Source organism: Cornus florida, unplaced genomic scaffold, assembly GCF_030987335.1.
Source record: "Cornus florida cultivar Cherokee Brave unplaced genomic scaffold, ASM3098733v1 CherokeeBrave_3.0.0_Hap2_Chr07, whole genome shotgun sequence".
Lineage (NCBI taxonomy): Eukaryota > Viridiplantae > Streptophyta > Magnoliopsida > Cornales > Cornaceae > Cornus > Cornus florida.
Genome location: NW_026775577.1, coordinates 16,828,456 through 16,900,270, shown reverse-complemented (window position 1 = coordinate 16,900,270; position 71,815 = coordinate 16,828,456). Strand labels below are relative to the sequence as shown.

The 71,815-nt window shown below is 35.9% G+C and overlaps 4 protein-coding genes and 1 pseudogene across 7 annotated transcripts; 3 read left to right on the top strand and 2 right to left on the bottom strand.

Annotated features, from left to right (window-relative positions):
• Positions 1 to 909: 909 nt before the first annotated feature.
• On the bottom strand, positions 910 to 5,524 carry LOC132266605 (uncharacterized). Of its 3 annotated transcripts, none has more exons than XM_059767530.1 (3): positions 5,343 to 5,524; positions 2,533 to 3,395; positions 910 to 1,531 (listed from the first exon to the last, which is right to left on the bottom strand). In XM_059767530.1, the coding sequence occupies exons 1-3, from the start codon at positions 5,442 to 5,444 to the stop codon at positions 1,357 to 1,359; spliced, it is 1,140 nt and encodes a 379-aa protein (XP_059623513.1). In that variant the 5' UTR covers positions 5,445 to 5,524; the 3' UTR covers positions 910 to 1,356. The 3 variants fall into 3 exon arrangements, with proteins under 3 accessions (XP_059623513.1, XP_059623514.1, XP_059623515.1); XM_059767531.1 differs by having other exon boundaries at positions 1,104 to 1,531; positions 5,367 to 5,523; XM_059767532.1 differs by lacking the exon at positions 5,343 to 5,524 and adding an exon at positions 5,272 to 5,334 and having other exon boundaries at positions 1,104 to 1,531.
• Positions 5,525 to 27,431: 21,907 nt separating this feature from the next.
• On the bottom strand, positions 27,432 to 32,986 carry LOC132267517 (endoglucanase 24-like). The gene is made up of 6 exons (XM_059768674.1): positions 32,243 to 32,986; positions 31,287 to 31,570; positions 30,052 to 30,489; positions 29,579 to 29,726; positions 28,631 to 28,797; positions 27,432 to 27,840 (listed from the first exon to the last, which is right to left on the bottom strand). Exons 1-6 carry the CDS (start codon positions 32,454 to 32,456, stop codon positions 27,508 to 27,510), a joined length of 1,584 nt encoding a protein of 527 aa, XP_059624657.1. The 5' UTR covers positions 32,457 to 32,986; the 3' UTR covers positions 27,432 to 27,507.
• A 2,039-nt stretch (positions 32,987 to 35,025) lies between these two features.
• LOC132266604 (RNA-binding protein involved in heterochromatin assembly dri1-like) lies at positions 35,026 to 42,241 on the top strand. 2 transcript variants are annotated; one of them, XM_059767528.1, is made up of 7 exons: positions 35,026 to 35,560; positions 37,181 to 37,581; positions 37,708 to 37,738; positions 39,382 to 39,455; positions 39,593 to 39,771; positions 41,196 to 41,279; positions 41,900 to 42,241. In XM_059767528.1, the coding sequence occupies exons 1-7, from the start codon at positions 35,389 to 35,391 to the stop codon at positions 41,946 to 41,948; spliced, it is 990 nt and encodes a 329-aa protein (XP_059623511.1). In that variant the 5' UTR covers positions 35,026 to 35,388; the 3' UTR covers positions 41,949 to 42,241. The 2 variants fall into 2 exon arrangements, with proteins under 2 accessions (XP_059623511.1, XP_059623512.1); XM_059767529.1 differs by having other exon boundaries at positions 35,169 to 35,560; positions 41,199 to 41,279.
• Positions 42,242 to 48,587: 6,346 nt separating this feature from the next.
• On the top strand, positions 48,588 to 56,860 carry LOC132266603 (RNA demethylase ALKBH9B-like; annotated as a pseudogene).
• Positions 56,861 to 60,091: 3,231 nt separating this feature from the next.
• Positions 60,092 to 67,206, top strand: LOC132266602 (RNA demethylase ALKBH9B-like). Its single transcript, XM_059767527.1, has 6 exons — positions 60,092 to 60,685; positions 61,079 to 61,687; positions 65,671 to 65,756; positions 65,918 to 66,228; positions 66,387 to 66,458; positions 66,571 to 67,206. Exons 1-6 carry the CDS (start codon positions 60,517 to 60,519, stop codon positions 66,893 to 66,895), a joined length of 1,572 nt encoding a protein of 523 aa, XP_059623510.1. The 5' UTR covers positions 60,092 to 60,516; the 3' UTR covers positions 66,896 to 67,206.
• The last annotated feature ends 4,609 nt before the right edge of the window (positions 67,207 to 71,815 follow it).

Genomic DNA, 71,815 nt, shown 5'->3' with positions numbered 1-71,815 from the left:
TTATGTATAACATGAAACAAACTATGTACTACTTAGAATGTTAAGTAAATTATAATTTGAACTAGTGTTTCTCCGATTAAAATCAATGATTATCATCCCATAGGATTATGTTGGGATGTCTAAATTACAAACTGTTTGGGATCTTATGTACAAAAGTATTTACATAACAAAGAAAATTAAAAGTAAACAAATAATTAAACAAAAAACACTCGCTAGTTCAGAACATATTTGAAATTGCTCCTACTTTAAACCCAAACTGATATTTGAAATTGCACTGCAAATATTTCTATCTACTTTAAACCCAAACTATTTAGACGTAAGATTATATCCAAACAATTTATTCATGAACCAAATAAATAAACAGATGATTAATTTCCTTTGTTCGGATATCGTCCACTTATCTCCTTTCCTTCTTAATAATTTTTTTTCCCCTTTTTCTGCCATTGATTTCTTGCCAAAAAAGTATACTATTTGTTTGAAAATAAAATATGAAACTTGGAAATAATACTGTCTTTGTGGTCCAATGTTTATCTGTGAGTATACTAGTAGTAATTTGAAATAAAATGACCTAATATATGAAGAAAGGGTTGGAGAGAGGAAAATGTCAAATATATTTACTGTATATAAATAAAATACAAAACTTTAACCTTCCATAATTTTCACTATTCATGTACTCCACCGGAGGAACTGAATACTGATCTCCTAAACTAGTGGGAACTACGCAGCAGCCCAGGCCCAGCTAGTCATCCACATGAAGACCATCCAAATTCCAGGCTAAAATGCTAAACTGGCTCCAGAGCAAGCTTCAACCTACCGGGCATGAGAACGAACCACATATCTGGTTTTGTGGCCCATGTGCAGGCCCAACCCAACAACCTTGGTTATTTCTCTCCCCATGACACACCTTGGTTATTTCTCACCATCACCATCCAAAAATTTTAGCTCTCCTTTGGAAAACTACCAACTCATAGGAGAAATTATTACATAATTTGGGACTAGGCCAATCACAATATGACACGCAAAAAGAAAATTCAAATTTGAATAAAGTTGAAACATTTACTTGCGTGTCGGTTTATAATTGGCCAGGACCATGTAAAAAAAAAAAAAAAAATTAAATGCTTAGCAGGTATCAGGGTAAGATCAGATCAAAAACCGTTTCACTGATTTACAGCAATAATGTCAAACATCTACTCGATAACAACAATAGCTTGACAGGTTCTCTCAATGGTACATTTGAAGCGAAAAAAATCCTAAGCAGACCTCCCGATCCAATATCGCTGACTGACGCAGCTGGAAGGCTAGCAAGTGAATTAAGCCGATAAGCCATCAAGGCGACGAGCAATCAAAGACCCCAGACTAGGTATGGGATGCACTCAAGGCCATTACCTTGCATTGTTCATTCATGGCCAAGAGTTGAGCCTCTTTCTTGTCAAGAAGAGCACTCAACCTCACATTGTCTTCCATAAGTTTCTGGACTTCAGTTTCTTTCTGCATTTTCTCAGTCTCGAGCTGTGTCGTCTTCTCAACTAGCCTGCTCTCAAACAAAATAACAATTGGTATTAGTTTGGCATTTCAAACTATCTAGAGTGAAGAGTGACTAAAATGGCAGGCCATCACATCAATATTCAATCTTCGAGCAGGTATCAATAAATTATTCAGTTCATACCGATGAAAGCAAAGCTAGAAAATGAATTGCATCAACATTTTACATGTTTGGCATGATAAAATCAGAATCCGATGAAAGCAAAACTATAAAATGATCCAGGATTAAATAACTTATTCAAGTATAATCAGTTCACGTTTTGTTGAGCATGAGCTTTCCATGAACTAAACCTAATATGTCAAGTAGCTTAATCCTACATTGATTTCTAGCACGAGGATTGAACACAGAGGCAAACAGTACGTTAATGCATCTAGTGATTGTTAAGTGCTCCAATTTGACATTAACAGAGGTCAATTCAGGAATCTAAAAGACGTTTATCTGATCGTGTCAATCACAATAACCTTAAAGCTACTTTCTCAGGTAATCCTTGTCATGAGTTATTCAAATTTTGTATAAAGAACCTTCTTGCATCCAACATCCGTTTTCTCTAGGTTACCGGTCAAATAGCTCAGAAGCACTGATCTCCAAAGCCCAATAAAACAAAAGTGGGGAAAATGTCATCACAAGTCAACCCAACGTCTTTCGAGGGTAACACCAGACCAAAAGGGCCAAAGGAAAAACCGTAAAGAAGACTCAGTGACTGCTAATTCTTAATGAATTATAGCCACTATGGAATCCCCCTCCCAAGGCTTCCAAAAATGTACACCAACACTTCACATAACAAACTGAAAATCACTATTTGAGTGACAAACAGAAAGGAATCAATGGTGAAAATTAGACATAATAACAAAGCACGCTGATGCAAAAAAATATAGTTAGCATTTAAATCAGGCAGTATCTGAAGTTAACAAAGTGCAGCACCTATGATAGTTGAAAATAAAATACAGTTACCATTTTTATTCATAAGAGGAAGAACAGAACATACGGACCGTTCAAAAAGCCTTTCAATCGTTTGAAACTGCTTCTCGGATGAAAGAAGTGTTTCTCTGACACATATAAGACTATTAACATATGATTTCAGGGATTCAAAATCTTGCTTCACGCGGGAAAGCTCCTGCTCATTTTCAGCAGCTCGTTGCCTCTGTCTAGATGTTTCTTCTACCAAATCTTCTACCCTCTGTCGCATCTCATTTAAAATACAATTTGTACCCAGGGCAAATTTTTCCATTTCCTCTAACTTCATTGACATGTTGTCTATTTGGATTGCTTTCTTTTTAATCTCGTCATGTCCTAATGTTACCTTCTCTTTCTCAATAGCAGTTTCCGATTCTGCCATAATAACCCTCTTGACAAGAGTTTCCATAACATCTGTGACCATTTGCACACTCTTCAGTAATTCACTAACATAAGCTCCATCTTGTACATCAGGGGAACCTTGCTGATTACTAATTCCAAACCACGTTTCCTCATCTGGACTGTCAAAGGAAGAAAGATCAACATTCCTAGACCAATCAGACAGTGGTAAGCCATTTTTGTCAACAAGCCCCACCCCATCTAATTGTTTGATACCACATGAGGTATGGGCTAAATGAGGAACAGCCATGATTCTTGCTTTTGATTTCAAGTACGTCAATAATGTTGCTGCAGTTTTAACTCTCCGCCAAAGAACCTCTAACTCCCTTTTTCTATCATCCTCAGACCCCTGTATACAAGCATTAACCTCTGTGAGTTTTGCTTGTAATATGTCTACTTGTGATTGGTTTTGCTCCATCTCCTGCTTCCATGTTATGTGTGTTTGGCTTAGTTGAGATTTCAAAGCTGACAAGTTAACATCTTCCTCCAAGGCCATCACCTTTCCAAATTATGCACAAGTAATATAAGAGCATACTTAAATAAGAACAAAAAATCAATAATCAAGAATCAAACATCCAGAGGAAGATACTGACAAGGATCAATTTGAGGAAATTTTCTCAAATGAACTTCTTTATAGAGAATACATATAAAGATCCGGCAGATTCTTAAGTTGTGAAGTGAAATATGTCTAAGCAGAAGCCTACAGATTATCATAACTGTTGCCAAAGATGTTATACATTTATATTTTACTTGTTTCTATGTTGGAAAGATTCACAATATCCACATAGTACACCATTAATACATAAGAAAACCTGTAATAACTGCCAGAATTTAGCTAGCAAAGACATACAACATGGTTTATCATGATCAAAGTACATGAGAACCTACGCTTATATTTGAAAGTTCTAAAGATTTGGAGAATATGCACCAGGACTAGCCGAAATCACTGAAAGTTCTTGCCTTCAAAATCTAAAGTGAATCCAATTGGGCAATGGCTAACCGGATCCTTAACTTTATAAGTATTTCCTAAAACTTAAACCTTGAATGAGAACTCACCGTTGTTTGACACTGATTCTGTCAGCGTCCACATTGATACAAATCATACGATATTAAATAGCTGTCACAAAGTATGACGATTCAAGAGCTTGTATGTCAGGGTCACATAAGTTATGGGAAATGTTGGTATTCATGCCCAAAATCCCACATAAAACTTTGTCAAAGATTTGAAAAAACTCTGTTAAAAAGTAAGTTTTTTTTTTTTTCTATCTAATTTAAAGCGTTGTCATTATACATGGGCAGAGAGAGCAAGGTTAAGCTATTTGAATGGTTCTAATAATGCTTTACTGTGCCTTTTCCTCATGCCATTTAACACCTAAAAAATACGATCTGCATGTACTCACTGTAGACTGCTCATTTTGAATAGCCACATGGCCAGAGCAACGACCAATCAATTAATACATATAACCATAAAGTTGCCACACGGCATTACAAACACATTTTAACTCTCTACCTTAAACACATTTTAACACTATATTCCTGCTTGGGCCGGAAGCAAGGACAGGGAAAACAATTCACTTGGTCTTTGGACAGTGGGATACACCCAATGGCATGCACCCACTGTGGAGAATGTTGGAGGCTTTAAGCACACCACTGTTTGAATGTTTTGACTTTGCTACTGAAGCAAAAACGTCATCCAAAAATGATGATGGGCAATGGCTGACAGCCATCCCTTGTACCCATAAACCCCAAAACCTAATGAAGACAGAAAAGTGTCACAGGTCTTTGGTATGACTACCTGCAGACCTTACCAGCAGTCAAGCTAGTACCTTCAATGTAAAATTAATTACTTCTTAATTCAGATGTTGAAGAACAATTTTTTTGTATGAAGAACAATGACCTCCGAAAATGCATATGCTTGAGACACAAATATAGCATTGAAATAAACCCCACCTCAATTACAGTAGGATCTTCAGCTCAAATAAGGGCATCATCTAATAAACTAAAATCCAAACCCTATCCAGGAAACATTAACTTACACATCAAATATGACAGCTCAAAATTATATAATCTAACTATAAAATTATAAATCAAAAGTATTTTGAGTTCTATGCTCTAATTCCGCACAACCCAACAAAATTTGCCCAATTTTCTATCCAGAAAGAATCACATTCCAAGAAGAAGAAAAAATTAAAATCAACACATGATTTCACAGCCTTGATAAACCCTATATTCGACATGTGCAAGTGGCTTAATTTTCATTGATCTGAACACGGCAACACATTATGGCAAGCCCTAATTTTAGAAAAAAAACAAACAATTTCTTCAAAATGATAGATAACACGTGATAAACAAAAGAGGCGATAAGGCAACCATACACAAATCGACAGCAATTTCATAGATATTTGGAGATCTGAACAAACACTTTTTTCGCAGAAGAATACAATACATGTGCGATCAAGATATGGGTCACCTTCTGATTTGACGAAAAATTGGGAACTTCCAACAGGTCTTTGATGATTGTAGATGGAGATAGATACGTTGTGTTCATCCAACACGCGTTGTGAAGAAAAAAAGTTTAATACTAGTAATTCACAATGATTAATGATCTGAACAGATGGTAGGTTGTTCCTGTTTGCTTTTCTTTTTCTTTGCATCCTTTTTTGTCAAATTACAGTTATCTCCCTGGATGTTGTAATCCCAAAATAGCATGTCTAAACCACTTCTAGAGATTCTCACATCACCGATATATATATATATATTATTTTTCTTTTCTTTTCTTTTCTTTTTTTTTTTTTTATTTATAATTTATGCATATTTTTTTTGTAACATTTATATGAATTAAATATAAAAGAGTACTGCAACTTTTTTTTTTTTTAAAGTTAATAGTCAATTTGTATTGAAATTTTCAAGCTATAAAAGCAACATATTAGTGTATATTCACAATGTTAAACAAATTGGTTCTACCATCATTCTAAGTTCTACTTTTCAACAAATGAACTTATTGTTGAAATTTAAAGTCAAAATCATTTAGTTGATGAACTTTCCAGCTGATGGAAACTATTCACAAACAACTTGTGTTATTTACAACCTGACAAGGAAAAAGATAATTATCAAATTGATGATGATAGTCTATGATGATTTTTAATATACAAAATTAGTTGGATTTAGAGTTTAGACACATATATTTAGAATTCAGTTCCACTCACAAATTATATATCATAATTCGCAGTATTGGTCGCGGTGTAACGGACTCAGACAAAATCAGTGTAAATTAGTATATACGAGTCGCGTATCGGATTTGAAAAAAGATTGCGTATCAGATGATACAGTGAACCATGCTACATATGTTGTGATCTCGCTTGCTAACACTACCCCAGACCAATCTAGCCCCAAAACCACCACTAGGGTAAAGTTTTTATACATGCCACAGACCACCATAAGCTATTCATGATGCTAAGAGTTCCCATGTTTTTCTATGTCTTCCATCAACAAATAATTTCAACTTGTTTGCGTTTGCATCACGTGAAAAAAGTGAAATCAACCTCCTTATAAGGTCACTTATTTGGAAAACTTGTGTTAGTCAAGTTGTGACAAAAGAATTATAGGAAGCTGAAAATCGTACAAAAATTTGTTTGGTTGCAGTTTTTTAAAAGCTCGATTATAAAAATGTATGTTTTCAGGGAACTATCTTTTCTAGTTCACTTAAACCAGTTTTTTATTTTCTAAATTCTTGAAAATTGTTTTTCAGAAAACTGAATCAAGCGGGCGGTTGTAAGTTGTAACACAACCTCTGACAACCGCCCGCTTGATTCAGTAAAAAGTAAGACAAACTGAATCAAGCGGGCGGTTTTATTTTCTAAATTCTTGCAATTTGTTTTATTTGTTTTGCTTTGGCCAAAATTCACTACCTTATAGTGATGGTTATGTAGTTATAATTAGAATCACTTCTTGTGGTTTATATTTGAGAAAGTAGAGAAAACTTACAATAGCTTATAGTGATGGTTATGTAGTTACAATTAGAATCACTTCTTGTGGTTTATATTTGAGAAAGTAGAGAAAACTTACAATAGCCCAGTAAAAAGCAAGACAAATAAAACAAATTGTAAGTAAAATACAGAACACTGGTAGCCATTAAACAATGTAAATAACTGTCTGTTTTATATATTACAAAATTTTGGAGTTGGTTAATACATGAGTAACCATAACTGCATAAAAAAGAACTGCACATGGTTAGCTATTCTATAAGGTAGTTAAGTACTTTTCTTTAATGGAACAAGGCAGGATCAGCTATACTGAGGTGCCATTTCATGTAAATGGCTGAACTACTGAAGAAGTGGCGACCAATCTCGAGAGGAGGCCAACAACAAAGGCGCTGTTGTAAGTGGTTGGTTCACCTTGCATAAAATTGTTCCGGGAATCAATGTAGGTTTCATTCAGGAATAGCCCCCAACAAGCCCTCCAACTGCTGTATTTGGATTGGGATCTGTTGACTTAAGCCACTTGAACCCATCGCGACAGCTGGTGTTGGCATTAGCAGGAATTGAAGCACCTCTGTGGTGTACATATTGAGGATAATTGTTGCCATATCCAACAAGATAGCTCATCTTAAGTGGATTGTTGCCTAACACATAATCAGCCTGAACATAATCTGAAGTCAGCTCAATAGTGACATTAAGAGGCAAAAAGAATGTGCATATAGGAAAGAAAAATCATATTAGAAACAATTCAAATGAAGAGTGAGAATATCTAAATGGACTCCTATATGCAATAGTTAAGATTTTCAGACTCCGTGTTTAACAGTTTCAACTAAGCAAATTCTAGTAGGCACAATCTTTTCCCCACAGTATTTTTTAAGGAACAAATTGAAATTGCTTCCAAACATAAAAAAAAAAAAAAAAAAAAAAAAAAAAAAAAAAAAAGCCAGATAAAGCCATTATCCTAGGTTGCTTGACATAAAATGGCTAGTGAAGTGCGCGCTCTTGCCATTACGGGGTCTAGGGAGGGTCAGACATACGTAGCCTCACCCCCGCATGTGGAGAGACTGTTTCCATGAAAAACAAATTCCAATGGTCCAATATGTCCAGAAAACTAAGGCATTCCAAGTCAAGTTACAAATAGAAATCAACAATTCTCTGTATATATTTTTGTGTTTATGTATGTGTGTGTATTCTATTAACTTAAGGTAATTATGGATTATTGCAAAAGTTGGGATAAATTGGATTGGACTGTGTGAGATAATGCAAGTAAGTCGATTTAGCATTTGGAATTTACTGAAAACATGTGTCGAATTAACTGGCCAATCCCTACCAACCTCACAAGGCAATTGTGCAGTAAATCTGAACTAACAGAATACCTGCAAAATGGCAAAGTTGCGAAGGTCCATTGGATTGTATAGCTTCCCATTGCAATATAGATTTGAAGTCTGCGACCTAAGCATGTAATCACTATAAAGAAGTGCTAGAAATGAATAGGCCACAGTACACTGCAAGACATTCCACTGGCTCACCTATATTAAGCCACCTGCAATAAAAATGATGGGTTTCACACTTTCCCTTGCTAAAGAATGCCTTCCAAAACGAAATGATGCACTCCAGTTTATGGTCATAAAAGTACAATCTCTTTTGAATTTAAGACAGTCAAAATCTTACACTTAAGTACTCCGCTCCATGTGATGTTGTGACAAGGCTATGAAGTTAACATTATCCAACAAGTAATGAACCCTTCATTAGAGATCAAAAACTACTTACTCAGAAGAATAAACATACATGTATATATATATGGAGATTTTATGCCTTATTTCTTTAGCACAAAATTTTGTAAGAGAAAAATGCTGGAAAAATCCCCAAAGCATAGATAGATGGTCATTATCTTGTTATCATATTTTACATTTACCGCATACAATCAATGTTTGTGTATGTACCACACACCCTTGTATAACACTAAAGAACATTTCTTCGAAGAATGAGGCTTCAAGCTAGTACAAGGGATCGAAATTTTTTTGAATTGCTTTGGCAACTTTTGGTGCCATACTGAATAGAAAAATAAATTTACATTACCATTTGTTTAAAATGCTCTCTATTTAAATTTAGGGCAATGTCATTTATAGGATATAGGTCAAGGAAGCGTGATTCGTTATCGGAAAAAGAACAAATTTAAACAAATTCGTGATTCGTGATTAAATCCGTTTTGAGTGCTTTGTCCACTTATGTCATGTCATGCTTTAAGCTGCCACATCACCTTTGTTATTCCATTCTTACGTATGTTCGTAAATTTTGGTGGAATAAAGCGAATGCATCTGCTTCTATTAATTAGGTTAAATGGGAGTCTTTGTGTAATGCTAAAGAGGAAGGGGGGTTAGGGTTTTGAAAATTTGAGGCCTATAGTGCTGCTTTGTTAGCTAAGCAGGGGTGGAATTTTTTGGTCCACCATTCTGGGATGGCTTTTAAGCTCTTTAAAGCCAAATATTTTCGCAATTACTCCTTTTTAGAGGCTTCGTTTGGCTCAAATCCTTCTTAGGCTTAGCGTAGTATTTGGTCTACGCAATCACTTTTTGCTACTAGATCCAACTGGATTGTGGGAAATGGTATCTCTATTAATATCTGGACTAATAAATGGGTCCTTGGTCTGTCTGGCAAGATGATACGACAGCCTCAGTTGGTTCTTCTTGAATTCATGGGGGATTTATTTGATTCTCAGCACACTGGTTGGAATGGCGGCCCACCTTCTTAATCAGCTGAGAGAGAAAGAAAGAAACAGATAGATATAGATATATAGAGATAAAGTAATGGGCATGAAGAAAGGAACGAAAGTTGATTTATCGAAGGCGGTTTACGACTGATCTTGAAATTTAAGACTCTCACATAACTCTCTCTATCACCTTATTTGATCTTGATCTTGAAATTTAAGACTCTCACCTAATTATCTTTCTCGGTTATAAAAGACTATAAGTAGAAGTCCGTGGTTCCTAGTAGAGGGGTCACTACGCCGCCTTGTTTCCCTGTCATTTTTATACATGCCACAGACGACCATGAGCTATTCATGATGCTAAGAGTTCCCATGTTTTTCTGTGGCTTCCATCAACAAATAATTTAACTTGTTTGTGTTTGCATCATATGGAAGAAGTGATATCAACCTCCTTATAAGGTAACTTATTTGGAAAACTTGTGTTAGTCATGTTGTGACAAAAGAACTATAGGAATCTAAAAATCGTACAAAATTTGTTTGGTTGGAGTTTTTGAAACTTTAGTTATAAAATTGTATGTTTTCAAGTAATTGTCTTTTCAAGTTCACCTAAACTAGTTTTTTTTCTTCTAAATCCTTGAAAACTGAATTAAGTGGACGGTTGTAAGTTGTAACACAACCTCTGACCATATTATTTACTTTGGCCAAAATTCACTAGCTTATGGTGATGGTTATGTAGTTACAATGGTTACGTAGTTACAATTAGAATCACTTATCCGTGGTTTATAGTTGAGCTGTTAAATATGTGGCTCAAACTGAGGTCATCCATTCCCTCAGCATCTTGCATCAGCAACTTGGGCTTCAAGTTTGAGTGCCCAACAAGCCTAATTCGGGATCACCAAGTCTTGTTTTTTTGTGTGGTTTCCAAGCAGCATTGTTTTGGTGACCATTATTGGCTATAAATAGCCATGTTTCTCATGCTTGATTATCATCCCAAATCAATTGAGTGAGTTTGTAATATCCGTTGAAGAGTGAGAGAGTTTGGGTGTAATTGGGTTTTGGGTGTGAGCCACTTTGCCTTGTATCTCTTTATTTCTATAGTGAAATATTATTCTGTCTTCTCCCCGTGGATGTAGGTATAGCCGAACCACGTAAATCCTTATCTCCTTTGTGTGAGTGTCATTTTTTTTTTCTTCTTGTTATTATTTTTTCTCTTATTCTCATAAACTCCTATTCGATCATTTTTTCATAACAAACTGGTATCAGAGCTCGGGTTCGCGTATATTGTGTACAGATATTATTCACACTTACGGTACTATTCACATATACTATTCGGGTATCGCTCACAAATACGATACTATTCACCGAGAAATATTTTGGGGAGTTTTTTGAGATGTCGACCAGATACAAGATTGAAAAATTTGATTGCAAGATTAGTTTCAGTCTTTGGCGCATTAAAATGCAAGCCCTGCTGACTCAACAAGATCTAAAGAAGGTGCTATTTGGGAATGACAAGTTGTCAGTATCTATGTCCAATAAAGACAAGGATGAGGTCAATGAAAAGGCACGCAGTGCGATTATTTTGAATTTAGCTGGTGAGGTGCTGCGTGAAGTTATTGATGAAGACACGACGGCAAAGTTATAGCTAAAATTGGAAAGTTTGTATATGACGAAGTCTCTCACCAACAGACTTTACCTGAAACAAAGACTCGTGACCCATGTTTTTTAACTCGATGTGTCAGTGATGACCCGAAAGTTGACCCGATAACGGATCCAAAATGCAGAAGTAAACGGTGAAACCATAGTCCTTTGATATATAAACCATCTCTAAGGCACCAATGTGACATTCCATGATGTCACGGAACTTAAGGAGAGCGAAAGAGGAAACTAGAGTTAAAACGGGCAAAATCCGTTAATGGAGGGCAAAATAGTCAATTCATAATTGAGAAGAGAAAATTGACTCTAAACAAGTCAAACAAGGTGAATACAACTTAATCTAATCATTTCACAACATTCCAATAGGTTTTAAGAACTTTGGACAAGAATCCCACAAAATGTCTTTTCCCGGTTTACGCGAAAACTAATACTACCTCACTAAAACATGAATATCTCCCACTGTGATTGGAATCTGAAAATGGCATAGGTACCATTGGAAAGCTGACTCAAAATCCTTGAGTTTAGGCTCAAGAATCACCCCATTTAGGTTAGAAATGAAAGAGTATGCCATTTTGAAGTTGGAACTTCAGTGCTGAAACCCAACAAAGGAGCTATATGCTAACAAGCTATTTCGGTCGACCGAAATAGAGTTTCGGTCGACCAAAACTCTCAGAGACTTACTGGAATCTTAATTTTTAAGGTGAGTTTGGTTCGGTAAATCGAATTGATCCATCGGTCGACCGAAATAGGCCATCGGTCGAACCGAAATGGCCCTAAAAACTGAAAATGGCTACTGGAATTAATGAATTACTATACAATGAAGCTACCAAAAGCTATCGGTTGACCGAAATAGAGTTTCGGTCAACCGAAACACCTCGAAATGCTACTATATGACCTACCATGTGCCAAAGGTGTTAAGGTTCAACCCATACTTTGAATCCCATGATGATTTGGTTCAAAATGAAAGTTTAAAACTGATTTTTGAATAAGATTTAGTATGTGAACATGTCAACAAGCTTTTATATTCAATATTGAATATAAAACAATGGCTCATTGCCTCATACATGTTAATTATGATAAATTCATATGTCAAACCACCATAGTTGGCTAAAATGTCTTTTTGAAGCAAAAGTTGATAGTAAATGAATACAAGTACTAAAATGAACATGCTTGGCCATTGGCCTCATGACATCCATGCTTGTAATATAAAAAATAAGTACTTAGGTATCATTACACATCAAAGAAGTTACATTGGTTTCTAAAATACCATACACCCATGGTAGACAAAATATGGCATCAAAAGTAAAGCATGTTAAACACTTGCATGTCAATATACAAAAATGTTCCAAACTGCTCATAAGCCTCTAAAGATGATGAGCATCCAAGAGCAAAGTATCCTTACCTGAAAAATAACCCAAACCACTATGGTGAGTAATCAAGTTACTCGTAGGAAAAAGCATATGCGTATACCCTAAAGTTTCAATATCATTGCAAGATCAATATAGACGAATATAAGGGAGCATTCCACTTAACGTCTATGTTCAAGGTGTTCTAAGGGATTATTTTAAGCTAACTTAAATATTAGGGTTTGAGGTGATCGAGGGTTGGTTCCTCGAGGATTGACGGATATGGTGCGATTCCAGGGCTTGAGTTGCTCGAGGGTTGGTTCCTCGAGGCTTGATGGGCCTGGTGCGATACCAGGGCTTGAAGTGCTCGAGGGTTGGTTCCTTGAGGCTTAGCGGGCCTGGTGCGATACCAAGGTTTAAGGTGCTCGAGGGTTGGTTCCTCAAGGCTTGGCGGGCCTGGTGCGATACCAGGGCTTAAGGTGCTCGAGGGTTGGTTCCTCGAGGCTTAATGAGCTTGGTGCGATACCAAGGCTTGTGGTGTTCGCGGGTTGGTTTCTCGAGGCTTAATGGGTTTGGTGCGATACCAGGGCTTGAGGTGTTCGAGGGTTGGCTCCTCGAGGCTTAATGGACCTGGTGCGATACCAGGGCTTGGGGTGCTCGAGGGTTAATGGGCCTGGTGCGATACCAGGATTTAGGGGTGCTCGAGGGTTGGTTCCTCGAGGCTTAACTTTTCAATTTGCCACTAGGGCCTTGGTTAGGCTTGTGTTTTACTTGTCAACGTGCCTTGTCATCTTTTAATAAGTGATACCCACATACTTTGTCCTTTCTATTACTCGAGTGTTGGACGCCACTGGTTTCCTTAGGGTGAGGTTTTGATTTGGTTTCTTTTAGTTGAGTTCTTTTCTTCATTCCTTTCTTTTCGTTTTTTGCTCTGCTAGGCTTCCCGTTCGGTGGTTCAGTATTTGATGTGTCTTCTTGTCTGTGTGGTGGTTTGTGTCCTTTATTTGGTGTGTGCAATTGCTGGTTGGTCTATTTGCTCTTGTCTGTTTTGCGGGATTATGTCTATTGTTCAGGGTTATTCTTGGCTTCATCTTGTATTGGGGAAATGGATTGTCTGGTGGATTTTTTAGTGGTGTCCTTTTCCTTTGCGTTTGGTTTATGTAGTCCTGTGGTTTGAGGTTCTTTGTTTTTTTTTTTTTTCGTATCGGTCTGCTTTAATCTGGTTCGGCCTTTTTCTCTTTTTTTGTTTCCCTTTGCTATGGGCTTTCTTTCGGCAGTCCGGGTTTGCTGTGGTTGTTGGTCGACCGGTAGTCCTAACTCTGGCTATATTGTTTTGGCCATTCCGACTGGCGTTCGAAACTAATGATGACTGTGCCTGTGCCTGTGCTCTGCTAGCATGGTTGATGTCATAGTTAATGTCATGTCTTAGTCTCTTTCCAACTGATTTTTTGGATTTCGTGGACCCCATGTTTGAATTACTTACTTCACTATGTCGGTGGTTTTTGCTTGAAGCTGCTGATCCCGAACTATATCGGTATGCTTTCTGTGGTTGTTGTTTATTGGATGTCATGGGTGATGTCATCATCTAGTCCCTTCATTGTTGAAATTTGGTTTCTGGTGGGCCCTTTTCTGCAGCATCTCTTTCCTTATATTATGGGTGGCTTCTGTTTTGCAATACCGATAATTTTCTTGCTGGGTACGGTTTATATTAATTTTATAGTCACATTTATCTTTTTCTTTGTGACGTGTATGGTTGTGAACGTGTGGTGTGTTAAATACGCTTCTTTGCTTGGTCGTGTGAGGGGGGATAAGAAACAGAAAGCTTTGGCTAATTGTTCTTTGCCATTGCCAGTTGATAAGGATTCTGTTGGGGTTGATGTTGGTCTGCGTTCTGAATCCTCTGGTAAATCTGGAAATAAATTGGGGATTCTTATCATTCCAAGTCCTCCCAGTCTTTCGCTACTCAGTTGGCTCTACTCGTAGGTGCTCTTACTTCTACCTTTAATGAGACTTTCTAGTTTGGTTGGTGTCATCTCCCCGCTTTTGTTTTGTCTTAGGTTGTTTTGCTTGGTCTGTCTCTGTGGCTTGTAAATAGGTCTATGCTTTAGGTTATCTATCGTCGGTATGTTCTTTCTTTTATAGTGCTGGTTGTTCCACTTTAGCTGACATCCTTTCCTTCGATTATCAAGACAGACTGTGATCTTGACTATAAGGGGTGTTAGTTGTGTTGGCTTTGGACTCTAGGGGTTTCATGTGTTTTGATCCTTTGTACTTGACAACTGTTTTCTGTCTGTAGATGCCGTATGACGTTTGTTTTGTTTTCTTACCAGCGTTAAAAAAAACAAAAAAAATAAAAAAAATAATAAAAAAAAAAAGATCTACCAAATACTCACATTATGTGGTTATGGTGAACGAGTGAAGGAGAATGCGCCATCTTAGCATCACCAACCAGTACCGAATGGCGGCCCACCTTCTTAATCAGTTAAGAGAGTGAGAAAGAAACTTATAGATATAGATATATAGAGATAAAGTAATGGGCATGAAGAAAGGAACGAAATCTGATTTATCGATGGCAGTTTACGGCTGATCTTCAAATTTAAGACTTTCACATAACTCTCTCTATCACTTTATTTGATCTTGATCTTGAAATTTAAGACTCTTACCTAACTATCTCTCTCAGTTATAAAAGACTATCAGTAGGGGTCCGTGGTTCCTAGTAAAGGGGTCACTTCGCCGCCTCGTTTCCCTATCATTTTTATACATGCCACAGACGACCATGAGCTATTCATGATGCTAAGACTTCCCATGTTTTTCTATTGCTTCCATCAACAAATAATTTAACTTGTTTGTGTTTGCATCATATGGAAGAAGTGAAACCAACCTCCTTATAAGGTCACTTATTTGGAAAACTTGTGTTAGTTAAGTTGTGACAAAAGAACTATAGGAATCTAAAAATCGTACAAAAATTTGTTTGGTTGGAGTTTTTGAAACTTTGGTTATAAAATTGTATGTTTTCAAGTAATTGTCTTTTCTAGTTCACCTAAACCAGTTTTTTTTCTTCTAAATCCTTGAAAACTAAATTAAGCGGACGGTTGTAAGTTATAACACAACCTCTGACCATATTATTTACTTTGGCCAAAATTCACTAGCTTATGGTGATGGTTATGTAGTTACGATGGTTACGTAGTTACAATTAGAATCACTTATCTATGGTTTATAGTTGAGCTATTGAATATGTGGCTCAAACTGAGGTCATCCATTCCATCAGCATCTTGCATCAGCAACTTGGGCTTCAAGTTTGAGTGCCCAGCAAGCCTAATTCGTGATCACCAAGTCTTGCTTTTTGTGTGGTTTCCAAGCAGCATTGTTTTGGTGACCATTATTGGCTATAAATAGCCATGTCTCTCATGCTTGATTATCATCCCAAATCAATTAAGTGAGTTTGTAATATCAGTTGGAGATTGAGAGAGTTTGGGTGTAATTGGGTTTTGGGTGTGAGCCACTTTGTCTTGTATCTCTATATTTCTATAGTGAAATATTATTCTGTCTTCTCCCCGTGGACGTAGGCATAGCCGAACCACGTAAATCCTTGTCTCCTTTGTGTGAGTGTCATTTTTTTTTTCTTGTTATTATTTTTTCTCTTATTCTCATAAACTCCAATTCGATCATTTTTTCATAACAAATTGGTATCAGAGCTCGGGTTCGCGTATATTGCGTACAGATATTGTTTACACTTACGGTACTGTTCACATATACTATTCGGGTATTGTTCACAAATACGATACTATTTACCGAGAAATATTTTGGGGAGTTTTTTGAGATGTCGACCAGATACAAGATTAAAAAATTTGATGGCAAGATTAGTTTTAGTCTTTGGCGCATTAAAATGCAAGCCTTGCTGATTCAGCAAGGTCTAAAGAAGGTGCTGTTTGGGAATGACAAGTTGCCAGTATCTATGTTCAATAAAAACAAGGATGAGGTCAATGAAAAGGCACGCAGTGCGATTATTTTAAATTTAGCTGATGAGTTGCTGCGTGAAGTTATTGATGAAAACACGGCGGCAAAATTATGGCTAAAATTGGAAAGTTTGTATATGACGAAGTCTCTCACCAACAGACTTTACCTGAAACAGAGACTCTGTCGTGACCCATGTTTTTTAACCCGGTGCATCAGTAATGACCCGAAAGTTAACCCGATAACGGATCTGAAATGCGGAAGTAAAAGGTGAAACCATAGTCCTTTGATATATAAACCATCTCTAAGGTACCAATGTGACATTCCATGATGTCACGAAACTTAAGGAGAGCGAAAGAGGAAACTAGAGTTAAAACGGGCAAAATCCGTTAATAGAGGGCAAAATGGTCAATTCACAATTGAGAAGAGAAAATTGACTCCAAACAAGTCAAACAAGGTGAATACAACATAATCTAATCATTTCACAACATTTCAAGAGGTTCTAAGAACATTGGACAAGAATCCCACAAAATGTCATTTCCCGGTTTACGCGAAAACTGATACTACCTCACTAAAACATGAATAACTCCTACTGTGATTGGAATCTAAGAATGTCATAGGTACCATTGGAAAACTGACTCAGAATCCTTGAGTTTAGGCTTAAGAATCACCCCATTTGGATTAAAAATGAAGGAGTATACCCTTTTGAAGTTGGAACCTCAATGCTGAAACCCAACAAAGGAGCTGTATGCTAACAAGCTATTTCGGTCGATGGAAATAGAGTTTCAGTCAACCAAAACTCACATAGACTTACTGGAATCTTAATTTTTAATGTGAGTTTGGTTCGGTGGACCGAATTGAACCATCGGTCGACCGAAATATGTCATCGGTCGAACGAAAATGGCCCTGAAAACTGAAAATGGCTACTGGAATTGATGAATTACTATACAATGAAGTTACCAAAGGCTATCGGTCGACCGAAACACCTCAAAATGCTACTATATGACTTACTATATGCCAAAGGTGTTAAGGTTCAACCCATACTTTGAATCCCATGATGATTTGGTTCAAAATGAAAGTTTAAAACTGATTTTTGAATGAGATTTAGTATGTGAACATGTCAAGAAGCTTTATATGCAATATTGAATGTAAAACAATAGCTCATGGCCTCATACATGCTAATTGTGATAAATTCGTATGTGAAACCACCAAAGTTGGCTAAAATGGCTTTTTGAAGCAAAAGTTGATACTAAATGAATACAAGTACTAAAAGGAACATGCTTGGTCATTGGCCTCATTACATCCATGCTTGTAATATCAAAAATAAGTACTTAGGTATCATTATACATCAAAGAAGCTACATTGGCTTCTAAAATACCATACACCCATGGTATACAAAATATGGCATCAAAAGTAAAGTATGTTAAACACTTCCATGTCAATATACAAAAATGTTCCAAACTGCTCATAAGCCTCTAAGGATGATGAGCATCCAAGAACATAGTCTCCTTACCTGAAAAACAACCCAAACCACTAGGGTGAGTAATCAAGTTACTCGTAGGAAAAAGCATATGCGTATACCCTAAAGTTTCAATATCATTGCATGATCAATATAGACGAATACAAGGGAGCATTCCACTTAATGTCTATGTTCATGGTGTTCTAAGGAATCATCTTAAGCTAACTTAAATATCAGGGTTTGAGGTACTCGAGGGTTGGTTCCTCGAGCCTTGGCGGGCCTGGTGCGATACCAGGGTTTGAGGTGCTCGAGGGTTGGTTCCTCGAGGTTTAATGGGCCTAGTGCGATACCAGGGCTTGAGGTGCTCGAGGGTTGGTTCTTCGAGACTTGATGAGCCTGGTGCGATACCAAGGCAGGAGGTGCTTGCGGGTTGGTTCCTCGAGGCTTAATGGGCTTGGTGCGATACCAGGGCTTGAGGTGTTCGAGGGTTGGCTCCTCGAGGCTTAATGGGCCTGGTGCGATACCAGGGCTTGGGGTGCTCGAGGGTTAATGGTCCGGTGCGATACCAGGATTTGGGGGTGCTCAAGGGTTAGTTCCTTGAGGCTTAACTTTTCAATTTGCCACTAGGGCCTTGGTTAGGCTTGTGTTTGACTTGTCAACGTGCCTTGTCATCTTTTAATAAGTGACACCCACATACTTTGTCCTTTCTGTTACTCGAGTATTGGACGCCACTGGTTTCCTTAGGGTGAGGTTTTGATTTGGTTTCTTTTAGTTGAGTTCTTTTCTTCATTCATTTCTTTTCGTTTTTCGCTCTGCTGGGCTTCCCGTTTGGTGGTTCAGTGTTTGATGTGTCTTCTTGTCTGTGTGGTGGTTTGTGTCCTTTATTTGGTGTGTTCAATTACTGGTTGGTCTATTTGCTCTTGTCTGTTTTGCAGGATTATGTCTATTGTTCGGGGTTATTCTTGGCTTCATCTTGTATTGGGGAAATGGATTGTCTGGTGGATTTTTTAGTGGTGTCCTTTTTCTTTGCGTTTGGTTTATGTAGTCCTGTGGTTTGAGGTTCTTTGTTTTTCTTTTTGGTATTGGTCTGCTCTAATCTGGTGCGGCCTTTTTCTCTCTTTCTGTTTCCCTCTGCTATGGGCTTTCTTTCGGCAGTCCGGGTTTGCTGTGGTTGTTGGTCGACCGACAGTCCCAACTCTGGCTATATTGTTTTGGCCATTCCGACCGGCGTTCGGAACCAATGATGACTGTGCCTGTGCCTGTGCCTGTGCTCTGCTGGCAAGGCTGATGTCATGGTAATGTCATGTGTCAGTCTCTTTCCAGCTGATTTTTTGGATTTCGTGGACCCGTGTTTGAATTGTTTACTTCACTATGTTGGTGGCTTTTGCTTGAAGCTGCTTATCCCGAACTATATCGGTATGCTTTATGTGGTTGTTGTTTATTAGATGTCATGGGTGATGTCATCATCCAGTCCCTTCATTGTTGAAATTTGGTTTATGGTGGGCCCTTTTCTACAGCATCTCTCCCTTATATGGGTGGCTTCTGTTTTGCAATATCGATAAATTTCTTGCTGGGTACGTTTTATATTAATTTTATAGTCACATCTATCTTTTTCTTTGTGACGTGTATGGTTGTGAAGGTGTGGTGTGCTAAATACGCTTCTTTGATTAGTCGTGTGAGGGGGGATAAGAAATAGAAAGCTTTGGCTAATTGTTCTTTGCCATTGCCAGTTGATAAGGATTCTGTTGGGGTTGATGTTGGTTTGCATTCTGAATCCTCTGGTAAATCTGGAAATCAACTTCGGGATTCTTATCATTCTAAGTCCTCCCAATTTTTTGCTACTCAATTGGCTCTACTCGTGGGTGCTCTTACTTCTGCCTTTAATGAGACTTTCTAGTTTGGTTGTTGTCATCTCCTTGCTTTTGTTTTGTCTTAGGTTTTATTTTGCTTGGTCTGTCTCTGTGGCTTGTAAATAAGTCTATGCTTTAGGTTATCTATCGTTGGTATGCTCTTTCTTTTTATAGTGCTGGTTGCTCCACTTTAGCTGACACCCTTTCTTTCGATTATTAAGACAGACTGTGATCTTGACTATAAGGGGTGTTAGTTGTGTTGGCTTTGGACTCTTGGGATTTCATGTGTTTTGATCCTTTGTACTTGACAGCTGTTTTCTGTTTGTAGATGTCGTATGGCGTTTGTTTTGTTTTCTTACCAGCGTGAATAAAATAAAATAAAAAAAAAGATAGATCTACCAAAAAAAAAAAAACCCTACCAAATACTCACATTGTGTGGTTATGGTGAACGAGCGAAGGAGAATGCGCCATCGCAGCATCACTAACCAGTACCGAATGGCGGCCCACCTTCTTAATCAGCTGAGAGAGAGAGATAAAGAAACAGATATATAGAGATAAAGTAATGGGCATGAAGAAAGGAACGAAAGCTGATTTATCGAAGGCGGTTTACGACTGATCTTGAAATTTAAGACTCTCACATAACTCTCTCTATCACCTTATTTGATCTTGATCTTGAAATTTAAAACTCTCACCTAACTATCTCTCTCAGTTCTAAAAGACTATCAGTAGGGGTCCGTGGTTCATAGTAGAGGGGTCACTACGCCGCCTCGTTTCCCTGTCATTTTTATACATGCCACAGACCACCATGAGCTATTCATGATGCTAAGAGTTACCATGTTTTTCTGTGGCTTCCATCAACAAATAATTTAACTTGTTTGTGTTTGCATCATGTGGAAGAAGTGAAATCAACCTCCTTATAAGGTCACTTATTTGGAAAACTTGTGTTAGTCAAGTTGTGACAAAAGAACTATAGGAATCTAAAAATCGTACAAAAATTTGTTTGGTTGGAGTTTTTGAAACTTTGGTTATAAATTTGTATGTTTTCAAGTAATTGTCTTTTCTAGTTCACCTAAACTAACTTTTTTTCTTCTAAATCCTTGAAAACTGAATTAAGCGGACGGTTGTAAGTTGTAACACAACCTCTGACCATATTATTTACTTTAGCCAAAATTCACTAGCTTATGGTGATGGTTATGTAGTTACGATGGTTACGTAGTTACAATTAGAATCACTTATCTGTGGTTTATAGTTGAGCTGTTAAATATGTGGCTCAAACTGAGGTCATCCATTCCATCAGCATCTTGCATCAGCAACTTGGGCTTTAAGTTTGAGTGCCCAGCAAGCCTAATTCGTGATCGCCAAGTCTTGTTTTTTGTGTGGTTTCCCAATAACATTGTTTTGGTGACCATTATTGGCTATAAATAGCCACGTCTCTCATGCTTGATTATCATTCCAAATCAATTGAGTGAGTTTGTAATATCAGTTAGAGAGTGAGAAAGTTTGGGTGTAATTGGGTTTTGGGTGTGAACCACTTTGTCTTGTATCTCTATATTTCTATAGTGAAATATTATTCTGTCTTCTCCCCGTGGACGTAGGCATAGCCGAACCACGTAAATCCTTGTCTTCTTTGTGTGAGTGTTATTTTTTTTTTTTCTTGTTATTATTTTTTCTCTTATTCTCATAAACTCATATTCGATCATTTTTTCATAACAAACTGGTATCAGAGCTCGGGTTCGCGTATATTGTGTACAGATATTGTTCACACTTACGGTACTGTTCACATATACTATTCGGGTATTGTTCACAAATACGATACTATTCACCGAGAAATATTTTGGGAAGTTTTTTGAGATGTCGACCAGATACAAGATTAAAAAATTTGATGGCAAGATTAGTTTCAGTCTTTGGGGCATTAAAATGCAAGCCCTGCTGACTCAGTAAGGTTTAAAGAAGGTGCTGTTTGGGAATGACAAGTTACCAATATCTATGTCCAATAAAGACAAGGATGAGGTCAATGAAAAGGCACGCAGTGCGATTATTTTGAATTTAGCTGGTGAGGTGCTGCGTGAAGTTATTGATGAAGACACGACGGCAAAGTTATGGCTAAAATTGGAAAGTTTGTATATGACGAAGTCTCTCACCAACAGACTTTATCTGAAACAGAGACTCTGTCGTGACCCATGTTTTTTAACTCGGTGCGTTAGTGATGACCCGATAACGGATCCGAAATGCGGAAGTAAAAGGTGAAACCATAGTCCTTTGATATATAAACCATCTCTAAGGCACCAATGTGACATTCCATGATGTCACGGAACTTAACGAGAGCGAAAGATGAAACTAAAGTTAAAACGGGCAAAATCCGTTAATGGAGGGCAAAATGGTCAATTCACAATTGAGAAGAGAAAATTGACTCTAAATAAGTCAAACAAGGTAAATACAACCTAATCTAATCATTTTATAACATTCCAAGAGGTTCTAAGAACATTGGACAAGAATCCCACAAAATGCCTTTTCCCGGTTTACGCGAAAACTGATACTATCTCACTAAAACATAAATAACTCTCATTGTGATTGGAATCTAAGAATGGCATAGGTATCATTGGAAAGCTGACTCAAAATCCTTGAGTTTAGGCTCAAGAATCACCCCATTTGGGTTAGAAATGAAGGAATATGCCCTTTTGAAGTTGGATCTTCAGTGCTGAAACCCAACAAAGGAGTTGTATGCTAACAAGCTATTTCGGTGGACCGAAATAAAGTTTCGGTCTACCAAAACTCTCAGAGACTTACTGGAATCTTATTTTTTAAAGTGATTTTGGTTCGATAGACCGAATTGAACCATCGGTCGACCGAAATAGGCCATCGGTCGAACCGAAATGGCCTTGAAAACTGAAAATGGCCACTGGAATTGATGAATTACTATACAATGAAGCTACCAAAAGCTATCGGTCAACCGAAATAGAGTTTTGGTCGACCGAAACACCTCGAAATGTTGCTATATGACCCACTATGTGCTAAAGGTGTTAAGGTTCAACCCATGCTTTGAATCCCATGATGATTTGGTTTAAAATGAAAGTTTAAAACTGATTTTTGAATGAGATTGAGTATGTGAACATGTCAACAAGCTTTATATGCAATATTGAATGTAAAATAATGGCTCATGGCCTCATACATGCTAATTATGATAAATTCATATGTCAAACCACCAAAGTTGGCTAAAATGTCTTTTTGAAGCAAAAGTTAATACTAAATGAATACAAGTACTAAAATGAACATGCTTGGCCATTGGCCTCATTACATCCATGCTTGTAATATCAAAAATAAGTACTTAGGTATCATTACACATCAAAGAAGCTACAATGGCTTCTAAAATACCATACACCCATGGTATACAAAATATGGCATCAAAAGTAAAGCATGTTAAATACTTGCATATCAATATACAAAAATGTTCCAAACTGGTCATAAGCCTCTAAGGATGATGAGCATCCAAGAACATAGTCTCCTTACCTGAAAAACAACCCAAACCACTAGGGTGAGTAATCAAGTTACTTGTAGGAAGAGGCATATGCGTATACCCTAAAGTTTCAATATCATTGCAAGATCAATTTAGACGAATACAAGGGAGCATTCCACTTAACCTCTATGTTCAAGGTGCTCTAAGGGATCATCTTAAGCTAACTTAAATATCTCTTAGCAACACATATCAATATCAATGTACTTAACAACATCAATTCGCCAATAACAAAAATTACAAGTTATAATTAAGTATTGGTTGTCAACTTGGAATTTAATGCGAAATCAATTAGTAGAATACTTGGACATCACGTCTCGGACTAAACCAAGATTAAAATGGTTATTTCGGGCATCAACCCTCTGGGAAGACCACCCTAGTACGCACTATCTCAATTGGGGAGAATTCATACTTCCCGCACTAGAGCCAAATTCTAGCCATATCACTTGTAACAATGTCCCAAGATAATCCAAAATCACAATCAAGTTCAAAACTCAAACATTATAATTAAGGCATATAAACCACCTTCCATGCACAAGTATTTTGAAACCACACAAAACATGTCTTAGGGTTCCAAGTCTAAAATGGCATACCAAATGACAAGTCCTCATCATGATTTTATACTATACAATACCATCAACTTATCAATTTAAATCATGCCTCAACAATAAGCTATATATACTAGATTACAACATTATAGTATTAAGCTTCTAAAATAATCACAATTGTCATCAACAAGATCCTAGAATTATCACCACCATAAATATAGCAATTCAAGTCAATAGGAATCATATATAACATTAATAATTCTACAAGAATTCTATATCACTACACATGTGAAAATATTAGAATTTAGTATACTACTAAATTATATAATCCTTCTACACATGGTCTATACATATCATACATGCTTAAATCAATAAATCCTAAGTCAAGAAGTGAGTTTTCTACAATATGCAAATCTATCATATTAAAAGCATGAACACAATATATATTAAACACCAAGGATTATAAAACACTTAAAATATAAACATACTACCACACCTACCTCAATAGAGAATTAAATCTCTATAATCCAAGCAACCAAGCTCAAAATGGAAAACAAGTTTAGGGTTAATGAAGAGGAAAGCAAGAGGAAACTTGTGTTCCAATGTTTTAAGTCTAGGGTGAATGGAAGGAAGCCAAAAATGAAGTCAAAGCTATTAACCAAGCTTTTCTCCAATGGTGGCTAGGTTAGGGTTATTAGAAAATAAGTGAAAATGAAGAGGATAAAGTGAAAATGGTGAGTGGAAGATCTAGTATTCCTCCACTCACTATGTGTTCTTACACTACTTCTCACATACACACAATGCAAGACTTAATTGTGATCCTACACTTGTCACAAATCCAAGGCTCCTTCCTAGGCTTAATCCTAAGCCTATATTTGTCAACCATCTAAGCCAACAAGTGCTCCAATCCTAGGCCAACAAGTGGGTGAATCTCCACCCTCCAAATGTCAAAAGATTATACATCCAAGTCACTTCACTCCATTACCAACAAGTGGCACCATGAGAATGTGACACTTGTCACATTTTTCAAAAATTATAAAAAGGTCGTTTTTCAAAATATCTTCCAAAATAAATTGCAAAATGGTCCCCAAGACGAAAAATAATTACTTTATGTAATTACATAAAAATCCCAAAAATAAGGAATAATTATAATAAAGTATGTATCCATGCCCTTTATGAAAAAGTAAGCAACTAGAATGTATTTTCTACAAAAGTAAAAATACAAATGTCATAGAAATCAAATATCTTAAATGCATGCAAAACCAGAATCAAATCCGAGCACAAAAAGTGAGGTTATGTAAGGAAAAATAATAGACTGGAAAAAGACGAAATAGGGAAAAGACAAAATAGGAAAAAAACGAAAAAAAAAGATCGCCGAAAAAGGAAAAGGAGGAAAAACAAAACCGGGTCATTACAGACTCTACACCCTTCGTATGAAGGAAGGTATGTCTCTTAAGGAGCATATTGATAATTTTAATTCTATTATTATGGATTTGAAAAATACTGATATTAAAATTGATGACGAGAATGAAGCCCTTATTTTGTTGTATTCTTTACCTCCTTCCTATGAGCATTTTGTTACCACATTACTCTATGGAAAAGACACTATTAGTATGGAGGATATTAAATCCTCATTGAACTCTCAGGAGTTGAGGAAAAAGGTGTCTGGGAATATTGAAGATGAACAAGCCAAGGGTCTATTTGCAAGAGGCAAAAGTGAGATAAAGGGTTCTAGTAGTAGGGGCAAGTCTAGATCTCATAAAAATGTGGAATGTTACTACTGTCACGAGATAGGGCACATCATCAAGCACTGTCCCAAACTAAAGGCAAAGAATGGGAATGGCAAAGAGAAAGTTCAAGAAGCAGCTTCTGTGGCAACTGCTACAACGAGTGATTCGGATAGTGACAATTATGTTCTCATGACAACCTTGTGTTCAGGTATGTCATTTAATGACAGGTGGATTCTTGATTCTGGTTGTTCCATTCAGATGTGTCCCAGTAGGGATTCTTTCTCTTCCTATAAAGAGGTGAAAGGTGGTTCGATTTTGATAGCAGACAGGAAAGCCTTTAAAATTTTGGGAATTGGAACAGTCAAGATCAAAACGCACAATGGGTTGGTGAGAACATTGTCAGATGTGCGACATGTACAAGATCAAAAGATGAATCCTATTTCAGTAGGTGTGTAGACTCCAAAGGTTACAAGGTTGTAACAAAAGGTGGGACAATGATAGTCGTGATGGATTCTCTTATGGTGCTACATGGCACTAAGGTGAAAAATTTGTATCTTCTTTAAGGGAATACAGTAACAGGTGGAGCTTTTATAGGGTTTTCTACAATTAGCTGAAATCTGCGTTCAGGTCTTAGCAAAAGAAGCGTTAGAAAGAGGAGTTACGATCCTAGTTCTCAAAAGGGTTGTGAGGGAACTACACAACGTGGAAAGAGAATGAAATCTGTTTTCAGATGGCAACTGAAATTGCAGCAGTCCTTACAGGGAGGTAGACCCATGAGGACAGGTGTGATATTGACTTGCAATAATCTTGGTGGCAATCAGATAGTCCATTCGAGTGCCATTAAGATGTGTGGGAAGCAAGTAGTTGGTCACAACAGAGATGCGAGGAAAAGTCAAGGACGTCCTATTCTCCATAAGGGTAAGAAAATGACTTTTCATTACCAACCGGTGGCTTGTGGGCGGTTAGAGAAGGTTGCTGAAAGAGATGTCAAACTTGGAATTTCTGAGGTTGCTTTTGGTAAGCATTTAGAGTTTGACACAAATATTGGAGGTATGCTTGTGGCTGCGCAAGACATGCATGGGTTGAAGAATGAGAGCCCGAGGGTTAAGTTTGAGGATGACTCAAACTTAAACTAAAATTCTTAATTAATTTGTTTTGTGGAGAAGATAGTTTGTTTGGCAGAGATACAGTGGCTTATTCGGAATTTTTTTTTTTTTCCGCTAAGGTGGAGATTTGTTGAATATGTGGCTCAAACTGAGGTCATCCATTCCATCAGCATCTTGCATCAGCAACTTAGGCTTCAAGTTTGAGTACCGAGCAAGCCTAATTCGTTATCATTAAGTCTTGCTTTTTGTGTGGTCTCCAAGAAGCATTGTTTTGGTGACCATTATTGGCTATAAATAGCCATGTCTCTCATGCTTGATTATCATCTCAAATCAATTGAGTGAGTTTGTAATATTAGTTGGAGAGTGAGAGAGTTTGGGTGTAATTGGGTTTTGGGTGTGAGCCACTTTGCCTTGTATATCTTTATTTCTATAATGAAATATTGTTCTGTCTTCTCCCCGTGGACGTAGGCATAACCGAACCATGTAAATTCTTGTCTTCTTTGTGTGAGTGTCATTTATTTTTCTTGTTATTATTTTTTCTCTTATTCTCATAAACTCCTATTCGATTCTTTTTTCATAACATGAGCAAGTAGAGAAAACTTACAAAACCCCAGTAAAAAACAAGACCAATCAAACAAATTGAAAGAAAATACAGAACAGTGGTATCCATTAAACAATGTAAATAACTGTCTGTTTTATATATTACAAAATTTTGGCTATTCTATAAGGTAGTTAAGTACAAGGTAGGATCATCTATACTAGGTGCCATTTCATGCAAATGGCTGAACTACTGAAGAAGTGGCGGCCAATCCTGAGAGGAGGCCGACAACAAAGGCGCTGTTGTAAGTGGTTGGTTCACCTTGCATAGAATTGTTTCGGGAATCAATATAGGTTTCATTCAGGAATGGCCCCCCAACAAGCGCTCCAACTGCTGTATTTGGATTGGGATCTATTGAGTTAAGCCACTTGAAACCATCGCGACAACCGGTGTTGGCATCAGCAGGAATTGAAGCACCTCTGTGGTGTACATATTGAGGATAATTGCTACCATATCCAACAAGATAGCTCATCTTAAATGGATTGTTGCCCAACACATAATCAGCCTGAATATAATTCAAAGTCAGCTCAATAGTGACATTAAGAGGCAAAAAGAATGTCTATCTAGGAAAAAAAATATGAGATTGGAAGCAATTCAAAGAGTGATAATTTCTAAATGGACTCCTATATGCAATAGTTAAGATCTTCACTCTCTTTTTTGTTTAGTACCTTCAAGTACTAAGACGAGTAATGAGGCGAATTCTAGAAGAAGGCACAATCTTTTCCCAAGAGTATTTCTTAAGGATCGTTGCTAAGGCCATTGTTAACCATCTACTCTAAAAGCTTAAGCTATTAAAGAGGGTGTAACTTTGATATTTAAATCCTCTAGCATGTTTCTTTGGTCCAACATGTGTTTCAACTTTAAGTATTAGTGTGAGACATTGAGGTTTGAACTCGGACCTTGCCTACTCTAATACCATGTTAGCAACCATCTATTCTAAAAGCTTTAGCTTTTAGAGAGGGTGTAAAAAGAGATGGTTCCGAGAATAAAATAAGCTGGACAATCCCAATATCTTAGGTTGCCAGTGCTATCAGATGTGGACCTAAATGGAACAATTCCAATAGTCCATCATGTCCAGAAAACTAAGGCATTCCAAGTCAAGTTACAAATAGAAATCAATTTAGCCTGGGTAATTATGGATTGTTCGAAGATTTGGGATGAAGTGGACTGTGTGAGATAATGCAAGTAAGTTGATTTATCACTTGGAATTTACTGAAAACATGTGTCAAATTAACTGGCCAGTCCCTACCAACCTCACGAGGCAATTGTGCAGTGAATCTGAACTAACAGCATACCTGCAAAATGGCAAAGTTGCGAAGGTCCATTGGATTGTATAGCTTCCCATTGCAATATAGATTTAAAGTCTGGGACCTAAGCATGTAATCACTATAAAGAAGTGCTAGAAATGAAGAGGCCACAGTATACTGCAAGGCATTCCACTGGCTCACCCATATTAGGCCACCTGCAATAAAAATGATGGGTTTCACACTTTCGCTTGCTAAAGAATGCCTTCCAAAACGCAAAGAAAAATGTACGATCTCTTTTGAATTTGAGACAGTCAAAATCTTACACTTGAGTACTCGCTACATGTGATGTTTAGACAAGGCTATGAAGTTGACATGATCCAACAAGTAATGAACCCTTCATTAGAGATCAAGAACTACTTACTCAGAAGAATATATATATGGAGATTTTATGCCTTATTTCTTTAGCACAAAATTTTGTAAGACAAAAATGCTGGCAAAATCCCCAAAGCATAAATAGATGGTCATTATCTTGCTATCATCTTTTACATTTACCGCATACAATCACTGTTTGTTTATGTACCACAAGCCCTTGTATAACATTAGAGAACATTTCTTTGAGGAATGAGGCTTCAAACTAGTACCGAGATCGAAAAAGTTCTTAATTGCTTTAGCGACTTTTGGTGCCATGCTGAATAGAAATATAGATTTACATCACCATTTGTTTAAAATGCTCTCTATTTAAATTTAGGGCAATGTCATTTATAGGTTAGTGGTCAAGGAAGCATGATCTGTGATCGGAAAAGAACAAATTTAAACTTTGGCCACTAGTACAATTAGGGTCTTTGATCTTCTTCCAGCTCTGCTTTCTACTAAGAGTTGAATCTAAGTTTTGGTCCAGTGGACAAATTTTAATAACAACAAGAAATATCAGACTGAACTAACAAAGTAACTACAAAATTTCATTGATATCAAATAACATTGGAAAAAGGACATTACCCTCTGTTCTTTGGGGAGTGGCTGTTGGTGAATCTGGGAGGAGGGTGCACATAACAGCCTCAGCAGTTTTCCTATACATTTGGAGAGCAATATCGTCTGCGGTGGAAATCTCTTTTGCCCTAAAGAAATTCACTCTGGCAAGTAGAACCTGCTCCAAATTTGTAAAATTGCAAGTATAATTAGAATGGTTCATCCTTCTTCCAACCATAAAAGCCGAGGTAGAAAATTCATGTTTCACACAATGCTCCATTTGGTGGCAAACTTGCATCAGCTAATAGGACATTGATTCTTTTTTCTCACAGCATCAACCCAAAATATAAAATAAAATACAAGATTAAATAGAGATAAAATATTTACTACTATTGATCTAACCCCCTAAGGCAACTTCAAAATATGTATAGCAAATATGATTATTTCTGGAGACTAAAGTGGAACAGTTAAAGACTTGCATTCTAATAAAGGAGACACCATACCTGAGTTCCAGCCAATTTGTTATCCCAACTGAACCAAGACGGACTCCCCCAATTAGCAAATGCCATCCCATTTTGTGTGGTTACGTATCCGAGGTACAACTGGTCTCCAGTTGCATGATACAGCCATGATGCTGCCCACAAGAGTTCATCCCCATATCCGGTAGAGTTGTAGTATTTTTGCACTTCCGGGATGCTGATACTGTAAGAACCTCTATAAGTGTCAGCAAATGCAAACAACTGTTGAGCATGCTTGAGGAGCAATTTTGAATAAGTGGAGTTGACATTCTTGAACACTAAAGATGAAGACGCCATAGCTGCTGCTGTTTCGGCTGCAATATCTGATCCTGGATGTGTTGCGTTCACTTGTGTAAGAGGCCGTTTTTCTGTCATGACTTCAGGTCTTTCCCAGCAATTATGGTCCAATTCCGGATCACCCACCTTTCACCACATGTGCAGGCAGACAGTTGACAATTCAGAAAAGCTACATCTTCCATGTTCATAGATATTTGACAAATTAAAATGTAGGTTACAATTTGAACAGCATGTCAAGTTTCAAAAACAGGTATAAGGCCATAATTTACCTCCTAGCCAAAGTACTGCTTCCACAATATACAAACGCATACAAAGTTCTCATTTTTTTATATAGAAAATTTATGAAATTATACAATGTTCATTAAGGATTTGACACTGTGATGATGATATAACTATTTGAGGGTTAATAACAATTTTCAAATGTTTAACAATAGACAGAACAATTCTTTACGAAACTTGCCCCTAGGTTTCGGCATGAAAATGTTTTTTTTTTTTTTTCCATTTTGGCATCGGTTTTTCAAAATAAATGATGGAATGGTGATTATATTTGTTATGAAATTAAATTTTAAAAAATAAAGGTAAATGCAGGATCACTCTAGATGAGGCCATTTATGTAGTACTGCTCATTTCAACAAGTTGTCAAGCTTAAAAACTTAAATATGATCAGTGATTTGTAATAGAAAAGAACGGAAAAAGAAGAATTCATGTGATCGGCCCTACTTGAATGGGATTAAGGCAAGGATGATGATGAAAAAGTTGCCCAACCCTACTTTCAACACTACTAGAAAACAAAATATCAAACAAAATCATTGAAGGAGTGTGAATCTCGGATTGATCCCCAGTTTTTCCATTGTATGCAATCCTTACAAACCATTCTTGTAAACTCAAAATTTTGAAATTCAGAGTTCAATGAATTGAGCTACCTGAATATAAAGCATATCAGCAGAAGGATGAGCGTTAATAAGATAATCAGTGATCCACTTAAGCGAATCCTGAGCATGTTCCAGCTCCTTCACTGCCTTCATCTGGTCTCCATACTCGAGTATGGCCCATGATAGAACTGTGGCAGTGAAAGCCATTGGAAAACCAAACTTCATGAGATCCCCAGCATCATACATTCCTTTCGATAGATCCAAATTCTCCTCGCTTCCATCTTCCAAACCCGAATCACCTCTCCAAGCAATCCTCTTATTTATCAACTTACCAGCTGCAAAACAAAACAGCAACATCTCCACTACTTCACTCTCCATGTAATAAGAAATGCTATACAAATAGAATTAACCAATCCTTGCAAGCCTGTTAGGGTTTGGGGTCTATTTGTTCTTCAACCATTTGAATAAGGTTCGAGGCATGGTATCTTAACCTCTACAACATTGTTCTATTTGGAATATCTACTTTGAGTATTAATTTATACACTAAAATTTCATAATCGCCAGAGTTACTTCTACAATGGTTTATATGGAATTTCTACTTTAAGAATCAATTTATACACTAAAATTTCACAATTGCCAGGTACGTCTACAACGTTGGTCTATATAGAATTTGTATTTTGAGAATCAATTTATACACTGAAATTTCGTAATCACTTGTTAACAACCATATGTACTCTAAAATCTTAAGTTCTTAGAAAGGGCATAACTTAAATATTTAAATGCATAAACATCGTCAGAGTTACGACTACAACATTGTTCTATATGGAATTTCTACTTTGAGAATCAATTTATACACTAAAATTTCGTAATAGTCCGAGTTACCTCTACAACATTGGTCTAAATGGAATTTGTAAATAAATTGAAAAAGCATTTTACATTTTTAAATACTAATTTGGGGATTTGGGGGAAATTCAAGAGTGGAGAGTGAGAGATACAGAGATACATACATTTTTGCACATCAAAGAATTGCATGGCAATGGTGAGAGCACCGGCATATTTGTCCACCACGACGCCTGGAGTCCCCGGAACACGAGCAGCCTTTGAGCCTGACCCATCAAATCTCCTCCAAAGAGTGAATATAGCCATGGCCACAACAAGACCTGCATACACTAACACAAATAGCCACCAACACCATCCTTTGGACTTCTCTTTAGCTTCCATTAATTCCACCTTACCACAAAATTACATACATCAAACAATGTTTCACTCACATAAACAAATATTAAAATGAAAATTTCAATGTTTCACTTATATATAGATTTAAGTGAAACATACATATACACACAAACAAACAAACACTATGTAAATATAATTATTGTATCACAAAAATACAAAGGAGAGTATCACTGGGGTTTAGAAACACCCAAGATTCGTTTCTTGACATTTGATTTTGGGTTTAGAAATTGATAATATTACATGGCCTCTGTAGTTTGATGGGTGTGGGCTTATTTATAGATATAATATAAGGTTGAGGTGTTGCCAGTAAGTGAAACCATTTTTTTAACAGAGACAACTTCAAGAAAGAAGAGATTAGAGATAAAACGGCGAGACTGTCTTGTCGTTTGTTTTGAATCCAAAATGGAGGAAGATTGTGATCAATCGTCTGTTTCTGTTTGTACACTTCATTTATTTATTTATTTATTGGGTTACTTTCACTGATACTATTGAAAAATCTTGGATAATTACTATTATTTTTAGGGAAAATTACATATAAATGGAGTTAAAGTTTCATATTTATTTAGAGACTGAGTCAAAGTTTCATATTTCTCTAAAATGGATTGCTGAGGTGGCACATGGTTTTTTACTGTTTAGAAAATTGTGGTGCCTAAAATGCCCTTCCCTAACAAAAAAGTAGTACCTTCAGTTCAAAAAAGTAGTACATTCAGTTCAAAAAAGTAGTACCTTCGAAGAAAAAGTAATACCTTCGCAGGTGTTTAAAAAACATGGTACCTGAACACCAAAAAGTAGTACCTTCAGTTCAAAAAAGTAGTACCTTCGAAGAAAAAGTAGTACCTTCGCGGAAGGGTATTTTAGGCACCACAATTTCTAAACAGTAAAAAACCATGTGCCACCTTAGCAATCCATTTTAGAGAAATATGGAACTTTGACTCAGCCTCTAAGTAAATATGAAACTTTGACTCCATTTATATGTAATTTTCCCTTATTTTTATTTATTTTTATTTTTATTTTCCATCATTCACACAGTTAAAAATGTGTGAAGAAGACAAATTTATCCCACAATTTTTTAATACTTTATATTCCAAAATATCAACAATTTAAAATGACTAATTTGCCCACCGAATCTCCTTGGAGAAGACATTAGGTTCAAGTAGCAATGGCAACACTCACAAGAAGATGTGATTGATATTTTGAAATTACTAATATCCTTGAGTGGCAAGTTACATGAAACTACATGTACAAGAATAACAATGAAGATAGATTGATATGCCGGCCGAGCAACTGGATCGGTAGGGCTTATCTGGGCAACTGGATTGCTTGGGCATAAGCCCTACCGGCGTCGAATCGATGTTGAAGATCATGGGTTGATTTGATCCATGGTTACATAGACACCGTGAGAGTTTGAAAAGTTTGTTGGCACAAAACTCCATGCTGTTTTAGTATCGGAAAATGAACAAAATGTCCTTTGACTTCTCAACAACCACTAGTAAAATGATCCAGACTAATGCCAAAATCATACCACAACCGCTGTCACAGCACCAACCACACACGTACCACCACAACCAAGACGAACCCATCACAACCACCACACCCACCCACACACCACCAAGCCGAACCCACCACAACCACCGCCACACCCACACACACCACCAAGACAAATCCATTCTCGCTCTATAGCAACAGCGCCACCACCGACACCAAGACGAACCCATTCTCGCTCAAGGTTGGACTCGCCCAAATGACAACACAACCGTCGCTCGACGCCATCGATTCCGACAACTGGGTTGAGTGAATCAGTCGCGACGGTGGCTCATCTAAGGGCAACGGCTTCTATTCGACGACGGCGGCGATCGAGACGTCCTCGACGCGTTGACGCTTTAGATCGGGTATCGAATCGGCGATTCCTTGAGACGGCTCGCCGTTGGGGACGTCGGCTAGCGAATGACTCACCATCGCCCCCACCACCCGACCGCACATCTTCACAGTAGGCATAAAGGCATCGTCATCGCCCCTGTTCTTCCTCCAAAAAGATGAGATGAGAATTGGTGTCGGTGAGGTGGTGGTGTTAAAGGGCTGAGAGAGATGAGATGAGAGTTTGGTGTCGGTGAGGTGGTGGTGGTATGGCAGAGGCTGCGTTTATTGGACTGCATAATGGTGGGGTATTATCGTCAATTAACATTATTTTGTATTGGTCGGCATAATGGTGGGGTTATTATCGTTAATTAACATTATTGATTTTTTGTAAATACTATAATTGAATTATATAATAGGGAACAATTATAGCATTTGAAACCTCTAGTACAATTTATTCTAAAAAAATAAATTCTTTAGTAAGAAATTAACGTAACTATTTATTTTAACTCTAATTAAAATAAAATTAAAAAAACAAATAAAAATACATTTCAAGTTATCGAAAATGAGATGTTATTAAATTAGTGTGTTAGATGAATTTTGAAATGTCACTTTTTATATTTATTAATTTAATTTTTAATAAATAAATAAATAAAATGACACAAACCTAATAAAACTATTCGTATAAGTAATCTAAAATTTCTACTCTGTGGAAATAATCAAGCTGAAATTCCAAAATTATTCTTTGACATCTCTTGACCCCCGATTTTTACTGCATTATTCACTACTTGTACCTTTAGTTCAAATTAATTAATTACTGTAAATTTTTTTTTTTTTTTTTTTTGGGACTCGAATTGGAGCTTAATAGCAGGTCCGTACCCCCTTCGAAGAAAACCCTAAATCATTCTTTACAGAAAAAAAGGACTAAAGTCTGAAATTTGAGAAACAGTAGAGACTCCTCTTTCATCGTTACAGAGTTTCAGATACACAGTGTGTGTAAAACAAACACACATATATATTATATTCAGAAAGATAGCGACTTTTACAGCGAGAAGATAGAGAGATGGTAGGAGGTGAGGGGAGAGAAGGGGATTGGGAGTGCAGTGGATGTGGGAACAGAAACTACGCCTTCAGATCATTCTGCAACAGGTGTAAGCAGCCTCGCCTTCTCGTCGACATCAAAACCCCTGCTGATTCTAAATGGCTCCCTCGTATTGGCGATTGGATCTGCACCGGTAAACAAACAATCCTTTCTCTGTGTGTGTGCGTGTGTATATATATATATGTGCCAATGCAATTAGCTAGTTTTGAGAGTTATAATTGCAGTACTTGGTTGGATCGATGATAGGGATGTAATGATTAGGGTTTGATTTTTTTTTTTTGGACCTGTTACGCTTGCTAATTTGAGTGTTGGTGTGGAAATTTCTACCTTAATATTTTCGTGTTGAGATATTTAGGGTTTAAAAGGTTGAAACTTGTTACACTTGTTTTGGTACAAATCCTTCATTGCAGGAAGAGTACGCCTCTTGCCAAAGCATTTTCTGGTTGTTTTACTTTTTTTGGGAGTGGGTTTGAATTGCTTCTCTTAGTTCTTACTAGCCTTTTCAGCTGTTTATATGCCCACAGCATATCTGTGCATAATAACTGGATTCTGATTGCTCTCTTAAGGGTTTTGGGTGGTTGGGAAAAGGAAATGATGAGTCGATGACCAATTATTTACTGTAATTTATTCGTGTACTAAGTTCAAAATTCTAGAAGTTCCCTGAAAACAACAAGTGTGGAACCTAAGTAACACTCATGAAGACCTAATGCTTCTACTAACTTGATATTCTGTTGAGAAAAGGCGGAATTTTATTTGTTACTTGTAACAATGTAAGTGAATAAAGATCATAATCTCATGTTGGGCAATTAAAAAGAACCTAAGAAGCACACACCATCCTAGTCGATTATCTCTAATGCGATTTCTACCAACTTATGAGTTTATTCACTTATAACTCAATTCTTTCTTATCTTACGGGGCATTCATCTCAAACTCCGTATGTCAGTCACACGATTCACACTACTTTATAATATGTTTTTTAAACTGTCCAACAATCGATTCCATAAAGTATGGCTACTAGTTAGTTTAATAATTTTTATATCAAATTTACCTATCAGTTCTAAAGGTATTTGTCATCTCACAACATGCTAGAAAGCCCTATACCACTTAAGCCAATCATGCTTTAGTTTTATGAGTAACTCCATTTTAAACCCAACCCCACCCCCCCCCCCCCCCCCCCCCCCCCCCCCCAACAAAAAAAAAAAAAAAAAATGAATAGTGGATTTAGATAATGAAACTTTTCACTTTTTGATCTATCGATGCTCAACCTTCATTGCCTTCCCATTTATATTCCTAGTTCTGCAAAAGTTACAACCAATTGTTCAATTTCATTCCTATATAATTTAAACCATTTCGACTCTAGGGCTTTTCTCAAAAGCTCTGATTTAGTATTTATCATTGCTTTAATTCCATCAATTAAAATAATATCATTAACAATATAGTATACGGCAAATGCTATGGAATCTAGTTAGCTTCTCAAATTTTTAAAATTTTGAATACAATATTAGTGTGTTTACTATGTTGAAATTCAATTGTTGACGCTCTTTTTCTATTAATGTAGCTTGCTTCTTTATCACCATGTCCTTGTCAAGTTGAGATTAGGAACTTGTCGTCAATTAGGTTGAGTGTGTGTGTGTGTGCATGTGCATGTCTAATTTGGTCTGAAATGGGTTAATTGGTGTGCGTATGCTTGGCTTCCTTTTCCTCTCAATGGCTGCATTGTGGATTTTGTGTGTGTGGGGCAATGCATCAATAGGTTGCACTAACAACAATTATGCGTCACGAGAAAAGTGCAAAAAGTGTGGGCAGCCAAAGGAGTTAGCAGCAATGCCAGCAATTGCAATACCTGGAGCTTCTCTTCCAACTCATCCACATTATTTTGCCAGGGCAAATGGAGGACCAGAACAAAATATGAATATCAGATTGTTAGGCAATGGAATTCTCCAGCAGTCACTTCCTTTGAACCCTAACTGGTCCTTAGGAGGAGCTGATAAATACGGACTTCAACCAGCTTCTACTTGGCCTGTCAGTGAGAATCAAAGTTTTGGATTCGCATATTCAAACCAAGCAAATCAGAATCTTATGGTTCCGAAAGGATGGCGCAATGGTGACTGGATTTGCAACTGTGGCTTCCACAACTATTCTTCTCGTGCACAGGTATGCCCTTGCCATGTGAACAATCTTTCCCGACTGATAGCAAGTTGTTTGATTCCAAAAAAAATAAAATAAAATAATTTCTTTTGAAGGATAATGTATATGATTTGGCTTCTGCTTTATTTGCAGTGCAAAAAATGCAATGCTTCTATGCCTCCAGGTACATCCTCTTCTTCCATAAGCGTGACGATCACATATTTTGTGTACTAGTATTATGTTTATTGCTTGAAAATAAAAACTCACAAGGGTTTTGTCTTCAACTTTTAGTGTACAGGCTCATCCAGAGGTTATAACTTTCATTATAGGTTTTTTTTTTTTTTTTTTTTTTTTTTTTTTTTTTGTTTTTTTTGTGATAAAAGATTGATGTTTTAACTTTCATCATAGTTGCTAGAGAATCTTTTTAGTTTTGTGACGAAATATCCTTTCTTTCAGAGTTTGATTTGATTTCAGTTTATTTTAAATAACAGAGTTGTGCTCACTCTTTATGGTTTGAAATAGGGCAGAACAAGAGTTTTTGGAACATTTTTTAAGGGTATCTTGACGAAAAAAAAGATCAGCCATTATGTAACGTCTAATACTGTTTTACAATGGCTAATACGGTTTTATAATGGCTTTCACTGCCATTGAGACCAAAAACAAGGCTTAACTCCCAAAATTGCTTTATTTTTCCTCCAATACAGAAGTTTATTTTTTTTTTTTTCGAGAGCATGGTTGCCTGGTTATTTTAGGTCTCAAACTTGTTCAGGTAAAACTGTTTGGTTCCAAATTGTATTCATTCAAACATAATAGTGGTAAAAACCATACAAGACTATTTTACTGTCTAGTTTTTCCTTTTGGAGTGCTAGACACGAATTTTTTATATCTGATACTCATGTCTACAAGATGCTGTTTGGTTGCTAAGGCCTAAGGCAAAGCATGAGAAGGACCAAACCTAGAATTTTCACACCCAGCTTCTTCAATATGTAAGAACTGATTAAACAAACATGTTCATTTACTTCAGAGCATTGATGGAAGGATAAGTAGTTGCACTGATCTTCCAACTTGAAAACTCAAGCCTGCCCATCCTGATTTCCAATTTCATTTCCTCTTACTTTCCGTCAGACCTTTATTAAGCCTAAATAGCAGTCAAGTTAGGTCTTTTTCATGGTGGCATCTTTGCATCGATGTGAGATGCCTCTTTCAAGGCCGATGCATGTTTGCAGCTGCTTTGCTGGTGACAATTCTGTTAGAGTGATCCTTTTTCTAATTTTTGTAGCATTAAGAAACATGAATTTTAGTGAGGGGTAAAAATAAGGTTTGTTAAAAGAAGTGCATTGCCCGTTGTATGTTCCACCTATGCAGGGTATTGGATTTGAAGACTAAATACCAACCTAATTATTTTGTCTCTATTTAAAACAAAGTGACTTTTTTTTTTTTACTTGAATTTTGAACATGATGTTTCACTGTCCTACCTTTTACTGTATAGTAAAATGACGGTTTACATTTTGTAAGTACCCTATTTATTCCTGCTCATATGATGTGTTTTTCATAGGATTACAACGATGACTTTACTACGTCACAAAATAGTTATTTACACTGTACTACCAACCATGCTCCATGCTGGTTCCTGTCTACTCCTGCATGTATAACATTTTAGGATGCCAAGAGTGGGAGTGAGGGAGAGCATCTACAATGAGTCATCCCAGCTTTTACCTGTCTACTTTTTTTTTTTTTTTTTGAATTAATTGACTATAACTAGAATGAGTACCAAAACCAGGACCGTAACTGATCTGTTACTTGTCTTTTCCTTTCTGGGTATTCTAGCACTTGGTACAAAGAGATTAGCATCTGAAGAACTTGTCCATGATTGGGATAACAAGAGGCTGAATGCTGGACATGTAAGAACCATTTCCTGATATGGCCTTCTAAGCTTACCTTTTCGTTGTTGCAACAGTTGTTTGATGTTTGATAGACTTCTCTTCCTCTTTTATTTTTATTTTTAGTATTATTATTATTATTTTTCCTGAATATGCAGACACATGGACTGCAACAATCATACCCTGGATTTGAGCAAACGGCAGGTTCTGGTGGTGCCAATCAAACAAACGGAGTGTATACCCCTTTTCCTAGTGGAACCTCATCAGCAGCTCCAAATATTCAATTCAACCTGCAGTTGCCACATCAAGTGACAATGCCTACTCTATTTGGGAAAGGGTAAATTGGATTGTGTTGTCCTTTATTTATTTATTTTCTTCCATTCTTTATATGAACTCTAACTGCAACTCAGTTGACCCAACTTGACATTGGAATGGACTTGGAATTTCTTTTGTTGCTTGGGTTGAAAATGTTCTACCCAACCTAACTGCTAGTTGGGCTTTTGGACAAAAGTGTCAGGCAACCCCCACCCCAACCTATTTTAGTACTATTGTTAAGCTATTAATTGATACATGATGATTATTTGGTTGTTTAAATATTTAGATTGTTAGGAAGTTTGTGAAATGTTTTTAGTTTGGAAGTCCAGGGCATGATTTTCTTTTCTTATTTTTAAAATTGTTAATTTTTTTTTTTTTTTTGATAAGTAAAATGTATTAGAAAGTGTTCAAGAGGGGAACGCATCCCAAGAGCTGTACAAGAACTAAGAATAAAAAAAGAAAGCCTAAGGATCCAAAGATCCCAAGAAGTCCAAAAGCTCCTCAACAGAGGAACAATCTCTCCCCATACCCCAACTAAAAAGAGAACAAATAATAGAATACTTAAGAGCCCCAATGGATAACTCCTCCCCAACAAAGGATCTTCTATTGCGTTCTTTCAAGGGACACCACCAAATGCAAAGGGGAGTCGCCCTTCAGAAATCGCGAACTCGAGCCCCCACCCTTTGTCCCCTCTATATATCAATAAGACCCTGTGAAGTCCGAGGCATGACCCACTGAACGCCAAAAAGACCCAACATAAGACTCCAACAGTCATGGGCCACTGGGTAGTACAAGAGAAGGTGATCCACAGACTCTCCATGAGCTAAAAAAAAAACAAAAGGTTGGGTTAGGTCGGTCTCAGGATTAGATTGAGGTTTCTATACAATGGGTTGAACTTTCAACTTGTCCCTAACAGGAAATATATTTATTTCATACAAATTATATGGGTTAGATTTGAAGAATGTTTAATAATTTGATGATGTCCAGCTGGTTTAATTTTCTTTTCGTATTTGTGTTAAGTGTCCAACTTTTGCAGCATATTAAAGCAAAATAATCTGCATGTGTGTTTATGATAAATATTGCTTTTGTGAAGTCCTCATTTTCATTGTGAATATTATAGGTGTACAAAGAGTTGGCGATTTCCAAATTATGTTTGATAGCTTAACACAACTAAATTTAGATCTCTCCTCTATTTTAGTACTAGTTTGATAACATGCACAATTAACTGAAATTATTAGAGCAGAATGACGGAACAAGATTCATGTAGGCAACGTAAATGTTGGGAAAAAGCTTTGTTGAGTTGCGTTGAACTGAGTACATGCACACACACACACACATAACACATGTATGAATGATAATGAGTCTCTATATGAAACACCCACCATTTATGTTATGATCAATGCTGTCATGATAAGAACTGTAATGCTCTCTCTTGTGATGACTTAGTAGAGCAAAGCAATGGCGTGATGGGGATTGGATGTGTACGAATTGCAACAATCACAATTATGCATCTCGATCAGAATGTAATAGGTCAGTATTTTAAAAAACAAACTTAATCCCTAATGATGTGTTACTTGCTGCAACATTTTGTGAGTTTGCAAATCATATTTATTTGGGCACTTGTATTTATGCAATCCCTAATTATCTGTTACTTCTTGCAACATTTTGCGAGTTTGCAAATCATCTTTAATTGGGCACTTGTATTTCTGCCCAATGAGAACTACATGATCAGCAAATAATCTGAATAAGTCCACTTTTCCTGATAGCATTTTTATGGCATTTATATGCTATTAGAATTTTAAAAAATTCCAATGGTCAGGCATCGTTTGTTCTTTAGTAATGTCACTGGGTTGTACTCTACCTAGTAGTGTGGTCAAATAGAAAGGGGTCATCCTGGTGCTGGTCCGCAAAAGTGGGATGTGGAAGGGTTGGAGAAGCTTGTGGTCTTTGGGTTGCAAAATTGCTTTTTTGATGCTCAAGCACGTGTCCTCATGCTTTTGAGCCAAAGCTTTTATCATTGCGTCATATAATGATACGTAGCAAATATATAACCCGATTTATGCAGTCATGATCTCTCAAGCGAAGAGTTGGAAAACAGATTAGGTAACTTAACAACTGAGTGCTGATGTTCGAATAATTGTCTTTCATAGGTGCAAGACTCAGAGAGATGGACTCGTTCAACCAGTCAGTGTTGCATAGCCATAAACTCATGAAGGCTTTTATATCATTGTAACGTCAGGTGGTGCTTGTTTAGATTTCACTTTGCTCTTTCCATTATGTATCATGCTGCTGGCAGATTGAAGATTGTTACAGATTTCATTTGCTCCCTAGTAATTATATAAGACGGTGGCCATGATCCTCGAGTCCCAAGAGTGTAATTGCCTGCTTGGGTTTAATTTTGTTCTAATATGAGCTGCCTTTTTATCTGGAGTCTATGCAGGTTTTTTCCCCCTTTAGTGATCAATAAAATTGTGCTTGTTTTATTTCTATCAGTATTAATGTTGTTATTATTACATTTGGTGGAAAGCTGATGAAGCAAAGATGAATTCAGGATATCTATGGATGAGTGGAGAGATTAGTTTCAGTCTTCTTGTTCTTATCTACAACTAATGTGACATGCAAAAAATGTCCTTATTCATAGATTTCTAATGTCTCTTGAATTGCAGGGTGTTAAGAGAGGAATAATTAGAGGGCTGATCACAAGCTGTCATGCAACCAAATTCAGTTTTTTTCTTTTTGGTTGTATGACAGCTTGTGAATTGTCATGCAAACAAATTCAGTGTTTTTTTTTGGTTGTATGACAGCTTGTGAATTGTCGGACTGGACCAGCTAATAATTTCCTACGTCACACAAGCTCCGTATTAACTACACAACTCTAGTGTGGAGCATTTATGTGAAGTTGACAATTTTACTCAATTTTAAGTGTAGTAGTGTTTTTTTTTTTTCTTTTTCGAAGTGATATTCAAATTGTATTATGAAATATATATATATATATATATATATTACGTGTGTATTTATGTTTGGAATCGAGATCTAACAATTAGGTTGTTGAGAAAATAATAAACCGTATAGAACTTTACTCATTGTGCTGATCACATTGTGCTAGCTCTGATCAGCCAGCAAGTGACGCCAAGAAAGAGACCTATGGTGTGCGTATAAATTGGCCAACAAAGGAGATAAATCGTAGCTTTGTTCGATAAGACGCAACTTGGAGCAAATTTCTATTGTTTAGCAGAGAAAAGAGGAAGCCATTCTGATGTCGGAAAGGAGATTTTTCCCTTCTCGAACCCATGAACTTCTGGCAATAATGGAACAGCCAAGATTTTTTAAATGTAGTTCCATCGTTATTTATTTTATATAAATGAGCTGGGATAAATAAATTCACTCAACTATTTCATTTTTTTCCGATCAATTAAACAAAAGAAAGAATTGACATCATCTCCCTTTGGAAAAAATTTATTTCATCCTTCCTCTTCCTATATGTATATTTATTTATTTATTTTAAAATTTTCCATCCCTTTTTCCCTGCCAAGAGAGTGGTCGTCAATTTGAGACGATGGGAAATGGCCCCATGGCCTTTGGGGCATTAACCCATAACATCGATTTTGCCCTCAAGTAGATATATGAGGTTAATTACACAAAGCTATAATTATGTATATATATATATGTATGTATGTATCTATCTATCTATGGACGTTATTTCTGGAACAAAATTGTCCAAAGCTTGCAAATAAGGCCCTATTAGTTGCCTTTAATATTAATTGCATAAAAGTTTCTTAAATTATAGAAATTTGTATGTACCCCTTAAATAAGGGGGCAATATACAAATACTTATATTTAGAGGGTGTTTTATCCAATTAATTTTAAATAAAAATTGTGACTATCAATACCCTTGATTATGGATTCCAATACTGGAATCTTCACTCTTCACCCAAATGGACTGATCCAAGTAATTGGACTGTACATTTAGGGCAATCTTTTTTGTTTTTTTTCTATTCCGGAAGGTCATTTAGGGCAATCTCCTTTAAGTGCAAACTTCACCCCCAATTGGATTGGTCCAAAAACTTTGACTAAGTCCATTTTCTACATAACACGACATTCACACCCATAGTAATTGCTTTCCAAATTTCTGTTTGATGGTTTTATAACTAAGAATAAAATTAATGAATAAAATTAAGTAATAGAGCAACTAATTTTATTTTATTTAAACCTATCACTTTAAACTAATTTTATTTAACTTTAGTCACTAATATTTAATTCTTACTATGAAAAATAATTAGCAAATTAATAAGGCTTGAACGGACTCTCACACAAATGATGCTCTCCACCACTCCCACACGTGAGAGAGTTCAAAATTTCAATCTTTTAATGTTGTGTTTGGTAGGAAGGAAGGAAGATGTGTAGAGATAAAATATGAAGGAATGAACAAATTTTTATCATTAGGTAGAAATGATACAAAGAAATAAGGAAAAATAGGAAGGATGCTCCTTTACAAATTTTCATTTACCAAAAAAGGAGGAGAAGAAAGGAAGGAAGACAAGTGGACTATTATAAAAATTATAAATTAAATACAATCCTAAATTAAATAGTTTTTAAATAAATTGAAACGGGAATTGACACGGTATTAAATACAATTAATACTAAGTGTATTACTGTTAAAACTTCTCCTCCAGAAGCTTCCTTATCCAAAACATTGGTGAAACCTGCAATTGAAGTTCAAGGCTTCAATCTGACACATCCTAAGAAGAATGAAGAATTTCTTACTCTTCTTACTCAGAAAATTCAAGGCCTCAAAATTCAGACTTTATCCCATGATGAATCTGAAATTGGTTCTGATTCTGAGAATGTGTTACCTCATATTGAGGTATTTCAAAATGATTTCACTCAGATGCCTGAGTTAAACCGAATTGTCTATGATAAGAATATCCACTCTAATACAGCCCCTGCTCCGAATAGATATTATTATCCCAGACCCACACCTCAAGATATCTTGTATGAAGAAGATTATAATGGTAAAAACAATAAAAACTTTCTCTTTCATTCCCTTTTAACGAAGTAAATTATGAATTTATTCTTTATTTTTTCTTCTATTCAACCAAATAAAAAGAATAAAAAGAAGAAAATACGCAATCTCAAATGTCTCATTCGTCGCTTATTTTTTCCCTTCTATCCAAATTTTTTTCTTTCCTAGTTTCCTTATTAAAATAATAAAATAAATACAGTAAAAAAAAAATTCCTAGTTTCAGTATCCCTTTGGCGTCCAGGTTGGGCTGGGAGACCTCATTTAAATTCCTTTCTATCAGTATTAATGTTGTTAATATTACATTTGGTGGAAAGCTGATGAAGCAAAGATGAATTCAGGATTTATGTGGATGAGTGGAGAGATTAGTTTCAGTCTTCTTGTTCTTATCTACCACTAATGTGACATGCAAAAAATGCCCTTATTCATAGATTTCTAATGTCTCTTGAATTGCAGGGTGTTAGAGAGGAATTATTAAATGGTACGGATTGCATGCTGATCACAAGCTGTCATGCAATCATATTTTTTTTTAGTTGTATGACAGCTTGTGAATTGCCGGAACCACATGGCCCCAGAACATTTAATAATTTCTACGTCATACAAGTTCTGTGTTAACTACACAATCCCTTGAATATGAAGGAGGGAGAAGGGTTCTCATGTTGGTGATGATCCGCGTGATGGACCAACCAGACTCTTTGCCTTCATGCCATAATACTGTTTGATAAAATTTAAAATTAAGTACAGAATTTCTAGTGTGTAACATTTAAGTGAAGTTGACAATTTTACTCAATTTAAGTGTAGCTTATTATTATTATTTTTAAAAGTGATATTTAAATTGTATTATCAAATCTAATTATATATATATATATATATATATATATATATATATATATATATTACGTGCGTATTTATGTTTGGAATCCAGATCTAACAATTAGGTTGTTGAGAAAATAATAAACCGTATAGAACTTTACTCATTGTGCTAACTCTGATCAGCCAGCAAGTGACGCCATGAAAGAGACCTATGTTGTGCAGATAAATTGGCCAACAAAGGAGATAAATCCTAGCTTTGTTCCATGCCTTTCTTCTGTTAACCTTTGAACTCTGATAAGACGCAACTTGGAGTAAATTTCTATTGTTTAGCAGAGAAGAGAGAAAGGATGGATAATCTCCAACATTCTTGCCATTCCGAGGTTGGAAAGGAGATATTTTCCCCTTTCGAACCTGTGAGCTTATGGTAATAATGAAATAGCCAACATCCCCAATACGTAAGTGAACGTAAGGTCTGCAAGAGTGATTATTTATGATTTTGAGCATTGCATCAGAAATTCGGCATATAGCCAACGATATGCATTTAAGCATACAAAAAATAACTTTGCAGCAATAACAAGATGAAAATATATTATGATATTTGGCGTAGAGGCTCTCCTTGATGATATGGTCACGAAAAGACTCCTTTGAAGATGTCACTATTCAGTTGATATGAAGAAGAATTGCCCGAAATGATGCAACGTGCAAAATGACGGCAAAAAAATCAACAATTTTTGTATCACACTTTGATAATGCTCTGAACACATGAATATAACTGGTCCAGCCATTAAGACTTACATCGACTACACACAAAATTCAAAGGACTACATCACTTTTTATTATAAACTCTCTTAATCGTTTTTACAAATACTCACCTTTATTTATAGGTGAGTTAGAAAGCAATTGTAAAAGTATTCTTTCTTTGCAATAATATGATTATATAGAAAAAATTTCAAATAAAATCAAAACACAAATATGGTAACAATCAAAACTCGTTACTCAAGTACAGTAACTTTTAACATATCTACACATCCAAAGGCATGCCAAACCATCCGTATCATCCAAAGACACAATGCATTGTTGATATATGACACAAAAGCACCTGTCTTGTCCCATTTCTGAGGCATTGCTTGAATGTGACCATGTTTGGATTTGGCGTAGTAAGGACCTCATGGGCCTGATCACATATACTGTTATCCAAAGCCCACTCCAAAACAGTCAAAGAAGAGTGGTTCATTTGGCAACTCAACAACAATTGGGCTTTTCTTTGGGGAGACCCAAATGTAGGGATGCTACACCGGCCATATGTACTTTCAAGCAGCAAGCTTGGGCTAAAAACGTGGCCCAACAAATCCCTAAATTTATGTAAAATCCAAAATCAGCCATTAACTCGATATTTTATGTATAATCCAAAATCAGTAAGCCTGACTTACTTAGACCAAATTTAGCCCAAAAAATTTGAAATTTGAGCTTTTAAACTCACAAATCGGGCTCAAATTGGGTTGAATTTTCTCAAAACTAGGGTGCAACTTAGGTTGGGTAACCCGAACCTAACCTGAGCCTAGCCCGATTTTTCATGGATTTGGGCAATCATTTTTACAATTAGGTTTGGGCTTGGTTTGAAAAATCTAAATTCGAATTTAATTAGGGTTGGGTTCGGGTTAAAGTGCTAGCAACCCGAGCCAACCCGAACCCGAATTCTAATATTATTTTCATATATATTTTTACTTTAAAATACATTATATATGATATTTAAACTATGATTATTATTTTTTTTCTTTTCAATTTCTTTTGTTAAATCTTAACTTATTGTATGTTAATATTTAGGAGAATTAGTTTTCTAAAAATTTGTTTGCAATATATTAAAAATTTACAAAAAGTCTTTAAACTTTTTCTTGTTTAAGAGTAATTTAATCTAAAACTAATTCAAGATCATATTAAATTTTCGATGTAAAGATTAGCCATATGAGTAACCCGAATTAATCCGAAATTTAAGCCGAAGTTGCAAGCCTGAATTTAAAAGTAAAAGGAAGGGTTGGGTTTGAGTTGACTAGTTAGGTTGAGGAGAGGGTTCTAGTTGAGCTTGGGTTTAGCATTTCATATGGTGGGTTGGGTTCAAGTTATACCTTAAACCCGCCCGAATTATAGTCCTACTCAAAACCCATGCATATTCGAGTTGGGCTCGAGCTCAACCTGAACCCAACCCAAAATAAAAAAATAAAAAACTTAAGAAATATATATATATATATATATATATATATATATATATATATATAGTTTGCCCTTTTCTCTCCTCTCTCTTCCTTCTCTCTCTCTCTCTTTTTTTCTTTTTCCCTTCATTTTTTTCTTCTTACAGGTGAAGGTTCCAAAACAACTAAAAAAGAATAATGTTCACAATTTTTTTTTTTTTTTTTTAATATCCCAAAATAAATATGTTACAATTAAAAAGTCAAAGTACCATTATTCTAAAAAAAATTTTAAAATTATAATCTTAAAAAGTTAGATTTTAATAAAGGGATAATTATTTATTTATTTTTTTAATAGAGAGGGGGTAGAAAATTTGCATCAGTTCCTAGCAATTCGGTCAAACTTTAAAATTCAATATATGTGCATTAATGATTGATAATTTGAATATCAATATCTTCCAGAGATACAATGATACCTTAAACTTTTTTAACTTTTTGTTCTTTTTCAAAGTATATAATTGACTTCTTGAAATTGTAGTCCCAAAAAAATTAGTTTGAATTTTGAATAGATTTTCTTATATTTCTAATTATATGTTATCAAAATTCCTTTTTTTTTTTCTCTTCTTTTTTGTTTGGTAGGTGTCAAATATAGAATTAAATATTTTTTCAACTTCAAATTAAAGGTTCCAAGAAAACCACTGATCGGTCACCAGTGCAACCGTGAGTAGCATGTGAGCGAAAAAAATTAACTGAGCTGAGGGTGATATTGCCATTAGAAAATATTACGTCTTTTATTAAAAACATATTCCAATTCCATCAATATATTTGAAAAATGATAAACGATCAAATTCATATTATTAGTAGGGTTGGGCCAGCCCTACTTAGAACCGTCTACCGGACCACCACCGATTCTCTGACTTCTTGGTTGGAGAAAACGCCGCCAGCGATCGAACGGACGACCCGTTCCTCCGGAGCTACAACGCCACCGACATGAGAATCGCGGCGGAATTTCTCTCCAATTGGCTTCCTTTTCTCTCCAGAGGTCTCTGTGGCCGCTGCACTCCAAGCAGATATAATCCTTCTTCCTCTGAACGTTATTAAACCGGATGTACTCTCTTTGATCTCTTGACAACTCCAGCTTCGGCCTGTCCTTAGCAGCCACTATCACCTGACAGCGCATGCCTCGAACCCTCGCAGATCGCATTCGATCCCTTGATACAGGTACTAAAATCCCTATTTTAACACACTGTTCGTCGTTAATTGATATTAATGTTCAAGACAAATGTATATGTATATATATATATATTGGTTTTGTTTAATTTATGATTTGCCTCTGAATATTAGGGTTTGGTTTGTATTATGGGTTTTTTATGTTTCGTTTTGTTCTGTTTTGTTCGTGATTCGTCCCCTATTGTTAGGGTTTTTTTTAGAAATTAACGGTTTTGTCGAGTGCTTATTTAATGTGATTGGAAAATTTGGTTGTGTGTTTGTTGAGATAATTGTAGATGCTGCCGAGGATGTGGAAATCTCGAACAAAGAAGAGAAAATTGGGATTTTGAGTTCAAATAATGTGGATTTGAATGAGATTCCTGACATTCGGGACAATTGTGACTTGAATTCCCTGGGGAGTTGGAAGGATGGGGCTGATAGGAATGATACGGTATACGGCAGATACAAATTTGATGGGAAGTTGGAAAGATTGGGCGAATGGGTGGTTGGACCCTGTTGGTGAATCCACCTCGACCAGCGGAATGACAGGCTCCCCATCACCTGTTGAAAGCCCGAGAGCAAAAATGTCATGGGCTGATATGGTGCAGGAAGATGAGCTTGAGGCAGAGGAAGAGAATGAATCAAATGGGCATGTGATGTCAGCAGAGGTGATAATGGCAGCCAAGGACAGGTCGAAGCCGGAGTTGTCAAGAGATCAAAGAGAGTACATCCGGTTTAATAACGTTCGGTGGAAGAAGGATTTTATCTCTTTGGAGAGACTTGAAGGAAAAATTCTTAACATTCTTGATGGGCTGGAACTCCACACATGGTTTTCAGTGCTGTGGAGGATAGTTGACTTTGTGTATTTGCTTGGGAAAGAATGGGGAATTGAAAGGTTAGTCTATTCAGTCCACCACTAGTCCATAAAACTTTGTGCAGTGCTTGTGATAATGCTTTAATTTTTTTTTCTCTTACTTTCCTCTTTACTGTATTTAATTGTTTGTTGTCATTAGGTCATGGTTCTTTGGGTTAAAGATTAGACAAGGTTTTTGTACATTGAATGATGACCATTTATCATGTTCTGATAGCCAGTTCACCCCACATATGGAAAGTCAAACCCATGTTTTTTCATTTATCATTTGTGTAAAAGCTAATTTCAAGGATTATTGGAACTTGTTGTATGAGTGATGGCGAAATCTATTTACATAGAGGCTGGACATGAGAAATCCTGATTGCAATTTCTTTATAATTGCCATAAAAATTAGAATGGTAGGAAAAATCACGAAAAAATCTTGTAGAGGTTCTTCATTCTTAAATAACAAGAGCAGCAATTTGTTGAATCATTGTTCATGATGGTTTATGAGACTCAACATGCATCGACATGATTTTTTGTTAAATTAACTCTATTTTTCATTTTTCCACTGCTCTAGGTTATTGGTCCTTGTATTAGCTCTATTTTTCTATCTTTACAATGCTCCCTAGGTCATCAGTTACCTTCTAATATGCTGTATGCTGTATGCTGTATGCTGTATGTCAAGGGAATTCAAGCAAAAGTCGGGGTTTCTTGTGGGTGTCAAGTAATTGTATTATTTGTAGATCCTGTAGAGCTTGTTTTATCTCGTTGTATTGCGCTTCATGGGGTCTATGGCTTTCAGCCTTTTGCTTAACTAGAGATCCTTAACTATTTGATCATTCCATTCCAAAATCTATATGCATTAAATAATTGGATTCTTTGTTCTATTTTTAATTCTGGTTCTTTCTTTTTTTATTTTTAAATGCATTCCAGTATTAATTTTGATAGATATGGGTTGCTCCACTGCTCTCATATAAGCTTGCAGTTTCTTACTAGGGTCATAAGTTGAAAATTAAATGAAATTATAAATTTATTATTTGTCTGACATCTACAAAAAGTTTATTTTTCTTCTTTTTGGCATGGTACGAATTTTGAAATTGTAGTCCCAAAAAAATTTGTTTGAATTTTGAATAAATTTTCTTATATTTCTAATTATATGTTATCAAAATTATTTTTTTTCTCTTCTTTTTTTGGTAGTGTCAAATATAAAATTAAATATTTTTTTCAATTTCAAATTAAAGGTTTCAAGAAAACCACTTGTCGGTCACTGGTGGAACCGTGGGTGAAAAAAATCATGAGCGGAGGGTAAAAATCGTGAAGATTGTGAACCCTAGGTGGGGGTGATATTGCCATTAGAAAATACTACGTCGTTTTGCAATATCATATTTTCATGTCCTTTCACCTTTATTTATTTATTTAAGAGAGTAAATATGTAATTTCAGATTTATTAACTGCAGACAAACACCTTAAGGCACCGGAGTTAATTAAATTTAATGTTGTAATATGTAATTAGGTAATTTTCCTTAAATACATATTCTAATTCCATCAATATATTTGAAAAATGATAAAAAATCAAATTCATGTTATTAGTCCATCACTGTTTTAAAAACTTTGACCGTGTGAGACCCGCCCAAAATATTGGTGTTTAAAAAATAAAATTTTCTTAAAAAATTTGATGTTTACAAAAATGGAAAAGGAAAATGCAATTTGCATATTTGTAAAAGCGAAAAAAAGAAAAAAAGAAAAAGAAAAAGAGAGACCCGTGAAACCCGCCCAACCCAGCCCAATTTTGGACATAACCCATTTTGGGTAGAATTCGGGCTTGCCCAACCCAACCCAACCCGAATTTAGGTTGAGCCTTTGAGGTTGGGTTGGGCCAGCCCAACTTGCAACCCTACTCAGAACTATCTTGCTTTGCGTCTTCTCCACGCATCATCATTATATAGGAGGGGAAGTTCAGAGTTTGTTCCTTCCATTCTCTGTAATCTACCTAACCACCACCGATTCTTTGACTTATGCAATGAACGGCCAGCGAACTCGAACGGACGACCTGTTCCTCCTGAGCTACAACGCCACCGACCTGCGAATCGCATCGGAATTTCTCTCCAATTGGCTTCCTTTCCTCTCTAGAGATCTTTGTGCTGCACTCGAACCCTCTCAGATAGCATTCAATCCCTTGATCCAGGTACAAAAAGCCCTCTTTTTATGTATCACACACACACACACTGTTCTTTAATTGATATTAATGTCCATGACAAATATATATATATATATTGGTTTTGTTTAATTTATGATTTGCCTATGAATATTAGGGTTTGGTTTGTATTAGGGGTTTTTTTATGTTTCGTTTTGGTTCTGTTTTCTTCATAATTCGACCCCTATTGTTAGGGTTTCGGCTGGTATTCAATTTTTAGAAATTAACGGTTTTGTTGAGTGCTTTTGTAATCTGATTGGAAAATTTGGTTGTGTGTTGTTGGGATAATTGTAGAAGTTGCCGACGATTTGGAAATCTTGAACAAAGAAGAGAGAGTTGGATTTTGAGTTCAAATAATGTGGATTTGAATGAGATTAGTGACGATCAGGACAATTGTGACTCCAATTCCCTGGGGAGTTAAAAGGATGGGGCAGATATGAATGATACAGCAGATACAAATTTGCTGGGAAGTTGGAAAGATGGGGGCGAATGGGTGGTTGGACCCTGTTGGTGAGTCCACCTTGACAAGCGGAATGACAGGCTCCCCATCACATGTTGAAAGCCGGAGAGCAAAAAGTCGTGGGCTGAGATGGTGCAGGAAGATGAGCTTGAGGCAGAGGAAGAGAATGAATCAAATGGGCATGCACTATCAGGAGAGGTGATAATGGCAGCTAAGGATAGGCCGAAGCTGGAGTTGTCAAGAGATCAAAGAGAGTACATCCGGTTTAATAACGTTCAGAGGAAGAAGGATTATATCTGCTTGGAGAGAGTTGAAGGGAGAATTGTTAACATTCTTGATGGGCTGGAGCTCCTCACGGGGGTTTTCAGTGCTGTGGAGCAGAAGAGGATAGTTGACTTTGTGTATTTGCTTGAGGAGAAGGTAAAGAATGGGGAATTGAAAGGTTAGTCCACCACTAGTCCATAAAACTTTGTGCAGTGCTTGTCATAATGCTTTAATTTTTTTTTCTCTTACTTTACTCTTTACTGTATTTAATTGTTTGTTGTCATTAGAATCATGTTTTTTTGGGTTAAAGATTAGACAAGGTTTTTGTACATCGAATGATGACCATTTATCATGTTTTGATAGCCAATTCCCCTCCATATATGGAAAGTCAAACCCATGTTTTTTCATTTATCATTTGTGTAAAAGCTAATTTCAAGGATTATTGGAACTTGTTGTATGAGTCGTGGCGAAGCCTAGTTACATGGAGGCTGGACATGAGAACATCCTGATTGCAATTTTTTTATAACTGCCATAAGCATTAGAATGGTAGGAAAAATCACGAGAAAATCTTGTAGAGGTTCTTCATTCTTAAATAACAACAGCATCAATTTGTTGAGTCATTGTTCATGATGGTTTATGTGCGTTAACTTGCACTGAGGTTAAATTAACTCTATTTTTCATTTTTCCACTGCCCTAGGTTATTGGTTCTTGTATTAGCTCTATTTTGCTATCTTTACAATGCTCCCTAGGTCATCAGTTACCTTCTAGTATGCTGTATGCTGTATGTCAAGGGAATTCAAGCAAAACTAAGGGTTTCTTGTGGGTGTCAAGTAATTGTATTATTTGTATATCCTGTAGAGCTAGTTCTATCTCATTGTATTGCTTCATGGTATCTCTGACTTTCAACCTTTTGGTTAACTAGAGATCCTTAACTACTTGATCATTCCATTCCATAATCTATATGCAATAAATAATTGGATTCTTTGTTCTATTTTTAATTCTAGTTCGTTCTTTATTTATTTTTAAATGCATTCCGGTATTAATTTTGATAGATACGGGTAGCTTCACTGCTCTCATATAAGCTTGCAGTTTCTTACAAGCGTCATAAGTTGAAAAATAAATGAAATTATGACATCTACAAAAAGTTTATTTTTCTTCTTTTTGGCATGGTACGAATTTTCGTCCTAGTTGACTCTATTAGTATAGCTGTTTGATCTTGGGGAACTGCTTCGAGATTTTAAACTGGGTTTTCTATGGCATTATAACTTAGGGCAATGTCCATCAGAAAATAACAATAATAGAAAACAGAACATATAATATAGAATACGGTTTTTAATATTGGCCATAACATTACATGAAGGCATTTGGCGATACTATCACTTACAATAACATTGTCCTACTAAAATTCACAGCTCTAAAAGTTGTAACAGGCTGTTACATGCAGTTAATATAATTTATTTGATATATTAAATAATCAAACTAAATTGCATGACTACTGTAGTTTTAATTATTTGAAATGTCAATTCACAAAAACTCTTATTCTTTTTATTTTTTTATTTATTTTTTATAACCTAAAATGAAAATTTCATTCACAAAGAGAGACTGAAAGAGGACTTGTATGATTCTCTCTTCCCATTTCTGTCTTGAAGAAAGAATGACAGGGTAAAAGAGAAATATCAATGACTAACGTCGAGGAGAGGAACTATATATGTTTTGTAAAAATATTGCAAAGAGGCTTTATGAGAGAAAGATGATAAGCAATAAAAAGGAAGTGTTCAAGGTCCATTTTTGTTTGTTTGTTTGAATTGGGTGCGCTTTTACAATTTTGAAAAAATTATATATTAAAACTAAAATATGACTTTCCTAATATGCACATAGAAACTTGAGGTTATTTTCCAGGCTACCGAGTCATGAGTAGGTTCTACACAACTTGCTCTTAACAGGCACCATTTGTTTTTCTTTAAAGATGACCCGAGGATTCAAAATTTGTTTGTATTCTACAACGATTACACACTTATTTTCCCCATTGGAAATTCCATTTCTCAATACATACATATATATATATTTTAAAATATTTCAAATTACAAAATGTTTGTGGTATTAGGTCCTATCTGAGGTCCCCGATAGGTTTTGGTATTTTTACTAACTCGATATTGACAAGGCTCATTCACAAAAGTACCCGTTCTATCAGGATCAGCCCAATACAACTGGAGGCCTTAGGAGAACTGTTTAAAGTTCCGATGAAAATTTTAAGATCCCTTTAATTTCCAGTGAAACAACTTTGAACCTTGAAAAGTTAAAACAACGAATTTTGAGTTTCTTACCAGTTTAGGTTATGTTTCAAAGTATCTGGTTCAAACACGACATTGTTACCGGGGTGAAGTTATAGCATTGCCAAAATGCCATTTGGTGATTATTTTTCATTTTTAGACATTTTTTTTCTTTTTCTGGTTTGCCTTTGACAATTTTAAGAAATCTTCAGATACCAGCCTTGTGTGATGTATGATTTTTGAGGAATGAAAAGTTAGGTTTTGACAACAATCGCACAAATTGTTAGCAAAAAGAAGTTTAGAAGAAAAAAAGGGTAATACAAGTTGGACAAATTCTATAATAATAAAGAAAAGTACTAGAAAAAGATGTAATTGAAGTAGAATATAGAAATCTAAGAATTGGAAGAGTTTACTTTTTAAATTCAAAATATTTATGGATCCACACCAAGGAATTGAAGCATATCAGATGAAAAACTACATTGGGAGCAATATGAAATCTGATTGGGCCTTTTTTTATTGGGGCCCTAGGCAATTGTCTAGTGCTTGAGCCTCCTCTGCTTGCTACTAGGAGAGACAATGAATGATTGATTGTTATGCTAGTTTTATTAGTTTTCTCTTTTTTTACTGGGCCCCTCTGTTCAGGTGGGGCCCTAGGCATTTGCCTAGTGCTTGAGCTTCCTCTGCGTGCTATTTGGAAAGAGAATGAATGAATGATTGTTATGCTTGTTTTATTAGTTTTCTTGATTAAGATTTATTCATTTATTTAAATTTTTATATGAATATCTGTCTGAGAAAATGAACTCAAATAATATAGTACATGTATTTAAAAATGTGCAATACTGCTAATTCTACTCCATTATAATCTTTATTTCCACAAATGTGTTCTTTTGCTAAATTGAAGTATCCATAGCATGTTTGACTTGTTTCCTCGGCGTGTATGTTATAAGTTTCTTTTGAAAAAAACTGTAGACGTTTTCTAGATGTGTATGCCATGTATCTAGGAGTGTGGAAATGTTGTCTCCGGCATGATGCTAGAGAGACATGGCCTAGCCTCTTACAAATAACCGTCTGTCCGTCATGTTATGCTACATTAAGTAATTAAGCCTGTGTGTCGGATGCCTATCTGGGTATTTTGTACTTGAGAGTCTTCAAACTGTGACCACAAGAGAAAATGGCACTTTCCAAAATTTGAATGTGAACTGGTCCGATTTCTGTACTCCTTATTGGGTAAAATTTTTCATCTGATTTGTTGGTTAATTAGATGATTAAGAATGTAATTTATTGTTGCTTTGCATATTAAGAGATGAATGTGCCTGGCTAACGTGGCCGTGGATTCTATACACATCCGCGTGTAGAATTTTAAAATTTAATTATCTAGATATTATTTTGGTTCTCCCTAGAAAGGGTGCTTTTCTTTCATTTTTGTTGTTGTTCTTCCATGAACTGGTTGAGAAGCGTCTATGTTTATGCTATGGCATTTATCTACTTGTATTGCTTTTGCAGCGCGCACATATACTGCACCAGAAAAGTGGATGAGGGGCGAGGGGCAAGGGGCGTGTAACCATCCAATTTGGTTGCTGGGGTTGTATGACGCCTTGTGAATTGCCGGTACTACATGGTCCTGACCATCTAATAATTTTTTCGCTAAACAAGCTCCGTGTTAACTACACAATCCCTGAACATGAAGGAGAGAGAAGGGTTCTCCCACTGGTGATGATGATGATCCGCAGGAGAATCCTTAATACTGTTTGATAAAATTTAAAATTAAGTACAGAATTTCAAGTATGTAACATTTAAGTGAAATTGACAATTTTACTCAATTTTAAGTGAAGCTTATTATTATTATTTTTTTAAAGTGATATTTAAATTGTATTATCAAATATATATATATTTTACGTGGAGATCTAACAATTAGGTTGTTGAGAAAATAACCATATAGAACTTTACTCATTGTGCTATGGTGTGCAGATAAATTGGCCAACAAAGGAGATAAATCCCAGCTTTGTTCCTTGCCTTTCTTCTACTAACCTTTGATAATCTCAACATTCTTGCCATTCCTAGGTCGGAAAGGAGATTTTTTCCCTTTTTGAACTCCCTTTTCGAACCCGTGAACTTCCGGTAAAAATGGAATAGCCAACATTCGTGCCTCATATATAGTAAAAGTATTGTTATTAAATAAATTTACTCACCTATTTCTTTTCTTTTCCGATTAATTAAACTAAAAAAAGGAATTGACATCACCCCTTGGGAAAAAATTTAGGTCATCCTTCGTATTCCATTATATATATATATATATTTAAATTTTCCATCCCTTTTTTATCTTCCCAAGAGAGTGGTCATCAATTTAAGCTGATGAGAAATGAGAGAAATTATTAGATGGTCCTGAACTGTTAACACTTGGTGAACTAGTTAAATACCGACTCTCAGATTGAGAAAATGACCCCACAAGAGTATATTAATAAATTACAAAGTTTCATGATCGAAGGGTTTTAATTGAATTAGTTTACTAAGTTTCAAATAAATTGGGACCATCTAATAATTTCTCAAAAAAATAGCTGGCGTTTGTGGCATTAACCCATACCATCAATTTTGCCCTCTAGTAGATATATGAGGTTAATTACATAGAGGTATAATTATGTTAATATATATATGTGTGTAATGTATATTCGTTACTCTGGATCAAAATGTCCAATGCTTGCAAATAAGGCCCTATAAGTTGCCTTTAATATTAATTGCATAAAAGTTTCTTTAAATTATAAAAATTTGTATGTACCCCTTAAATAAGTGGGCAATATACAAATACTTATATTTAAGAGGGTCTTTGACAATTAATTTTAAATAAATTTTGTTACTATCAGTGCCTTGATTATTAATTTTTAATTTCTTCTTGATGGAAGAGTCTCTTGCAAAAATTAGTATTTTTTATGGTGGTTATTTGCCAAAAATAAAACTAGGAGGGTAATATACAATTTTTTCATAGTTACGAGGACATATTCCATTAGACTATATTAAATTAATAGATTGATATTAATTTGAAGTATCTGAAAAAAAAAATAAGGTGTTATTATTATTTATTCATTTTGAATATTATAAAATACATGGAATTGAATTATACTTATAGAAAAGCTTGCCTTGGTCGCATTAGTAGGTCTTTCCTTTTGATGTTGATACAACAATAACATGACATGTGTCCAAAAAATTAAATTTTAAAAGAAAAGATGAAAAATAAAAAATAAAACAAATTCTCCGTGTTTGAGATTTTTTTTTTTTTAAACCCACAAATGAATTTTCTTTCAGGGAAATTTATACACCAAAACATTAGATCACCCAACTGTTAAAATAGAAAGAAAAACTTTCGTATTGCAATCTGTTACATAAGAAACTAAACTAGTCCAAATAAAAAAAAAAATTGGTAAATGAATCCTAATTGATTTTATAAAAATTTTAAAGAAGTCAATTCTCCTTTAGATGAATAGTTGATGTCATTTTAAAGGTGGAATTGCAACAAATATGACTTGCAATGAATGTTACCTCTTAAATAATCTCTAAACTCTAAAGATTGCAATTAAAGTAGGGTAAAGTGCAAATAACCCCCCTGTACTATTGACAAATTGCAACTAACCCCCCTAGACTAAAAAAAACCCCCTAAACTATGAATTTGTTGCATTTCAGTCCATTCCGGTGACCGACTTAACCGGAAAAATAAAAAGTCTGAATTGCCCTTATGATTATATATATATATATAAAGAAATAAAATAATAAATAAACATATATATATATATATATATATATATATATATATATATATATTTCTGGTTTTAAACTGAATTTATATATATGTGTTTATATATATATATAACATTGGAGATTGAAGAGAGAGAGAAGCATCAGGCTGGAGATTGAATCATGAAGAAAATGAAGGAAAAAGATGGTGGCGGCGGCGGCGATTATGGTGACGGAAGAGGAGGTAAGTCGGCGATTATGGTGACGATGCGGAGTCGACGCGTCAAAACCCAAATCATCCTCGTCGCTGCTGGGATCTCGCTGCCGTCATCTCCTGCGCCTGCCCCGCCACCGTCTCTTGCGGTGACAGCTGGAACGAGCTCGGATGGTGGAGAGGACCGGCGAGCAAGGTGGGCTGAACGGCAATGGGCTGGTTCGGCCATGGTTAACTCGCGGCGATGGGCTGGTTGCGGCTTAGCTGCACAGCGGCCGAGCTTCGCCTCATCCACCAACCTCCCTGTTCCGATCGGGACGGTCACCCACTTCTCGTTTTCATCGACCCCAAATTACTCCGCAATCATTCTCCACAAGTGCTTCCACTTGAACAGATCGCCGTTGCTGCAATTGAAAGCTTCGTTGCTCGCATACGGATCCATCGCCGCCCATACTAGTGCTCCGCTATCAGACCGAAATTCGACGCCACCGAGTAGCAGTTCCATACCGCCTTCGTTCCCGAGGGAGAACCAGAGATTGTGATTGAAGGGGGTGATGGCAGTGGGTTAGTGGGGGTTTGGTTTCACGGTGTGTGATGGGTTTGATGGAGAGAAGGTTAGGCTGTGGTTGGTGATGACGGGTGATGGTGGTGGCGGGATTGGGGTGGTGGCTGTGGGTTTGTGTACTGGTTCGATTGGGTTTGGTGGTGTGCCGTTGAGATGCCGATGGAGGTGGTAGTGATGGTGGTGGGTTTGATTTCGTTTAACGGTGTGTTTTGGCATGAGTTCAGGAGGGTTTCGTGGTGGTTATGTTGGTGGTTGCGGACGGTGGTGGTGGTTATGTTGGTGGTTGCAGAAGGTGGTGGTGGTCGTAGACGACGGTGGTGGTGGTTATAGGATAATTTGGTATTTTCATATATAGAAGGGCATTATTGTCCAAAAAACTTAATTTGTCTGTCGCGTGTGAATCACGCGCTCATTTTTGGACGGCCGGTCACCGGATGGGGTGATCTGCAACTTTTTTGTATAGTTTGAGGGGTTTTTCGCATTTTTGATAGTTCAGGGAGTTAGTTGCAAATTTCTCCATAGTTCAGGGGGTTATTTGCACTTTACCCATTAAAGTATTAGGATATATTTGACGGTTTGAGAACGGAGGAGATCAACAAGTAGTGGGGGTCGACTTGAGAAAAAAATGATGAATATTAAGGTTTCAAAATTGGAGAGATGGTAGGCATCAATGATAATCTGGTGCGAAGAGAGAAAGAGCTCTACCGAGTCTCACACGCGTGGGAGAAAATCTCAAACGCGGAGAAAAAAATTCTTTGTTTTTAATGGCCCGTGAAAAGATCAGCATCAGAAGGAGAGGCATGAAGCGGCGACTAGTTTTTTTCTCTTTTTGAAGGTGACTTAATAGATATTCATAGGCGGTTGCTCTCTCTCTCTCTCTCTCACACACACACACACACACCACACCCAGAGAATCCTAAGAAAGAGTTTGTGCCCGCCTTTCTCTTTAATCTACCGGACCACCACCGATTCTCTGACTTCTTGGTTGGAGAAAACGCCATGAACGGCCAGCGAACTCGAACGGACGACCCGTTCCTCCTGAGCTACAACGCCACCGATCTGCGAATCGCGTCGGAATTTCTCTCCAATTGGCTTCCTTTCCTCTCCAGAGTTCTCTGTGGCCGCTGCACTCGAACCCTCGCAGATCGCATTCGATCCCTTGATCCAGGTACTAAAATCCCTCTTTTCACACCCACACACACTGCTCGTTAATTGATATTAATGTCCATGACAAATATATATATAGCCGAAACCCTAACAATAGGGGACGAATTACGAAGAAAACAGAACCAGAACGAACCATAAAACCCCTAATACGAACCAAACCCTAATATTCATAGGCAAATCATAAATTAAACATAATAAAACCTAATATGATTTGTTTAATTTATGATTTGCCTAAGGGGTTTTCTATGTTTCGTTTTGGTTCTGTTATTTCGTAATTCGTCCCGTATTGTTAGGGTTTCGGCTGGTATTCAATTTTTAGAAATTAACGGTTTTGTTGAGTGCTTATGTAATCCGATTGGAAAATTTGGTTGCGTGTTTGTTGGGATAATTGTAGAAGTTGCCGAGGATGTGGAAATCTTGAACAAAGAAGAGAAAATTGGGATTTTGAGTTCAAATGATGTGGATTTGAATGAGATTCGTAACAATCAGGACAATTGGGACTCGAATTCCCTGGGGAGTTGGAAGGATGGGGCAGACATGAATGATACGGCAGATACAAGTTCGCTGGGAAGTTGGAAAGATGGGGTGAATGGGTGGTTGGACCCTGTTGGTGAGTCCACCTCGACCAGCAGAATGACAGGCTCCCCATCACATGTTGAAAGCCCGAGAGCAAAAATGTCATGGGCTGATATGGCGCAGGAAGATGAGCTTGAGGCAGAGGAAGAGAATGAATCAAATGGGCATGCGCTTTCAGGAGAGGTGATAATGGCAGCTAAGGACAGGCTGAAGCCGGAATTGTCAAGAGATGAAAGAGAGTATATCCGGTTTAATAAAGTACAGAGGAAGAAGGATTTTATCTCTTTGGAGAGAGTTGAAAGAAAAATTGTTAACATTCTTGATGGACTGGAACTCCACACGGGGGTTTTCAGTGCTGTGGAGCAGAAGAGGATAGTTGACTTTGTGTATTCCCTTGAGGAGAAGGGAAAGAATGGGGAATTGAAAGGTTAGTCTATTCAGTCCACCACTAGTCCATAAAACTTTGTGCAGTGCTTGTCATAATGCTTTAATTTTTTTCTCTTACTTTCCTCTTTACTGTATTTAATTGTTTGTTGTCATTAGGATCATGGTTCTTTGGATTAAAGATTAGACAAGGTTTTTTTCACATCAAATGATGTTGTGGAAAAGCTAATTTCAAGGATGATTGGAACTTGTTGTATGAGTCATTGCGAAACCTATTTACATAGAGGCTGGACATGAGAACATCCTGATTGCAATTTCTGTATAACTGCCATAAAAATTAGACTGGTAGGAAAAATCACGAAAGAATCTTGTAGAGGTTCTTCATTCTTAAATAACAACATCAGCAATTTGTTGACTCATTGTTCATGATGGTTTATGAGACTTAACTTGCACCGACATGATTTTTTTGTTAAATTAACTCTATTTTTCATTTTCCCACTGCTCTAGGTTATTAGTCCTTGTATTAGCTCTATTTTTCTATCTTTATAATGCTCCCTAGGTCATCAGTTACCTTCTAATATGCTGTATGCTGTATGTCAAGGGAATTCAAGCAAAAGTCAGGGTTTCTTGTGGGTGTCAAGTAATTGTATTATTTGTATATCCTGTAGAGCTAGTTCTATCTCGTTGTATTGCGCTTCATGGCGTCTATGACTTCAACCTTTTGCTTAACTAGAGATCCTTAACTATTTGATCATTCCATCCCAAAATCTATATGCATTAAATAATTGGATCCTTTGTTCTATTTTGAATTCTAGTTCTTTCTTTATTTATTTTTAAATGCATTCCAGTGTTAATTTTGATAGATATGGGTAGCTTCCCTGCTCTCATATAAGCTTGCAGTTTCTTACTAGGGTCATAAGTTGAAAAATAAATGAAATTATGAATTTATTATTTGTCTGACATCTACAAAAAGTTTCTTTTTCTTCTTTTTGGCATTGGACGAATTTTAGTCCTAGTTGACTCTATTAGTATAGCTGTTTGATCTTCGGGAACTGCTTCGAGATTTTAAACTGGGTTTTCTGGTATTATACCTTAGAGCAATGTCCTTCAAAAAATAACAATAATAGAAAACATCACATATAATATCGAATATGGTATTTAACATTGGCTGTAACATTACATGAAGGCATTTGGCGATACTATCACTTACAATAACATTGTCCTACTAAAATTCACAGCTTTAAAAGTTGTAACGGGCTGTTACATGCAGTAAAAAGCCATTGCATACCATCACATTTTGTTGTGGCACCGTAAGTAGTTTCAGTGGGTAAGGTTTTTCCATTTCTTCTACGTTTTCCTAAATCATTTTTATTGTTATTTTTAAACAACATCAGCCTCTAAACCCACAGGAAACATATCCTAATACTAGATAATAATAGTTACTAAATACTATAAAGAGTTTAATATATGAAATTATGATCTTATAAAGTTAATATTTAATAAAGTGCCAGGCTGCTTGTACTTGTTATTTGATACATAGATTACTTATTGGTAAACAATAGTTATTAACTTAATAAGAACTAAATACAGTATATGAACTTATCAATAAAATAAAATAAAATAGATATAGGATATACCAAATTATTAATTATTATTCACTAACTAGTAATTTCTTAATTATCAATACATATAATTATATATCAATCACGTTGTCAGTCACCTGTATTCAATTTATCATTGTATTTGCTTAATTATTTGAAATATGCACTTCCCACACTTTAGATTATGTTATCAAATTGTTTAAACATTTTTAATTGAATAACTACTATATTTATCGTTCATGTGCATTTGTGGTCATAAAAGTTATGAAGGTATAGATAACTAGTGGCAGAGCCATGCATTTAAGTTAGTGGGGGCTGTGTTGAACAACGTCATTGTTATTATTGAATTTTTTGTTTTTTTTTTCACTAAAATAGAAATATGAAAACTTAAATATCAATTGATAATAATTCTTTTCTATACATTTATGAGTGTCATTGACGAGATTTTATATTTTGAATGTTACATGATAATTTATTTGATATATGGAATAATCTAACTAAATTGCAAGACTTCTATAGTTTTAATTATTTGAAAAGTCAATTCACAAAAACTCTCTCTTTTTTTTTTTTTTAAACCTAAAATGAAAATTGCATTCACAAAGAGTGAGACTGAAAGAGGACTTGTATGAATCTCTCTTCCCGTTCTGTCTTGAAGAAAGAATGACAGGGTAAAGGAGAGATATCAATGACTAACGTGGAGGAGAGGAACTATGTGTTTTGTAAAAAAATTGCAAAGAGGCTTTACGAGAGAAAGACGATAAGCAATAAAAAGGAAGTGTTCAAGGTCACGACTAAAGGCCATTTTTGTTTGTTTGTTTGAATTGGGTGTACTTTTACATTTTTGAAAAATTATATATTAAAACTAAAATATAACATTTCCTAATATGCACATAGAAACTTGAGGTTATTTTTGAGGCCACTGAGTCAAGAGTAGGTTCTACACAATTTACTCTTAACAGGCACCATTTGTTCTTCTTTAATGATGACCCGAGGATTCAAAATTTGTTTGTATTTCTACAATGATTACACACTTATTTTCCCCATTGGAAATTCCATTTCTCATTTAGGCATGTGTTGGTCATGCATCTAGGAATACCCAAAAATATTGAATACATATATATATATATATATATATATTTAAAATATTTCAAATTACAATATGTTTATGTGGTATTAGGTCCTATCTGAGGTCCTTGATAGGTTTCGGTATTTTTACCAACTCGATATAGACAAGGCTCATTCACAAAAGTACCCGTTCTATCACGGTCGGCTCAATTCAACTGGAGGCCCAAGGAGACCTGTTTAAAGTTCCGATGAAAATTTTAAGGGCCCATTAATTTCCAGTGAAGCAACTTTGAACCTTGAAAAGTTAAAAACATCGGATTTGAGTTTCTTACCAGTTTAGGTTATGTTTAAAAGTATCTGCTTCAAACACGATATTGTTACTGGGGTTTAGGCCCTAGGCATTGTCTAGTGCTTGAGCAGCCTATGCTTGCTACTTGGAGAGAGAATGAATGAATGATTGTTATGCTAGTTTTATTAGTTTTCTCATTTTTTGCTGGGTCCCTCTGTTCAGGTGGGGCCCTAGGCATTCTTGCTATTTGGAAAGAGAATGAATGAATGATTGTTATTCTAGTTTTATTAGTTTTCTCAATTAAGATTTATTCATTTATTTAAATTTTTATATGAATATCTGTCTGAGAAAATGAACTCAAATAATACAGTACATATACTTAAAAATGTGTAATACTGCTAATTCTACTCCATTATAATCTTTATTTCCACAAATGTACTCTTTTGCTAAATTGAAGTGTCCATAGCACGTTTGACTTGTTTCCTCAGTGTTTATGTTATAATTTTCTTCTGAAAAAACTGTAGACGTTTTTGAGATGTGTATGACATGTATCTAGGAGTGTAGAAATGTCGTCTCCGGCGGGATGCTAGACAGACATGGCCTAGCCTCTTACAAATAACTGTCTGTCCGTCATGTTATGCTACATTAAGTAATTAAGCCTCTGTGTCGGATGCCTATCTGGGCATATTATACTTAAAAGAGTCTTCAAACTGTGACCACAAGAGAAAATGGTTCTTTCCAAATTTTGAATGTCAGCTGGTCCGATTTCTGTACTCCTTACTGGGTAAATTTTTTCATCTGATTTGTTGGTTAATTAGATGATTAAGAATGTAATTTATTGTTGCTTTGCATATTAAGAGATGAATGTGCCAGTGGCTAATGGGGCCGTGGATTTTTCATTCTATGCATGTCTGCGTGTAGAATTTTTAAAGTTTAATTATCTAGATACTATTTTGGTTTCTCCCTAGAAAGGGTGTTTTTCTTTCATTTTAATTGTTGTTCTTCCATGAACTGGTTGAGAAGCGTCTATGTTTATGCTATGGCATTTATCTATTTGTATTGCTTTTGCAGCGCGCACATATACTGCACCAGAAAAGTGGATGAGGGGCAAGGGGCGTGTGACCATCCAATTTGGTTGCTGTTACAACTACGCTACAGTAAGTTTCTCTTACCTTTTTTCTCCAATTAATTGTTGACGGGTAAAGTTTTCTAATCAAAGCTCTAGTAGATATGATACTTGTGTGACGGCTCTAGAACGAAAAAAGTGTGTACAATGGATAGAAGAGCTTATGATTTCAAATTTTCAATACTGTGGCAGGATAAAAATGGTAATCGACCAGGCATCATACGGAATGAAATTGTGGATCCTTTACCACATCTTTTTAAAGTGATGATCAGGAGGCTCATAAGATGGCATGTTCTTCCTCCATCCTGTGTACCTGACAGCTGTATTGTCAACATTTATGATGTAGGCGACTGCATACCTCCTCACATTGACAACCATCAGTTTGTTCGACCTTTTTGTACTGTTTCATTTCTGAGTCAGTGTAATATTGTCTTTGGAACAAACGTGGAAGTTGTGGGTCCTGGCGAGTTTGCTGGTTCTAGCGAAATCCCCCTGCCCTTGGGGTAAGCCTGATGTGCATATCAGCTTTCATGCATTTCCTGTTTCCTTTATTCCATCTACTGCATGCTATGCTTTTATTGATTATTTATTAAATTTAATTTTTGTTTCCTAGAAATCAAATTCTTCAAGTTGAAATTCATTGTTTTTCGTTCTCATCCAGATCTGTCCTTGTTTTAAATGGAAATGGGGCTGATGTGGCTAAGCATTGTGTGTCTGCAGTACCCACTAAAAGGTACATGACACTCTCTAGTTTGGTTATTTTTACTGCAGTTTTTGTTATTATATTCTTTCTTGTTTATTTGAATAAATGATTTTGATTAAAATGTTTCCTGTCTAACTCATAGGATATCAATTACTTTCCGGAAAATGGATGAATCAAAATGGCCTATTGGATTTGTTCCGGAGCCTGATTTGCAGGGACTTCAACCCTTGTCCTATGAAGACAGCAGACCAAAAAGTTCGAACAGATTGAACCCTTCAAAATCAAAACTTCTTGTGGACAGACAGGAAGGAAGAAGAGTGCCTGAAGGAAGAAGAGAGAATAGGAGAGACCAAGCGAGGGGTTCATCCAGAGAGATGGGCAATATGCAGTCAGAGCTTCATTACTCGACTCGGTATCAACGAGGGCCCGGTAATAGGCGGAGGTTCTGGGTGAACTTGGACAGGTGATGGGTGCATTGGTGCTGGTATTCAAGCACATGCCAGCTGGTCTGTGTCATATTATAGTGTTTTATTGTTCTTATGGTGTGGCCTTATACTTGAGGGTTTGTCATCAGTTTTCATTGTCAATTTTTCCATCGTATATATATTCTTGCTAGTGTATGATTCATGTTATAGAGTATTGATTGCTGCTGGGTGATTCTAATGCCAGAAATTTTTGGCTAGTTTTCGAATTGAATGTAAAATTACACGGGTGACTTGAAGCCCAGAAAAGGGTGTCTTATCTCCATTTCTTTGAATGAAAAATATTTTTCCGAAAATATTTTGTAATTTTCTGTGGTTGGTTCTTTTTTCTTTTAAATTTATTAAAATTAATGTTGTGAGTAAAATATTTCATAGGGTAAAGTGCAAAAAACCTTCCTGGCTTTTTGCAACTAACTCTCCTAAATTAAAGATTGTCTCCCTAAATTATTAATTTGTTGCAATTAAGGTTAAATCAATCACAAAAGACTATATTACCCTTTCTTTTGAAGTTTGTCATTTCTTATTAAATTGTTTTTTATTATATTTTTTCTTAGTTAAATATTAATAACATCATTTACCTTAAGTTTATAATTAGTATCAATTGATTATAAAAATAGAAAAAAATAAATAGATTCGTATTATAGTAAAACTTATTATACTCGCTTTAAAAAAATTTGATATAATTTTTTTTTTCTTTTTCAAACAGCATTCATGAAAAATTAATATATTATGTAAATGAAAAATATCTTCTTTTTAATGCAATATATTCATGAAAATTAAGAAATTACTTAAATTGTTTCAAAATTTTCTATTTAAGATTTTTATTTAAATAATTAATCTAAAAAATTAAAAGCAAACTTATCCAAATTTAATGGAGAATATTTCGTCAAATTAATATGAATTTTTTTCATAATTTATTTCAACAAGAAAAATATATTCAATAAGAAAGGGTATTATGGTCATTTAATCAAAAATAGGTAAGACAATGAGACATTTTGCAATTAAATGTGATAATTTAAGGAGTTTTGTGCACAAAACATAATTTAGGGGAGTTATTCGCAAATTTAGACATACTTGAAGGGTTTTTTTGAATTTTACCCAATTTCATATCTTAAGGTTGAAGGGTTGGCAGGCATTGCAAAAATTGCAGCATGGGATGCAATATGGTTTTGTTACTGGTGATTTATCAGACAAGTGAGTGAATTTCAGTTAGAGATTGCCAAAGAGAGCTAGTGTTGTGACTCAATTTCTCGCAAAGACGGAATTAGGTCATGTTCCTAGAATAAATAAATAAATCAAGGCATAATTCAAATAGTATTCTAAATTTTTTGTTCACCAGAGATAAGATAAAATCAAATAATCTAAAAAATGTGACTTCTATTATCAGTTTTGGATGACTGGGATCTCTCTCCATAGGATATTTTTATAGTCCACTTCCACTTCCACTTATTTTCTGTAGACTTATTTAAAAATTTCTCCACACACAAATCTTTAGAAAGATCTATAAAGCTCACTCCACTTCCACTTCCACTTCCACTTCCATTTCCATTTCCATTTCCTTTCTTATTTATTTATAGTCCACTACCACATCATTTCTTATTTATTTTTCTTGTTTTTGTTTTTATAGTATAACAAGTTTTTTTTTTTTTTTTTTTTTTCCTAAAAATTTCTTGAATAGTGCATCAATTTTGTCCATGAAAACAAAACCACTTCCATTTAGGGATGTCAATTTGCTCCTCGATGGTGGTTCCTGTCCCGTTTAAACTGATTTTGTGAAACTGTTTAAGGGATTTGGGCTGAGATTCCCTGCTCCTTTTAAGTTTAATTACTAAACTACCTTATGTAGTGTAGTGTAGGTATAAAATAGTAAAAACCATTATAAAATATTTGTAGATTGAATTTTATGTTAAACACTATTGGTGGATTATAGTTGTGTTTGGGAAAAAATAAAATAAAAGGGAAAACATTTGGAGTAAACTACCAGGGCGGGGTGCAAAAACATTTGGTGGAAATAAGGTGGTAGGGCACCTGTTTAGACGGTTTTGAGTGAGCAGAGGAGGGTAGTACATCCTCCCAAAACCACCCTATTGCCCGCTTACTTCCATTATACTATTATACTAATTTTCGAATAAAAAAAAAATTATACTATTATACTTCAGAGTCTATATAGGATATATAATTCTATAGGATTCCTCTATTCTAGGTAAGTTTGCCACATTAAATAAGTAATGCGATTTGGTTTTCCCTCAAATTCATAAAGCTTCTCACACACACATTACAAATCTGTAATGTGTTTGGGTTTTATTTCAAAGGCATAAGAGAATTTCATTTCTTTTTCCAATAAATGTAAATTATATTTAAGAAAATAAAAACAAAAAACAAGTGAATTCAAAATTTCTCGCAATACTTTTACAATGCAATTTTATCATTATAGTGATTAAATTCAAAGTATAAAATCATAATATTTTAATAAGTGAGTAACTTAATGCTTTTGTGTATCGTTTGGATCACATTCAAATTTACGTACTAGGCAAAACCAGCCAAGCCAAACACATGCCAACTAACCAAAAAAATGCCAACTGGGATTTGCTTTATTTTGCTTGTTAGTCTCTTTCCAGGAGTAAATGAGACGGAAAGATAAAAGGAAAATGAGAGCAGTGACATGCTAACTAGTAGATGAGTGTGTGTGTGTGTGTTTTGTGGGGGATGACATGTGGTGTATCTTTAGAGATATGGGAGAGTTTAACATAGCATCAATAAGATGATTACCCTAAAGAAAAGGGAGTGTGTGTCTTGGGGGCTGCACTCCTTCTGAGGTAAGCAGCTCAGGATTTCTGAATAAAGAGGACAGATTTGACCTTCACTTCCCAATCAAAGTCCACAAATTCATCAAGAGAAAGATTATATATATCTATGTATGTATATTTATATGTATATGTGTATGACAATAGACCAATTAAACTAAGAAACCAAATACCCATATGAGTGAGAGAGAGAGAGAGAACCAATTTAAATGCATGATAATGAAAGAAAAATCTCACGATGATAGTGTCAAAATCAAATAAATAGCGCAATCTCAAAAGTTGAACTAGAGAGAGAGAGAGCCTGCAAAAGTCACAACAGCAGAAAATGGGAATGAGACTGTAACTGAACTCAAAGAGAGTTTGAATATTTCTACTTACCCAAAATTTAATATATATATATATATAAATATTTATATATATATGCATATAATTTATATATATTAAAAAGAGAGTATTTTTAAATTTAAATTTACTTATTCTTGTATTTTGGAGATCAAATTAAGCTAAAGTATTAATTCTCTCCACCTTTTTTGTTGCATTTTGTGGCTTCTTCCATGTACTTATAAGTGATCAAACCAACCAAAATAGAGAGGGATTTAAATGCGGTCTTCCAGCCCAACCTGGAAGTTAAAAGGATACTGAAACTAGGAATTTTTTTTTTTATTTACTGTATTTATTTTATTATTATAATAAGGAGAGGACTGTATTTATTTTATTATTTTAATAAGGAGACTCTCTCTCTTTGTTAGGAAAGAAAAAAAATTGAATGGAAGGAAGATAAGAAGGAATGGATGAGACATCGATAGGGAAGAGATTGCATATTTCTTTTAAGTAAGATCGAAGATAAGAGAATAAACTCATAATTTACTGGATTTGTAAGTATCGTATTCCCCAAAACGCTAGGGGTCTTGGACTCCTAAACTTGCAAATCTGGAATGAAAGTACAGTCATGAAGCATTTTTAGCACATTTTAAGCTCAAAGGATATGTTGTGGGTCAAATGGATCCAAACATACCTTCTTAAAGACAGAAGTATATGGGAGATCAAAGTGGCTGAACAGTGCTCTTGGACTAGGAGGAGATTGCTTGGTCTCATGGACTCAGTCAGGCCTCTTGTCAACTTAGAAATTGGAGATGGAGCTTCATCCAATTTCTGGTTTGACATATGGTGTCAACATAGCCCTCTGCACCAACACATTCTACCCCAACAGATGACTTCAGCTGGATTTGACAGTATCACCAAAGTGAACACTTTCATCATCAACAACTCATGGTCCTTTCCACAATCCATCCTAAACCTATTGCCACAACTACATGATACCTCCTCACTGCCTAATCCTAAACCTCACTGCATTGACAAACACATCTGGATTCCATCCAAGTCTAGCCAATTCTCATGACCACTTGTTTTTTAGCTGTTCATTTGTTCAGCCTCTATGGAACTTTCTACAAGCACGTTGTGAGTTCTACATTCAGCCCATCTCTTAGACTCAGCTCATTGCTTGGGCATCTTATCATTGGAAGGGAAATTCAGATAACCATAGCAACACAGTCTCAAAATTGGCTTTAGCTTCCTTAGTTTATAACATCTGGATTGAGAGGAATACGAGAATATTCAAGAAGAAATCACGCAGCGCTAACTCTTTGCTCCACCTTACTTTAGAAGCACCAAAATTCTCTCATCAACAATTTCTGAAACCTTCAATGCTAGAAGAGTTGCTACTGAATGGGAGCTTCCAGAGTCAGTTATTCGACCACCAAAGAAACCTCCATACCCTAGAAGATGAGCTGCACATTGTTGGAATCACAATCCATAAGCCTACTGCAGTATCGAAGCTTGATCACACACCTGTTGTTGATTATGTTGGGCTATTATGCTCTTTATTGTACAATGTGTTTGCCTTGGGCCTCTTTGTCTTAGGCTGGTTGTTCTTTTGTAGCAATGGGTTTGCCTTGGGCCCAAAAAAAAAGTTGCTACTCCTTGCAGTAACAAGATTGATGTATTAGTATAGGTTTTCCAAGGCATGATAGTATCTGATGTATTACTGTATACAGTAACTGGTTGTAGGCTTGGAATCCTGTCCATTCTTCATAGGCATGAT

Bases quoted from the DNA above. Each gene is read 5' to 3' on its own strand.
- LOC132266605 (XM_059767530.1), bottom strand. From the start codon at position 5,444: ATGAACACAACGTATCTATCTCCATCTACAATCATCAAAGACCTGTTG. The intron at 3,396-5,342 runs GTATTGTATTCT...TAATTTGGAAAG, and splicing joins CCCATATCTTGATCGCACAT to GTGATGGCCTTGGAGGAAGA. The intron at 1,532-2,532 runs GTCCGTATGTTC...GTTTGAGAGCAG, and splicing joins ATTGAAAGGCTTTTTGAACG to GCTAGTTGAGAAGACGACAC.
- LOC132267517 (XM_059768674.1), bottom strand. From the start codon at position 32,456: ATGGAAGCTAAAGAGAAGTCCAAAGGATGGTGTTGGTGGCTATTTGTG. The intron at 30,490-31,286 runs GTAGCTCAATTC...ATGTGGTGAAAG, and splicing joins CTGATATGCTTTATATTCAG to GTGGGTGATCCGGAATTGGA. The intron at 27,841-28,630 runs GTATGCTGTTAG...AATTATATTCAG, and splicing joins GCAACTTTGCCATTTTGCAG to GCTGATTATGTGTTGGGCAA.
- LOC132266604 (XM_059767528.1), top strand. From the start codon at position 35,389: ATGGTAGGAGGTGAGGGGAGAGAAGGGGATTGGGAGTGCAGTGGATGT. The intron at 35,561-37,180 runs GTAAACAAACAA...ATGCATCAATAG, and splicing joins TGGCGATTGGATCTGCACCG to GTTGCACTAACAACAATTAT. The intron at 37,739-39,381 runs GTACATCCTCTT...TGGGTATTCTAG, and splicing joins CAATGCTTCTATGCCTCCAG to CACTTGGTACAAAGAGATTA.
- LOC132266602 (XM_059767527.1), top strand. From the start codon at position 60,517: ATGAACGGCCAGCGAACTCGAACGGACGACCCGTTCCTCCTGAGCTAC. The intron at 61,688-65,670 runs GTTAGTCTATTC...TTGCTTTTGCAG, and splicing joins AAAGAATGGGGAATTGAAAG to CGCGCACATATACTGCACCA. The intron at 66,459-66,570 runs GTACATGACACT...TCTAACTCATAG, and splicing joins TCTGCAGTACCCACTAAAAG to GATATCAATTACTTTCCGGA.